Source organism: Balaenoptera borealis (assembly GCF_965194805.1).
Source record: "Balaenoptera borealis genome assembly, chromosome: 5".
Classification (NCBI taxonomy): Eukaryota; Metazoa; Chordata; class Mammalia; order Artiodactyla; family Balaenopteridae; genus Balaenoptera; species Balaenoptera borealis.
In genome coordinates, this window is record NC_138862.1 from 20,870,489 (window position 1) to 20,942,577 (window position 72,089).

Here is a 72,089-nt window from a genome sequence, read left to right on the forward strand (position 1 = left end):
GAAATTACATTTAATAATAGCATACAGGTTAACTGACCTGGATTTAACAAGAATAAGTACGATTTGTCAAAAGAAAATATATAGTCAAGGTAAGTACAGGAAATTCAAGGTCAGTAGGAAAATCTTCACAACAATCATGTCAATGTTTTGCAATATTTTAGAGCTGTGCAGTACTACAAAGAACTATGATATGAGACAAATGTGGGTCACATACGTCTTTTAAAATTTTCTAATAAAAATTTAAAAAGAAACAGGAAATTAATTTTAAAAATAAATATACCCCAAATATAATCACTTCCATATCTAATCAATTTAAAAATCTTAAGAGACACGTTATGGTCTTTTTTTTATACTAAGTCTTTGAAATCTAGTGTGTATTTTACAATTACAGCACTTCTCAATTTGGACTAAACCACATTTCAAATGTTTATTAGCCACATGTGGCTAGTGGAGACCATTTTGACAGTAGACTCCTAAAGTATTTCAATATACAAAGCCAGCTTTCAAAATGTTTCATATTCACAAATTAGTCTTACAGCCAACTCAATTCTGTTGTTTCTTATGTCTCTTCTATTTTGTCAAAGCAAAACAGTGTAAAACTTTTCTAGTAGTAATGTTACTGGTCTTTGTTGAGCCAGCTATAGGAAATGATATGGTTTTCATTAAACAATCAATTTTAAAGAATCAATTTATATTAGAGTATTAGAAGTAGAAGCTATAACCAGCCTATATATATATATATATATATATATATATAATACATCATATATTACATATATATTATATCTGTAATACTATATAATATTATATAAACAGTGTCCCTGTGCATGGGATTAAACTTGGTCTGTATTTTGAATAATATATATAAATGTATAATATTATCATTACAATATATTATATTATATATAATCATATTACAGAACAAGTTTAATCATGTGTACAGGGACACCTTTGCATGAATAACAAAGTGTAATATATTCAATATATTCAACATTTTGAAATAATTACTTTTTCTAAGGTAAATAATTCTAAATAGATAATTCTAAGTAATTTTAAATAAATAAATTCTAAAATAATCTATTTCTGATTGAAAGTATTTTGAAGTATTTTATAAAATAAACTCATGTGGAACAGTATTTCATTCTAGATCATAGGATTTTTTTAAGGAATTCATTTTTATTCTTTCTTTTGTTGTACTTGTTTCCAATATTGACATCTGTGACATTTAGTTAGCTTGTATTGTTACAATTATTTATTTTCCAAAAAATAAAAATCTGCTGGATAGGCTATAAAGTTGTTTTCCTTAGGGTGCAGAATCCAAAAGAACTAAAATATTCAATGCTATATAAATGTTAATGGCAATAATATAAGGTCTAATATCTAGATGCCATTTTGATAACATCCATACCTTACTTAATTCAGTACAGATACTTAAAATCAGCTGGAAAGATATGCTTTTGATGGGCAAAATTCCTTCTTGGATTTCTCAGTTTTGTTCTCTACTTTGTAAGAAAACTAAACTTTATTTTTAAGAGTATAACACCAGGTCAAAGTCTCAGATTATAACACAGTGTGAGAGCTAAGTAAGATCAACTGGGAAAAGATTGATTGGCATTGAAAACTGACTGATTAGAAGCTGCAGGATTTATGGAAAACCAAGACTTAAATCCAGGGATTTCAGGCAGGCTAACAACCTAGGAGCTTTTTCAGAAAGACCAGACTAAGTTGCTGACCTGGAATCAATGGGTATGTAACATCATTCCAACACAATCAGAGATATCAACATATAATGTTGTACACACTGTTATATTTTAAATAGATAACCAACAAGGGCCTGCTGTATAGCACAGGGAACTCTGCCCAATATTCTGTAATAACCTAAATGGAAAAAGAATTTGAAAAAGAATAGACACATGTATATGTGTAACTGAGTCACTTTGCTGTACATCTGAAACTAACACAACATTGTTAGTCAACTATATTCCAATATAAAATAAAAGTTTTTTAAAAAGTTATGCAGATAATCCATACAGTGACTATGCCTCTCAGGTTAGCTGAGAGTTTGCAGCATATGCTCAGAGCACTTCATGCTACATATGCTTATGTACAGAAATTGCTTGCATTGCTGCAAATGACTGAGATTAAATGTTGTTAACTGCAAGGACTAATTTTTCCTTATTTAAACAATGTGCATGTGTAAAGAAAATGATAATTAATAATATGTATATCCACTTGTTTTCCTTGGTAAAATTCAAGATGGAAAACAATACAATTTAAACCATATATATTTGAAATATTATGGATATTAGGGTAAATAAAATTATTCATTAACAACATAAATGAGAAAAGAATTTGAAAAAGAATAGATACATGTATATGTATAACTGAATCACTTTGCTGTACACCTGAACTAACACAACATTGTTAATCAACTATACTCCAAAATAAAATAAAAAGTTAAAAAAAAAACGTATTCACAAAGCAGAGGTGAGAGAAATCTTAGATTAAGTATGCTTTCAATATTTTTAATTAAGAAATAACTATATATCTCTAGTCATAGACAAAATTATTAGAGACACATCTACAGAATAACAAGCAAAATTATAATTACATAAATATATAGTTAAAAACCCAAGAAAAATAAAGGTAAAAAACATATTTTACTTGAATGATCTGAATATTATAGGCAAAAGCTTACTTTTTTTCCTGTTAAATTAGGTCTATTCTAAAATTTCAAATGCTGATTCTAAGGAGTTATATGTGTTTCTCCCTTTCTGTCAAGGAAAAATCTACTTCTTCTGTTACATTCCGATCCATTAGAAAGAATAAAATTTTTGCCTAAATTTGCATTTTTCTTTCCTTAGATTCAAGACTTCCCCACAAAAAGTTTCACATCAAGGCAATTTGTGAAGGAAAAGAGCAAACATCACATGGAGTTTACTAAGAAAGTTTCTATAACCTGGGCTAAGACAGTATTAACATGGAAGAGATTAGGTCTTGTTGAGGTCATTCAAATATATTAGGGAAAAGGCCTGAAATGTCAACTCTGTCATTGAATTTTCACAAAGCCTCTATAAAAGTAGAAGTTAGTCTGTTTCTGGGTTCTGAATACAAAGATTTTGGTGTAATAACTCCTATGATTCTTATTAACATTTTATGAATATAGGCTATAGCTTTAGCAAAACAGAAATAGCTCTTTAAATAAGGACAAAATTAGAGAAGGAATCCAAAAATTCAGGACAGTAAAAGCCATGAATCAGATACACCTTTCTGAAAGAAATGAATACATTTTGAGTAGATATTATAATATTAAAATATTCATAATTCACTGACATGTTACTAAAACCAATCATTTAGATTGACCAAGGAGGGACTGAAAGTAAACTGCCCTTGAAAAGTGAAAAGATGGTATTTTAAGGCAGATGAAATGTCATCAAATTATCAAAATAAGTAATAGAAAAATGGCACCATATATAGAATTTCTTCTTTGACTTGGCAGGAATGACAGGTCCCATAAAGAGTCCGGTTTTCTTCATAATTTAATGTTTCTGCGTGATCCAAATATAACTGAATTTTGTATAGAATCCTTTAGTTTCTGGCTTTAAACCCAAAAAGTTCAGTTTAACGTGCAGATTAAAACTAGTTAAAATAAATTTTAAACTGGCAAATAATGACATTAAAAAATAAACATTTTGTATATTTTTTGATCAATGTGGAAGTAATAGTGTTACAGAGAACAATGTGATAATTAGAAATTGTAGCTTCTTTTTCAGGGAATCTGACTTAATTAATTGGAAACTGTGAAGAAAATCTTAAATTTTTTTTTTTTTTTCACTCACCTAGTATATTGCAAATCCCTTCCCTTTTTCAGACAAAAGGAATTAGAGGATATAGAATACTTGTGACCCCAGGAGTGAAAGAAATTACATATTTGCTAACAAATTAAGCTGAACAAAGGTTCAAAGTGTGATTCAATTTAGTCATGCTCTCTCTTTGATCTTAACCTATTCCCCCTAAAATGGAACCATTCATGTTTGTCAAGAAAACTGAAGTGTGTCCAATAGCCAGGCGGAAAGGTAAGGCCTATTTAAGACAGAAAAAAAATAATTATTCAAAACTACACTTGCTGTTAATCTCATCAGATAAATCTGAAAATACGGTGAAGTCACTGAAATTTCTTACTCAAAGCAAACTTAGACTTCACTCTCTCTAAAAAAATAAATAAATAACTAGTTGAAATGTTTTGGGTTGTTAAATCTGAGTGAATTCTTTGACTCCTTTGTGGTAGGGTATATAGCAAGCTAGAATAATAATAAACATGATTGTCTCTTCATAATGGGGACTTCCCCAGTGGTCCAGTAGTTAGGACTCAATGCTTTCATGGCTGTGGCCCTGGGTTCAATCCCTTTTGGGGAACTGAGATCCCACAAGCCACATGGCAGGGCCAAAAAATAAAAATCTCTTCATATTGCACAAATATTATAAATTGCTTACTCAACACATATACGGTGATGACTTAATGGTTATTTCAGTTATTAATGCAATGAATGTATCTTTAAATTACCTTAAGAGGTTTATATGCAATCATCTCAATTCAATAATTTTCCCTTTTCATAATTTAAATTTTCATTTTTATCCAAGTTATATTATTTACTGAATTTATATTTGTTGCTTAAGAATATGATCTCATATTTTACACTTTAGTAATGAGAGATATTAATCCTAAAGAAATTGAATCAATAATCTGTATGAGTATAAACAAAAATAAATAATAAATATTCAAGTTATTAAGTCTTAAGGAATATTCTCATTTGTTTCTGTGTCTCTCCTACTTAAAATCCTATGTTGATGAGACTACTTTTAGAGCATGTTCGTCACTTTGCTCTTCAGTAATTTTTTCTACCCACTATTACTTTAGATGCTCTTTCCCTTCACGAATAGAAAACACTGTTAAAATAAATAAATGTTTGGCAAATAAATGTTTTAAATGATTCAGGATTTTATGCAAAACTACATATCATTATCCCTTGAAACAGGTTTCTTTCCCTTCAAGTATACCCAGTATTTAAACTCCATATTTAAAATACAAAGGAAAGACCATTCTTACTTAAAACAAAATTATTTACCCAATAAACGGTGCAAACTATATCACATTTCAAAAATAAAATCCCTTAATGTATATAAACTATTATTCACCTAAGAACACTTCAACTTGATGCACTTGAAAGGCATCTATTCTATAACGTATGACACAAGTATAATTAACAGGTAAAGATATTTTATATCCCAAACTGCAGGTTCTAAGCATACGTTCATGAAATTTTTGTTGATTAAAGTAATTATTTCTCACTCAGGTAATTGTTAACTTTCCAGCATTTCAGAAGAGTATATATTTATAAATACTTCTTTGATTAAAAGCCCTTTTCTGTTTGAGCTTTGGAAATCCAATTATTCTATTATGTCTCAGAAACTCTTAAACATCGTTTAAGCTGTTTAACTTCCTAACGACTTCTTCTATTCATCACAGTACAGATAGTTATTGATTATACCCCTGTTTTTAATTTGAATGGGTTCTTTCATTTATGCCCTTTAATTGCTGTATGAATATAAATTGTACGCCTAATCTGATCACAAATTTTCTTTGAGCAGGAAGCACATCGTAGGTATGACTTCCTGCCCTCTCAAAAACTAGCTTATTTCTGAATGCAAAGTACCATCCATTAAAAAATGATGAATCGGGCTTCCCTGGTGGCGCAGTGGTTGAGAATCTGCCTGCTAATGCAGGGGACGCGGGTTCGAGCCCTGGTCTGGGAAGATCCCACATGCCGCGGAGCAACTAGGCCCGTGAGCCACAACTACTGAGCCTGCGCGTCTGGAGCCTGTGCTCCGCAACAAGAGAGGCCGCGATAGTGAGAGGCCTGCGCACCGCGATGAAGAGTGGCCCCCGCTTGCCGCAACTAGAGAAAGCCCTAGCACAGAAACGAAGACCCAAAATAGCAATCAATCAATCAATCAATAAATCAATAAATAAATCTTTAAAAAACAAAAAAAGAATCCGCCTGCCAATGCAGGGGATACGGGTTCGAGCAAAAAAAAAAAAAAAAAAAAAAAAGAAAAAATGATGAATTGTTATTTTAAAAATAAATACCATTTTTAAAGAACCTCACAAGTAGTAGAAACCTGGCAAACCTTCATGCTATCCTTTATCATTTTTTTGCTCTATAGCTTTGCTCTAAGTATGTAAAGTACTTTTACTACTCTAAATAAAACATTTTTTTTTAATTTCTAGGAGAAAACATCTGTTGTTCATGTAACATACGAGGAATATTATTTAATCCTTAAACTAACCTTGAGATATTACTTTTTCCATCTTAAAGACTAGGATATTGAGAATTGGTAAAACACTATGGACCAGATCTTGAGTTTGGACATGCTGTTCTCTGACAGTATCTCTTTATCAATTGCAACACGGTGTCTATCTATAAAACCGAAGCACAAAAGATCTAGTTTAAAAAAGACATATGCAAAATCAGATTAACTGAGTATACATTTTCTTTTCCAATGGTTATGATATTAATTGAATGCTAAAAATTATGTAATAAAGTAAGAATGTTATATCTGCTTTTAAAATTTAATTATAACCTATGAAGGGACACAGTACCTCTAATTTACTTAATATTTTGATTCTGGATTCATTGGACACATTACAAAATAAATGCATGCTCATGATCTTTGTAGATTCCAAATATTTTAAGATAAATAGCATTGAAAGATTCTCCTATCTAGATCCCAGATATACATGATCATCAAAATGAAAATGAGTGATCAGAGATTCTCCCCCTGACAATTTGTGGGCAAGAGGAGCTTTTATAGGTGGAGGGAGGGTCTACATGCAGAAACAGCATAGTCAGCTCTGATACTCATCTTGAAATTGGTCATGCTGTGGTCTGACCAGCATCATCTTTATTGTTTTAAGTACAGTTAGTCTTCAGTTCCAGGGTCAGTTTGTTCCCATTTCTTTGAGGCCACTTCTCAGAACTGTGGCAGCTTATGTCAGGGCTACAGTCTGGTCATCATGCAGTTAACTTCTTCCACCTGGCGGGGGTTTCAGTATCTATAAAACAGCTCAAAGGATATGGCTCAGAATATTATCTATAACCCTTGAGGAGGAACTAAATGTGCTTGACTTTATTTAATAACTAAACTATTATTATTTTGTCCTGTTCAACTGTTTTCCTTTGCTTCTGCATTTTCTCACTTATCTGATTAAACTTATTCTTTGACTAAAGTTTTTCCACAGACAAAAGGCAGGTGGAGGAAATGGGGTGGGAGGTGGACCGTGAGGTCCTGTTCCATTTCACAACCACATCTCCAAATACTCCAAATAATGGAAAAGAAACGAGTCCTGTTCCTTCATACATGCACTCTACTGTACAACATCTGAAATGCAGATTGCCTGGAGATATTTTAGTGACTCTGATGGATTCTAGCTTAACATGCTGAGGGGGACACATGCATCCCTAGTTTCAGAAGGGATGATGCTAATATCATTGGAAATCTTAGAACGTATGTCAAAGTTTCTTTAGAGAAATCATTCTTTCCTATAGCAAAATAAAAGTTTCTTCATCTGTTTTAAAAAAGACTTTTTATTTTCAATACAATTTTGGGAAAGGGAACAGTTCTCTCTCTTTGCACATTTGAGACTATTTATTTAAAAAAAACATTATCTGCTTAATAGCAATTTATGCCACTTTTCGCTTATCTTTAAATGTTTACTTTGAAATTGCATAAACTCTTTCCAAGGTATTCATTTCCAAGATATTGTGGCAAGCAAAATATAACTGCCAGTGATTTTTTAAAATTGCAGCTTTTTATAGGAAGAACGCATTTTGCATCTTAAATTACTACTCTGAACACGTATAAATTATCTTGAAAGAAATCACTTTGGAAATACCTTGTTTTAAAAGCTAAACCAAATGGCCAAAAATGCATCTTTAAAGTATCTGGGTTTATTACAAACTTTTCCTATACTTATCTAAGATTTTCATCTATAACGTCCAATAAAATACATCTTGAAATGAAAACATTTGGAATCTTGAGTTTTAAAGCCCTAAAAACTGAACAACTATAAATTTAAATTTTAATGATTAACAGGGACTGAAGTTTAAAAAATAAGAAATTTGACACTGGTAACTTATATAATATTGTACAACAACTATACTTTAATAAAAAAGGAACTTTCACTTTTTCACTTAAAAAAATAAGAAATATGAAATGGATGACTTCTATGGCTCTTGAATTGAGACATTCTGACTGTGCTTAACTTTCAGCAGCAAAAGATAAGAAAAAAAAGATTTTTAAAAGGCCAATAAGTTTGCATTTAAAAATATACGGAATGAAGTAGTATTTATCACTCTGTTAGAATTTTGAGGAAGCTCTCATGTAATCCAATTTGTGAGAAATCGTAAGAGTTAAAAATTATAATCCTTTTCTTATGACATCCATTTGAGTTTGGTAAAAGCTTAATAAAATGCATGGGGAATAAATTACTGTTCCTAATTGTTCTCTCCAAGACTATTTATAATAATTTCCCCCAATATCTGGAGAAGGAAAATGCATATTACACATATGAAATTGCAGAATTGTGCTAACCACCTGCTTAATGACAAAAGCAAGTTTCCATAATCTGTTAACAAGTTCCAAAACCTGTTTCTATAATCCCTTTGCTATTGATTAAGATCTTTAAGTGTTGAATATATTCCACAAAAATCACAGAGCAGGGCTTATTCTCCATAAAGCCCTGTAATTTATGAGCATGCTTTATTTGCATCAATTGAATAGGCCATCACATGTAGTGAATCAAGACCCATTCGTATTACACAGATTTTGAACCTGTCTGGAATAATTTTCTAACATAGAATCATAAAACTTTTGCATTATTTAATATTGCCAATTTTCAAGACAGGGACACATTCTGTTGAGGAATTTTTACACTTTCCAGAATGCAATATGTGTTCTGTTGAATACTATCGTTGTTATATGACAAATGAGGTTTGTGTTCATTAGTTCAATTTATGGACAAATTGAGGAAATCTTGAAGAAAATATATTACTTGTACTTAATATATAATTATGTAAATATATTACATGAAATATGTTATGTATCCTCTTCACCAAAAAAAATGTTCCAGTATATTTTGGAGTATAAAATATATAAACTCCATGAGGGAATTTGTTGTCCTTGTTTTTCACTGTTTCCCAGGCACCTAGAAGAGTGCTTGCAACATAGTAAATATCCAATAAAAAATGATTAATGAGTGAAATACCTAGTTCCATTCTAAAGTTTACTTTTAAACAAAATAAAACTGGTGTTTCTTAGACTATAGTTGTGTATGAGTATAAATTTTATACATTTGGAAAAGAGTGGACTACCCTATCTCCAAAAAGCAAGTTCTATAAATCTCCCAGTTGCTATGGCTGGGATTCTACTCATGAAAATCATAAATTATCTTTAACATAACCCTTAAATTTTCAACAAATGATGCTTAATTCTTATCATAGTTCTGTGTGGAAGAATGAAAAAGCTATGTTTTAAACAAAAAGAAAACCAATACTAAAAATTAACTTTATCAGCACCAAATATTTCCTAACTTTAAAAAATAAATTCAAGGAAGTATAAAAGAAGATAAAAACCAAACCAAAAAGATGAAAATATACTTTGAAACACTTCAAATAAGACAGCTTTATATAAAAAAAGGATCAATATTCTGAGGAAGTATTTTCCAGTTAACTTAGCCTGAAACAGAAGAAAACAAGGTTAAATTTCAGGAAGTGGATTTTGTGTTTAAAGTGATAAAAAAGAGTTTGGTAACTTCTTTTTTCTTTTCATGACTTTGTTAAGTAACCACAAGACTTGAAAATAACTCTGAATTAAATCTAATGCTGCTTTAGTAATATTGTTTATGATATGTCCTCTGTTTTCTCATCACATTTAGGAAAAAATCCTATTTATTTTGTCATATTTGAGCATAATCCTTTCTGTGGTCTATAAGTGGTCCTGTGTCTGTGATACAGACCTTAGCTATTTCTCTAGTCTTGCCTTTTCCTTTCTAACTCTGTCTGTACCCCTCCTTCCTGGCTTGCTGCTTGCTAACCTCTGCCCAGGACATATTTCCCCCAGTTATGTGAATGATTCACTCTACTTCGTTCAAGTTTCTGTTCAAATGTCACCTTTGCAGAGAGGCCTTCTTTCATCACCCTTGCTAAAGTGGTGCCCCACTCACCATCTCCTTGTTCTACTTTAGTTTTCAATTGTAATCATGACCTAACATACACTCAGGCAAAAGTCTCTGCTATTAAGATGTAAACTGCAGGATTTCAAAAGTTTGTTCACTGATGACTCCTCAGCAACAAAGATCGTTTCTGGCACAAAGTATTCTAAAACTGCTTGCTCAATTAAATGGTTTGGTATGTTTGAATGAAGATTGCCAAGTACTAAGTATTGTGTATCAGTGTGCGTATATACATCCACACATACATGTAAGGTCTCTAAATTATGATGGTTTGACTTACCATTTTTCACTTTCAAATGATAGGAAAGCATACACATTCAGTATAAACCATACTTCAAATTTTGAATTATGATCTTTTCCAGAGCTAGCGAAATGCTGTAAATTATACTCCCATGATCCCGGGCAGAGTCAGCCAACTATAGCTCCCAGTCAGACATCTGATCCTGAGGGTGAACAACCAATACACTTACAACCATCTTTTACCCAGATAACCAGTCTGGTTTTCACTTTCAGTACAGTATTCAATTAATTACAAGAGCTATTTACCACTTTATTACAAAATAGGTTTTGTGTTAGATGACTTTTCCCTACTGTAGGCTTAACATTAGTAAGTGTTCTGAGCATATTTAAGGTAGGCTAGGCTAAGCTATGATGTTTGGGAGGTTAGGTGTATTAAATGCATTTTCAACCTATGATATTTTCAACTTCCTATGGATTTATCAGGATGTAACCCCATCATAAGTCAAAGATCTGTATACATATTTTGTCTCTGTTTTTCAAAGAGGAAAAGGAACTCACCTAAGATAACTTAGTCAATAAGAGATGGAACCACTATGCTATACTCTCTCCTAAGATCATGACAAAGGAACATTCCTAAAACTGTTTATTCATTGAGAGCTAAGAATGAATATAGAGGAAATTATCTTCAGAATTAAGTGAGAATCATTGATCAAGTCTTAGAGAAATAGAATCTGCCGTCTCCATTTTACTTCAAGGATATTCATGAATTAGGAAAAAAATGCTGCAAAGTAAGTTAAGAAACTTGGGTAATTTAAATAAATTTTAATAAAATTCAATATAATTAACTGCTGAAGAGCAGTTAGCTTCATAGCACTAATTCCCAGCAAACCTGTTGAATTTATTTCTAGGGTTTCTAAAGAACAGAGGAAGTTTTAGATGGTTGAATTGAGTGACACACGCAGATATAATGATAAATACAAAATGTTTAAAAGCAATGATTAACTCTATAATTTGATATAATTACAAGAAAACCTAGAAACTAAATATTTAATTCATTCATATTAAGTAATACAGAAATTTCAATGATCCACCCATTAGATCATTGTTTCTGAAACTTGCAGCCTCACTAGAGCAAGATAATTCATACCATGATGCTTTAAAGTGAGCTACTACAACTCCCAAAACACCATAGGCAACAAGTATGATTGCAGAAGTCAGAAGTTAGAATTTAGGTTGTGCTTGTGACAGAAAGAAAAGGGTATTTTGTAAAGGGGAATAATGTAAACTTAGTATTTAAAAGAATAAAATGAAAATTTAACATAGAGAGTGGACTAATTTGTCTGTGAGGACAACTTATCTAGACAAATGTTTAGAAATATGGTTAAAAACAAAAGAAAATATTTGCACTTGGTCTTATGGACTGTTTTCAAACTTTTAAATTATATATTCTTGTTAATAAAAATGAAAATATAATTTACTAAATATTAGTAAATTTAATTATTTATTTTAGTGAATATACATTTAAAATATTATTAAGATTATTTTTATGTCTTCAATGGGTGAGCTTTGCCATATCCTGAAGGATGCCCATCCTTTTTTTAAAAGCCCATTGCTCTGTGCAATGGTGCAAGTGGGACAGAAACTGATAGATTTAAATACGACAGTGACAAGATCAAAACAGAATTTTAGAAGATGAATCACCCATTCAATGCAGGAACAGATAGAACAAGTGAGATGGAGACTGTAAGACAAGTAAAAAGTCTATCTCTATGGTCAATACATAAAATAATAAGAAAGAGATCCAGGGTGGAGACTGTCTATGAAATCATTTCTGATCCAGACAGCTGTAGTGATTTCCATTCTCTAGCTCATTAGTATTAAAAAAAAAAAAGACATTGACCTTCCCACATCCAGGAGTCGGAAGCTCTTGAGTAAATGGGGTAATGTCACTTACTTCTCCTTTGCCTCTGATAATATGTCTAGTATAATAGAAAAAATAATGTTCATAATAATTATTTTAATAGAACAGGTAAAATTATGTTTCACATGGGATGTAGTGACATACGTTGACCATGATTTCAAATTATTTTGATGAATAAAACTTTAAATCTATCTTCTGAAATTTGTCCTACAGACATTTCTCACAGCAATTAAGTACCTTCTGTAGTCTGTGTTATAGTACATATTGTATTTACATTAAAATGTGAAATGTCCAGATGTGAGTAGGTTTGGGCACTAAGATTGTTTCTATTATTTAAAAAATTTTCCTGACATTTTTTATCCATGCTTGAAATTGAAAGCTATGAATATTATAATCCTTCTGTGAATTAAATTTCCATAAAATGCTCATGAAATATTCATCTGCATTTTCCCATATTTTAAAATAAACCAACAACATAAATTAATACGATATGTGCAGTGCATTTGTCTGACATAAAATTATATACATGGATAAGCTTATTAATAATTTTTTTAAATATTAAAAATATATTGCACATAATCTACTCTATTTTGTAGCCAGAAATTCTATATTTATAACAGATAGAATTCTATATGATTTTGCCTCTTGGTTTTGTAAAACATGGGGGAGTTTCCAGGAGACAATTTCTATTCAAAACTGACATTTTGCTCAATTTCTCTAAGTTTAACTCACTGTATAATTTTATCTGTGGAGTTATGTTCATTAGGACTTCAGTTAGAAATAATATTCTAATTTAACTATACAGTAGTTCTTTATTTGAGCAAAAGGAAAACAACACAAGAAATTCATGGTTTGAAATTTTACATGTAATAACCTTTCATTACATGTAAATCACATTTCTTTCAATCTAACATCTAAATATTTTTAACATTTAATATTTGTCTTTCTCTTAAGTTAGACAAAGACAAATATATGATATCGCTTATATGTGGAATCTAGAAAAATGATACAAATGAACTTATTTACAAAACAGAAATAGAGTCACAGATGTAGAAAACAACTGATGGTTACCAGGGCGGGGGGAGAGGGATAAAGTGGGAGATTGGGTTTGACATATACACACCACTATATATAAAATAGATTACTAATAAGGGCCTACTTTATAACACAGGGAACTCTACTCAGTACTCTGTAATGACCTATATGGGAGAAGAATCTAAAAAAGAGTGGATATATGTATATGTATAACTGATTCACTTTGCTGTACACCTGAAACTAACACAACATTGTAAATCAACTATCCTCCAATAAATTTTTTTTTAAAAATCAGAAAACATTTAATATTAATCATTTAAGTGATATTTAAATATTTTTTCTCAAAACATTTTCCATGAGTATTTTCTGAATTATATATTTACTTATCCAAAGTATAAATTTAAGCTATATTAATATATAAGTAAATTTACTCTCAATTCATTCATTCTTTTCCATAATCAACACTAATACTACTTTGAAATAACTGAGCTATTCCTCTAACTGAGACAGAGTTGTTAAGGATTTAAACTAATAATAAGGGGTGATAGCAGGTTTGGGGTAGGACTTATTTTAGTAATAGTATTAAATGAAATAAAAAATCTAAATCTTTGATACTGACAACAACCTAAGAAGTATTTATTGTCAATATTATTTATTTACAGATGGGAAAAGTGAGGCTAAGTATTCACAGAGGGCAAAGTATATCGAGGAACTGAAGCAATGTCTCCTAGGTTAAATAGCAAGATAATGGAGACACTAAGATTCTAATCAGGCAGGAAGTCTGTTCCCAGAGCTAGTGCCATCAACAATTTTGCAATTCTCACCCTCTAGTCAGTTTGGGTGGAGAGACCGGAGTGAACTTTAAAGTCCCTTTGTATGTGTGTGCTGATTTCAAAATGTATTCAACAGCTAGAGAGAAGTGGTTTGATAGATCCTTTTTCCATACTGAGTTATATATGAACCAAAAAGTTAAAGAACACTCTTCCTTATGTTTTTTAAAAAAAATGAAACTTAAGAAATTTATATTTTAGAATATCAAAAGGTATTAGTAGTAACAGAAGAGAACAAATAGATAATCCATTCCCTCAAAACCAGTAATTTTGGGACTTCCCTGGTGGTGCAGTGGTTAAGACTCCGCACTCCCAAAGTAGGGGGCTGGGGTTCGATCCCTGGTCAGAGAACTAGATCCCACATGCATGCCGCAAATAAGAGTTCGCATGCCACAACTAAGGATCCCGCGTGCTGCAACTAAGGAGCCAGCGAGCTGCAACTAAGGACCGGTCTGCTGCAACTAAGATCCAGTGCAACCAAATTAAAAAAACAAAACAAAACCAAAAAAACAGTACTTTTATAGTCTGGCTTCCAAAGAGTATGTTTTTGAATGTCTGCATAAGAATCTAGATCAGACATTCTATGAGTTAGTGGAACTTTAGAGTGTCAGTGAATCACCTGAAAAAAGTATGAAAAATAGTGTGAGTTGTGTTAGCATATGTGTGATGTAATAGATGCCACTTTTAACAAAAGCAGTTCAGTTGATTAAAAAACCAAAAAGGAACTATATACTATAAAGGAAAATATGTGGCATAGGTGCTCAGCCCTTTGCAGTAGCTTGATTCACAGGTAAAGATTACACTCTCTAAGACAGAGCAGAGACATCAGGGAGTATACAAATCTAAAGTTTTACATAAATCTTGCATACATATGCATTATCCAGAGTAGAAGTTCATACCTTTCATTAGAATTTCTCAAGCATCCATATAGCAACAAATTTGAAATAACTTCTTCCTTGTAGGTAATCAGTCTTCTTTCTGTTGTGTTTAAGATCTTGTTGTCTAATTATTTTGAGATTTGGGGGACATAATTTTCAGTTTTTTTCTTGCCTGGAAATCATGCTTCTGGACTCTAAAGATCCATGTCTTTTATTACCAGTTCAGAAAAAATTTTCAGTCATTACCTTTTGTGAAACTACTTCATTCTCAATCCTCTTCTTCTGGAAGTATCTTAGAGTCAAACATAGAATGCCATGATTTCACCTAACTTTCCATATTTTTATTTATCTGTTCTGATTTTAGGATAATTTATTCCACTATATCATCTAGTGCATGTCTTTTTCTTGTCTGTATTATTTTTTTTAACATGTCATGTTTTTCATTTCAATGATTGCAGTTTCAGTTATCATTTGATTAGAATGACAGGATAAACTCCAACACAAAAATTAACTTGATAGATGATTCTGTTTCTTAGAAATTTGTCAATTAGTTGCATAACACTTTCACTTGCACATTCTTTCCCGGGTCCTATATGTTTAAATTTTCAAGTCTCAGCTGAAGCCTAACTGTTGTTCTGATGATTGATATTACAGAAAACTAATTTTCAAAATACAGTCAATTGCAAACAATTCATAAATGAGCAACTTCATCTAAGTATAAAAAGTGAGACATTTTGACATATTTTGTACATTATCACAAATATAACAAGTTTTCTGGGTTAGGGCAACACGACATTTTCTTCACTTTTTCATCTTAGATTTTATGAATGTGTATTTCACTGTGATTTCAGGGAAGAGAAAAAAATAATCTTACCAAACAGCTACTCCTCTTTTTAGTTCTTCTAATGGAAATGACAATTTAATGTTTTCTACATATAAATTTCCTTTTATGGGATATACAAATTTTGTTTCAAAAAAGGACATTTATTTTTCATTTGAATTGGAAATGTTTGATCAGCTAAAATTCATACTTAGTTTATTCTCTTTATGGACACAAATTATCACAAATATTATGTGATTTGGTTTTCCAAAAGCTTAGTTTATGCTTAAAATGGTTATTCTTTAATTCTGAAATTAAGGAAGAAAAGCATCAATTTGAAAATAACAACATACTATAAATGAAACATGTTGTAAAATAAAATTATTCTAATACCTTCTATCCTTAATATTCAAAGGATGCAATGATAAAATACAATTTGGAAATAGCTACCTAGTTGGATCTACGCAGTGGCCTCACAGGATGTAATTACAATGTATAAATATTAGTATGTAGATGGTAATTTGAATATTATTGAGTTTAGTTTGTAAACACTGTAATTAAGGTCATGTACAGACTCCATTATTAATTATGTTTCTAAAATCTTACTCAAGTTCTAATCTCAGCAAAAGCATTTATTTATTTCAATTGAAGTTTGCACCAAACAAATCCATTTTCATATAGCAGAAGTCATTTTCAGTCTTATGAAAAAACATCATTTTGTCAATTTTAGTTCCATTGACATTTCTGCTTCTGTTATTTACATTATTTTAGGGTGCAGTTTTGTAGTGGCAAAATATAGTAACCTGAAATGTTAGCAAGTTAATTTTAAATGGAAGTGTGAATAAGAATGCAGTAGATAAAATTAAGATATTCTATGTATATTCTTCCTTATACACAAAAATGCTACATATCATCAATAAGTACAACCAGTACCAGAATAAATTAATGTTCCTCCAGTTTCATAAACTAAATAGTTTAGAAAACTTTTGAAAGCACATATTTCATAGGATAACAGCAATAATAAAAACTGTTCATACAGTATATAACTTACGAATAGGCATTTGCAAAGACACAGAGGTCTGAGTTGCTAAAATAACTCTAGAAACTGACACAAATGTAGGCCTGACTTGAAGGATCCAGAACATCACCTTAAAGAAAACTGCAGTATCGCGTTGAAAGTACATGTAAGTTAGAAGTTATTTAAAATTAACTTACATACATGTTCAAACAACCAATTTTGGTTGTGACACAAATATGCATTCACACACAAATATGTGTGGCACACACAAAAATATTTACATTTTTTGTAATCCAAAAATTGGGTAGATTCAGTTTATGTGAAAATTCTGTGATCGTATAATAGAAATTACATGGAATTTAAAACCACAGTTTTTCCTCACCCTCTTCTTTGAGGTACATTCTAACCTACCAGATTACCAGATTTCATCCAAATCAAGCAGTAGCTGTTAGATTTGTGACAAAGATGTAACTAAACCACTTTATTAAAATGAAATCATTGGAAGCATCTGTGCCTGAGAGGAATATGTGATATTTTAAAGTGTTCCTAGTGGATTCTTATATTGCTGACCTGGATCACTTCCCACCCACCAAAAAAAGTAATGGCTTCATTTAACAAACCTCAAAACTCAGAGGCAAGCATTAAACAACAAAAATTTATTACATATCTCTAGCCTCTGAATCAGGAATTCAGGCAGGGCTTGAATTGAGGATTCTTCTCTTCCACATGGCACCAGCAGAGGTCGCTCTTTAATTCACGTGTTCACGTGGCACATGGGCTGTTCTGGGTGATGAAGTGTGCACCATGGTTGAAGGCTGGCAGTTGGCAGTCTCAGGGTAATTGGAATCCACAAATTTCCAGAGACCCAGTCCCAAGCAGCAAGGTCACTTTTGGTCCAGCCTTGCACTTCCTGAAAGGTCTGTTCCACTACTTTCCTTTGAACAAACCATTCACTAAAAACCTTCCCAGATTCAAGAGGAGAAAAATGTTATTCCACCTCTCACTTGGAGGAGTAGCCTAGCATTTACAACACCTGTAATCCACCATGCAGTTGAAAGTGAAAGATTTGAAAAACAATTTTTTTTTCATTTTAATGTTTGTTCTTCATATTAACTAGAGCAAAACAATCTGTTTAAATTTCTCCCCAGTTCAGTCCTTATGATTACCATACTAGGTGTAAAATATAAAAATTGTTGCTGCACTTAGAATCAATTATAACAAAGTAGCTATCTTTTTTGTGTGTCAACACCTTAAATTTAATAGGGTAAGGATACAAGCAAGGTAATAAAACAAATTGTTAAATCACAAGTAAAATATGTTCTCTCTATAAATATTATTCTAATTTCTATTATAAGCCTTTGTTATTATAATTTTCTTTTTATATTAAAAACATTACATCTTAACTCATTCCATACATGCAGGTTCTACCATTATAATGGATTTCTAAATACTTATTTCATCCCTCAGGAAAAATTATATTTTGGGCTCTCACCTCTGAACAGAAATGAATGTAGATGCAGACAACTCAATGGAGAAAAATACAAATAAGACAATTTGATGTCTCATATCATGATTTGTTGTCTTGTAACTGTTTAATTTATCTCATATAATAATGAAGTATAATAAATAGGTAATATAAAATGACTACCTTGTTACAAATGATATTCTAATTTTAATTAAATGTGCTATACAATCTCTGCTTATTTTGTTAAACCCAGTACAGAGTGCCTGTTACCTCCTGTGTTATATACATTGAAATTAGGAAGCATAATATCTTTGAAATGTTGAAAATAAATGGACAGGTCTCTGCTTAAACCGAAAAAGAAAAGTTTTTTGAACATTAAATGGGAGGGCCTAATCTATATTTCTTATGGTTGATGATATTAGTGAGTTTGGCTTCAAATTATGAATGGTTGGAGGCTTTTCTTCACTTTCACAGTAAATGTTAAAAATTATGGATTGGGTTCAAAGGTAAACAGTTTACTCTTGCAGATTTTGTAAGATTATGGGCAATCATTTCATTTCCCTAATCTCTATACTTTTTTGTTGATAAAATTTTAAGCCAGTTGTAGAGCAAACAAATAAAAACAAGAAACATAGTTTCACAATAAAAGAAATCAACGTATTTGTAATGTTAAATATTATATAGTCAACAATCGTTAGCTTTCCATGGCCTGCTTAGATGAAAATTACCAAAAATTTTATTACTAAAATAAAGGTGTCACTGATTAAAGTACCCATCAGAACACCTAATGGCCCAGGCTTCAAATACAAGGAATAAGAATATTAGAAAGGTTCAGTTTTTTATCATTGTCATTATGTGCAATTTTCAACTAGAATTTCCACAAATCCTCATATTAAAAGCAGATAAAAAAGTGTTATTTCTCAACCATTAAGATATAATTACACTAATTTGCAAAACAATAACTAAATCAGAGGAGCAGACTAAATTTTAAATAAAAATTCTTTTTTTTTAACATCTTTATTGGAGTATAATTGTTTTACAATGTTGTGTTAGTTTCTGCTGTATAACAAAGTAAATCATCTATAGGTATACATATATCCCCATATCCCCTCCTTCTTACGTCTCTCTCCACCTTCCATATTGCACCCCTCTATGTGGACACAAAGTACCGAGCTGATCTCCCTGTGCTATGCGGCTGCTTCCCACTAGTATCTATTTTACATTTGGTAGTGTATATATGTCCATGCCAATCTCTCACTTTGTCCCAGCTTACTCTTCCCCCTCCCCTTGTCCTCAAATCCATTCTCTATGTCTGTGATTTTATTCCTGTTCTGCCCCTAGGTTCTTCAGAATGATTTTTTTTTTTTTTTTAGATTCCATATATATGTGTTAGCATACGGTATTTTTTTTTCCCTTTCTGACTTACTTCACTCTGTATGACAGTCTCTAGGTACCTCCACCTCACTACAAATAACTCAATTCCATTTCTTTCTATGGCTGAGTAATATTCCATTGTATATATGGGCCACATCTTCTTTATCAATTCACCTATCAATGGACAATTAGGTTGCTTCCATGTCCTGGCTATAGTAAATAGTGCTGCAATGAACATTGTGGTACATGACTCTTTTTGAATTATGGTTTTCCCAGAGTATATGCCCAGTAGTGGGATTGCTGGGTCATATGGTAGTTCTATTTTAGTTTTTTGAGGAACCACCATACTGTTCTCCATAGTGGCTGTATCAGTTTACATTCCCATCAACAGTGCAAGAGCGTTCCCTTTTCTCCACAACCTCTCGAGCATTTATTGTTTGCAGATTTTTGTTTATTGTTTTTTTTATTTTTTTAATTTTTTAAAATTTTTATTTCTTATTTATTTATTTATTTAGTTAATTAGTTAATTTTTGGCTGCATTGGGTATCTGTTGCTGCCCATGGGCTTTCTCTAGTTGCAGCGAGTGGGGGCCACTGTTCGGTGTGGTGTACGGGCTTCTCATTGTGGTGGCTTCACTTGTTGTGGAGCATGGGCTCTAGGCATGTGAGCTTCAGTAGTTGTGGCATGCGGGCTCAGTAGTTGTGGCTCGTGAGCTCTAGAGCACAGGCTCCATAGTTGTGGTGCATGGGCTTAGTTGTTACATGGCGTGTGGAATCTTCCTGGACCAGGGCTCGAATCTGTGTCCTCTGCATTGGCAGGCAGGTTCTTAACCACTGCGCCACCAGGGAAGTCCCATTTACAGATTTTAAATGATGGCCATTCAGACCAGTGAGAGATGATACCTCATTGTAGTTTTGATTTGCATTTCTCTCATGATTAGTGATGTTGAGCATCCTTTCACATGTTTGTTGGCAATCTGTATATCTTCTCTGGAGAAATGTCTATTTAGGTCTTCAGCCCGTTTTTGGATTGGGTTGTTTGTTTTTATGATATTGAGCTGCATGTTCTGTTTGTATAATTTGGAGATTAATCCTTTGTCAGTTGCTTCATTTGCAAATATTTTCTCCCATTCTGAGGGCTGACTTTTCATCTTGTTTATGGTTTCCCTAGTTGTCCAAAGATTTAAGTTTCATTAGGTCCCATTTGTTAATTTTTGTTTTATTTCCATTTGTCTAGGAGGTGGGTCAAAAAGGATCTTGATGTGATTTATGTCATAGAGTGTTCTGCCTATGTTTTCCTCTAAGAGTTTTATAGTGTCTGGCCTTACATTTAAGTCTTTAATCCATTTTGAGTTTATTTTTGTGTATGGTGTTAGGGAGTGTTCTAATTTCATTCTTTTACATGTAGCTGTCCAGTTTTCCCAGCACCACTTATTGAAGAGGCCGTCTTTTCTCCATTGTAAATTCTTGCCTCCTTTATCAAAAATAAGGTGACCATATGTGTGTGGGTGTATCTCTGGGCTTTCTATCCTGTTCCATTGATCTATGTTTCTGTTTTTGTGCCAGTACCATATTGTCTTGATTAATGTAACTTTGTAGTATAGTCTGAAGCCAGGGAGCCTAATTCCTCCAGCTCTGTTTTTCTTTCTCAAGGTTGCTTTGGCTATTCAAGGTCTTTTGTGTTTCCATATAAATTGTGAAATTTTTGTTCTATTTCTTTGAAAAATGCAAGTGGTAGTTTAATAGGCATTGTATTGAATCTGTAGATTGCTTTGGATTGGATAGTCATTTTCACAAGGTTGATTCTTCCAATCCAAGAACATGGTATATCTCTCCATCTGTTTGTATCATCATTAATTTCTTTCATCAGTGTCTTATAGTTTCCTGCATACAGGTCTTTTGTCTCCTTGGGTAGGTTGATTCCTAGATATTTTACTCTTTTTGTTGCAATGGTAAATGAGAGTGTTTCCTTAATTTCTCTTCAGATTTGTCATCATTAGTGTGTAGGAATGCAAGAGATTTCTGTGCATTAATTTTGTATCATGCTACTTCACCAAATTCATTGATTAGCTCTAGTAGCTTTCTGGTAGCATCTTTAGGATTCTCTACGTATATTATCATGTCATCTGCAAATAGTGACAGTTTTACTTCTTCTTTTCCAATTTGTATTCCTTTAATTTCTTTTTCTTCTCTGATTACTGTTCCTAAAACTTCTAAAACTATGTTGAATAATAGTGGTGAGAGTGGGCAATCTTGTCTTGTTCCTGATCTCAGTGGAAATGGCTTCACTTTTTCACCATTGAGAATGAGATTGGCTGTGGGTTTGTCATATATGGTCTTTATTATGTTGAGGTAAGTTCCCTCTATGCCTACATTCTGGAGGGTTTTTATCATAAATGGGTGTTGAATTTTGTAAAAAGCTTTTTCTGCATCTATTGAAGGTTTTTATCTTTCAATTTCATAGTATGGTATATCACATTTTTTGATTTGCATATATTGAAGAATGCTTGCATTCCTGGAATAAACCCCACTTGATCATGGTGTATGATCCTTTAAATGTGCTGTTGGATTCTGTTTGCTAGTATTTTGTGGAGGATTTTTGCATCTATGTTCATCAGTAAACATAGTTTTCTTTTTTTGTGACATCTTTGTGTTGTTTTGGTATCAGGGTGATGGCAGCTTCTAGAATGGGTTTGGGAGTATTCCTCCCTCTGCTATACTTTGGAAGAGTTTGAGAAGGGTAGGTGTTAGCTCTTCTCTAAATGTTTGATAGAATTCGCCTGTGAAGCCATCTGGTCCTGGGCTTTTGTTTGTTGGAAGATTATTAATCACAGTTTCAATTCCAGTGCTTATGATTGGTCAGTTTATATTTTCTATTTCTTCCTGGTTCAGTCTCAGAAGGTTGTGCTTTACTAAGAATTTGTCCATTTCTTCCAGGTTGTCCATTTTATTGGCACATAGTTGCTTGTAGTAATATCTTATGATCTTTTGCATTTGTGCAGTGTCAGTTGTTACTTCTCCTTTTTCATTTCTAATTCTGTTGATTTGCGTCTTTTCCCTTTTTCTCTTTATGTGTCTGGCAAATAGTTTATCAATTTTGTTTATCTTCTCAAAGAACCACCTTTTAGTTTTATTGATCTTTGCTATTGCTTTCTTCATTTCTTTTTCATTTAATTCTGATCTGATTTTTATAATTTCTGCTAACTTTGGGTCTTTTTCTTCTTCTTTCTCTAATTGCTGTAGGTGTAAGGTTAGGTTGTTTATTTGAGATTTTTCTGGTTTCTTAAGGTAGGATTGTATTGCTATAAACTTCTCTGTTAGAACTGCTTTTGCTGCATCTCATAGGTTTTGGGTTCTCATGTTTTCATTGTCATTTGCTTCTAGGTATTTTTTGATTTCCACTTTGATTTCTTCAGTGATCTCTTGCTTATTTAATAGTGTATTGTTTAGCCTCCATGTATTTGTATTTTTTACAGTTTTTTTCCTGTAATTGATATGCAGTCTCATAGTGTTGTGGTCGGAAAAGATACTTGATACAATTTCAATTTTCTTAAACTCACCAAGCCTTGATTTGTGACCCATGATATGATCTATCCTGGAAAATTTTCCATGAACACTTGAGAAGAAAGTGTATTCTGTTGTTTTGGGATGGAATATCCTATAAATATCAATTAAGTCCATCTTGTTTAATGTATCATTTAAAGCTTGTGTTTACTTTTTTATTTTCATTTTAGATGATTGTCCATTAGTGAAAGTGGGGTTTCATAGTCCCCCACTATTATTATATTACTGTCGATTTCCCCTTTTATGGCTGTTAGCATTTGCCTTATGTATTTAGGTGCTATGTTGGGTGCATAAATATTTATAATTGTTTAATCTTCTTCTTGTATTGACCCCTTGTTCATTATGTATTGTCTTTCTTTGTCTCTTGTAATAGTTTTTATTTTAAAGTGTATTTTGTCTGATATGAGAATTGCTACTCCAGCTTTCTTTTGATTTCCATTTTCGTGGAATATCTTTTTCCATCACCTCACATCCAGAATGTATGTGTCCCTAGGTCTGAAGTGGGTCTCTTGTAGCCAGCTTATATAAGGGTCTTCTTTTTGTATCCATTCAGCCAGTCTATGTCTTTTGGTTGGAGCATTTAATCCATTTACATTTAAGGTAATTATCGATATGTATGTTCTTATTACCATTTTCTTAATTGTTTTGGGTTTCTTTTTGTAGGTCTTTTCCTTCTCTTGTGTTTCCTGCCTAAAGAAGTTCCTTTAGCATTTGTTGTAAAGCTGGTTTGGTGATGCTGAATTCTCTCAGCTTTTGCTTGTCTGTAAAGTTTTTACTTTCTCCATCAAATCTGAATGAGATTCTTGTTGGGAGAGTAATATTGGTTGTAGGTTTTTCCTTTTCATCATTTTAAATGTGTCTTGCCACTCCCTTCTGGCTTGCAGAGTTTCTGCTGAAAAATCAGCTTTTAACCTTATGGGGATTCCCTTGTATGTTATTTGTTGGTTTTCCCTTCCTGCTTTCAATATGTTTTCTTTGTATTTAATTTTTTGTTAGTTGGATTAATATGTGTCTTGGTCAGTTTCTCCTTGGATATATCCTGTATGGGACTCTGTGCTTCCTGGACTTGATTGACTATTTCCTTTCCCATATTAAGGAAGTTTTCAAGTATAAACTCTTCAAATATTTTCTCAGTCCCTTTCTTTTTCTCTTCTTCTTCTGGGACCCCTATATTTCGAATGTTGGTGTGTTTAATGTTGTCCCAGAGGTCTCTGAGACTGTCTTCAATTCTTTTTATTCTTTTTTCTTTTATTCTGCTCTGCAGTAGTTATTTCCACTATTTTATCTTCCAGATCACTTATCCGTTGTTCTGCCTCAGTTATTCTGCTATTGATTCCTTCTAGAGAATTTTTAATTTCATTTATTGTTTTGTTCATCATTGTTTGCTCTTTAGTTCTTCTACATCCTTGTTAAACGTTTCTTGTATTTTCTCCATTCTATTTCCAAGATTTTGGATCATCTTTACTATCATTACTCTGAATTATTTTTCAATTACACTACCTATTTCCTCTTCATTTGTTTGGTCTGGTGGGATTTTACTTTGCTCCTTCATCTGATGTGTATTTCTCTGTCTTCTCATTTTGTTTAACTTACTGTGTTTAAGGTCTCCTTTTTGCAGGCTGCTGGTTCATAGTTCTCATTGTTTTCGGTGTGTGCCCCGAGTGGATAAGGTTGGTTCAGTTGGTTGTGTAGGATTCCTGGTGGAGGTACTGGTGCCTGTCTTCTGTTGGCTGAGGCTGGATCTGTTCTTTTTGGTGGACAGGACCACATCCAGTGGTGTGTTTTGGGGTGTCTGTGAACTTATGATTTTAGGCAGCCTCTCTGCTAATGGGTGGGTTTGTGTTCCTATCTTGCTAGTTGTTTGGCATGAGACTTGCTAGTCATTGAATCAAGCTGGGTCCTAGCATTGAGACGGAAATCTCTGGGAGAGCTCTCGCTGATTGATATTACATAGGGCCAGGAGTTCTCTGGTGGTCCAATGTCCTTAACTTGGCTCTCCCACCTCAGAGGCTAAGGCCTGTCAGCCGGCTGGAACACCATGACCCTGTCAGCCACACTGCTCAGAAAAAAAGGGAGAAAAAAAAAGAAATAAAAAAATATATATTATATAATAAAATAATGTTATTAAAAATTTGTAAAGTTAAAATAGTAGTCCTAAAAAAAAAAAGGAAGAGAGCAACCAAACCAATGAACCATCAATGATAACAAGTGCTAGAAACTATACTATGATATACATAAAAATCAGACTCTAGTCAGTCACGTACAGCAAACCCCAAGCCTACAGTTGCTCCCAAAGTCCACCGCCTCAATTTGGGGAAGACTTGTTGTCTATTCAGGTGTTCCACAGTTGCAGGGTACATCAAGTTGATTGTGGAGATTTAATCTGCTGCTCTTGAGGCCACATGGAAAAATTTCCCTTTCTCTTCTTTGATCGCACAGCTCCTGGGGTTCAGCTTTGCATTAGGCTCCTCCTCTGCATGAGGTTGCGCTGTGGCATCTGTCCTTTGCCCAGACTGGAGGGGATTAAAGGAGCAGCTGATTCAGCTCTGGCTCACTCAGCCCAGGGGGAGGGAGGGGTATGGAATTCGGGGCTGGCCTGTGGTGGCTGAGGCCAAGGTGACTTTGCAACAGCCTGAGGCACGCCATGTGTTCTCCAGGGGAAGTTGTCCCTGGATCACGGGACCCTGGCTGTGGTGGGCTGCCCAGGCTCCCAGGAGGGGAGGTATGGATAGTGACCTGTGTTAGCACACAGGATTCTTTGTGTGTGCAGCAACAGCCTTAGCATTTCATGCCCATCTCTAGTGTCTGCACTGATACCCATGGCTCACACCCATCTCTGAAGCTCGTTTATGTGGTGCTCTGAATCCCCTCTCCCTGTGCATCCCAAAACAATGGTCTCTTGCCTCTTAGGCAGTTCCAGACATTTTCCTGGACTCCTTCCTGGCTAGCTGTGGCGCACTAGCCCCCCTCAGGCTGTGTTCACGCACCCAACCCCAGTTCTCTCCATGGGGTCTGACCTCCGAAGCCTGAACCTCAGTTCCCAGCCCCCACCCGCCCTGGCGGTTGAGAAGACAAGCCTCTCAGGCTGGTAAGTGCTGGCCAGCAGCAATCCTCTGTGCAGGAATCTCTCCACTTTGCCCTCTGCACCCCGTTGCTGAGCTTTCCTCTGTGGCTCCAAAGATTACCCCCGCCAACCCCCCTTCTCCACCAGTGAAGGGGCTTCCTAGTGTGTGGAAACCTTTCCTCCTTCATAGCTCCCTCCCAGAGGTGCAGGTCTCACCCCTATTCTTTGGTCTCTGTGTTTTCTTTTTTCTTTTGCCCTACTCAGATACGTGGGTAGTTTCTTGCCTTTTGGGGAGTCTGAGGTCTTCTGCCAGCATTCAGTAGGTGTTCTGTAAGAGTTGTTACACATGTAGATGTATTTCTGATGTATTTGTGGGGAGGAAGTTCATCTCCATGTTTTACTCCTCCGCCACCTTGAAACTCTCTCTTAAAAATGCTTTAAAACTATGATTATGGTTCCATATTCTGAAAGCATATTCAGTCCAGTATCCCAAAATAATTCCAAGTGGTAAGCATTACCCTGATAAATTTAAATTGTGCTAATATTTTTTATTCTTTCTAAAAAGAAAATAAAACTACACTTTTACATCCAATGAAATTGTGTTTAATAATTTTAGTCCTTTTGTATTAATACATAAACCTATTTTTAACTAGCATTTCATTATAACTCATCAAAGTTTTTTTTTTGGTTTGATATTAATCCACATAAAATTATTTAAATAACAATGACATTATTTACTTCAAAAAAAAAGAAACACATACAAAAGAGAGAAAAGGGGTTGAGATGAATATTTGATCAAATGTAAAACAAACTACCAGGAAAAATCTATTTAAATGAAAACCAAACTTACCAGGAAAAATCTATTTAAGAAAAATAGATTTATTCTTAAATTAATAGTTAGAAAAAGTGGGTTAAGTACTAAATTAGTTAGTATTGAACTACAATCATGAATAATTAATAGTGAAATTTCAGTCAGAGTTCTGACTAAGGTATATGAAGAAATGTTAAAGGAATCTGGATTAGTTAAAAAAGAAATTTCTAAATTTACCAGTAGCATGTAAGTGGCATTTAAATTAAATTAATCACTTTGGAGAGAGAAAGAAAATTCCATTTAAATAAAGCACTCATGCATAAATTTGAAACAAGGAAGAAATTTCTAGAGTTGGATTTTTTTTTTTTTTAAACCTGTAATCTATCAAATTGAAACCTGGTGGATGTTTGAGAACCAGTTTTCAAATCAAAAAAATAAGAAAGTTCATTTCGACTCAGTGATGATTTACTTAAAATTCTGTTCATATTAGAGCAAAGCTTTTTATTTCTGACCTTTGTAATTTAAGATAATAAAATCTCTGCACATTTAACCCCCAGCCTTAGATAAGCCTTAAATTCTTATCACTGTAAACATCTTTCTTTGTAGAAATAGTTCTAGATTCTTGATGACTGAAAATGAAATTGAATATCAAACTGGAGCTATTCTTCCTTGCTTTGTCACAGGAACTGCTTTAACTGATATACTTCATTCTTTGAAACTGCATTTAACAAATTCTAATCCTTTCTTTTCTGGTAATACCTATAATAATAGAAATGTTATATGAGTCACCAAGCTCTGTTTCAATAATATTAAAAACACAATGATAATTCTGTTAGAGAGATAGAAAACATTGTTTTTTGGATTTTTTTTTTAAGTCAATGTATTAGTAGTAGAAACTGCTGTAATAATTATTTCCATATATATTTGCACACAGCCCCTGGTAAATTTGGAAAAATAAAAAGCTCTGGGATTTGTACACAAGTTTCTCAAAATAGATTTTGCAAAACAAAATCTTTTAACCTGTCTACTGGAGAGATTCTACATAATTTGTTGGTGTGCTTTGGTTTAAGTATTTACACCAGGAAAATGTATCTGTGATTAAAAGCAACTTCTTTCTAAGGAAGTGAAAAATAATTATCTTAATTATATTTTTTGGAACCACATTTTAAATATCCTTCTTGGTTTGTCCAATCATTTCTTATATGGCTAAGGTCAAGAATAGACAAAACTCTCATTTAATTACATACCCGCTGTGATGGTTAATTTTATGTGTCAACTTAACTGGGTCATGGAGTCTTCAGATATATGGTCAAACATTATTCTGGGTGTTTCTGTAAAGGTGTTTTAGGATGAGTAACTTTTACATCAATTTACTGAGTAAAGCAGATCAACCTCCCTAATGTGGGAAGGCCTCATCCAATCAGTTGAATGCCTGAATAGAACAAAAAGGTTAACCATACCCTAAATAAAAGACTTTCTCCTCACTGACTTCAGTTTGGGAACTCTCTTGTTTTCCTGGTGTTAGACTTACACTGAAACATTGGCTTTTCCTGAATGGCCTTTGGGCTGGAAGTACACCATGGCTATCCTGGTTCTCAGGACTTTGGACTCAGATTGGAACTATATCATCAACACTTCCAGTTCTCTCGTATGGCAACTGCAGATCTTGGAACTTGTCAGCCTCTATAATTGTGTGAGCCAATTCCTCATAATGTCTATCATCTCTTTTTCTTTCAGTCTTTCTCTCGGAAAGAGATAGAGATAGAGAGAGATATATCTCCTATTGGTTATGTTTCTTCAATAATTCTAATATACCAACATTATATATTACCTTGATATTTTCTGTAGCTATTACTTTTCACTTTTATGTTACATGAGTAGTGAGGGTAGACTTATAAGCTCTGTCTACTAAATGGACAAATAAAGCAGGAGCCATCTGTTATACATCTTTCTATCTTTAATTACTCACTCAGCATGAAACCCAATTCCTGATTAAATAAAGTCATAAATAGTTCTTACCTAGTATGACTTTAATTCTTTCAAATATGGTTTTAAAATAGTAACACCTAGACTAGCAAAAGCAATCTTGAGAAAAAAGAACAAAGCTAGAGTTATCACACCCCCTGACTTCAGACTATACTACAAAGTTACAGTAACCAAAACAGTATGATACTAGCAAAAAAAAAAAAAAAAAGACACATAGATCAGTGGAACAGAATAGAGAGCCCAGAAATAAGCCCATGCACTTATGGTCAATTAATCTATGACAAAGGAGGCAAGAATATATAACGGAGGAAAGACAGTCTCTTCAATAAATGGTGATTGGAAAACTGGACAGCTACTTGTAAAAGAATGAAATTGGAACATTTTCTTACATCAAATACAAAAGTAAAGTCTAAAAGGATTAAAGACCTGAATACAAGACTGGAAATCATAAATTTCCTGAAATAAAACATAGACCATACTCTCCTTGCCATAAGTTGTAACAATATTTTTTGGATCTGTCACCTCAGGCAAAGGAAACAAAAGCAAAATTAAACAAATTGTACCTAATTAAACTTAAAAGCTTTTGCACAAAAAGAAAAACATCAAAAAACCAAGATGACAACTACTAAGTGGGAAAAAATATTTGCAAATCATTTAATCGATATGGGGTTAATATCCAAAATATATAAACAGTTCGTACAACTCAATAGCAAATAAACAAACAACCTGATGAAAAAATGGGCAGGAGACCTGAACAGACATTTTTCCAAAGAAGACATACCAGTGGCCAACAGTCATGAAAATATGCTCAACATCACTAATCATCAGGGAAATGCAAATCAAAACCACACTGAGATGTCACCTCACACCTGTCAGGATGGCTGTCATCAAAAAAACAACACAAATAACAAATACTGACAAGGATGTGGACAAAAGGAAACCCTGGTACACTGTTGGTGGGAATGTAAATTGGTGCAGCCACTGTGGAAAACAGTATGGAGGTTCTTCAAACAACTAAAAATAGAACTACAGTATGACCCAGCAATTCCACTCCTGGGTATATAACCTGAAGAAAATGAGAACACTAATTCTAAAAGATACGTGCACCACAATGTTCATAGAAACGTTATTTACAATAGTCAAGATATAGAAGCAACCTAAGTGTCCATCAACAGATAAATGGATAAAGAAGATATGGTATATATATACAATGGAATATTACTCAGCTATAAAAAGAATGAAATTTTGCCATTGCAACAACATGGATGCACCTGAAGTGTATTATGCTTAGTGAAATAAGTCGGACAGAGACAAATACTGTATGTTATCACTTATATGTGGAATCTAATAAATAAAACAAAAGAATTAATATAATAAAACAGAAACAGACTCACAGACACAGAGAACAGACTAATTAGTGGTTACCACTGGGGACAGGGATGGAGGAGAGGCAAGCTAGAGATAGGAGATTAAGAGATATAAATAACTGTGTATAAAATAAATAAGATACAAGGATGCATTGTAGAATACTGGGAATATAGCCAATATTTTATAATAATTTAAAGGGAGTATAATCTATAAAAATATTAAATCACTATGTTATACAACTGAAACTAATATAATATTGTAAATCAACCATTCTTTAATAAAAAAGTAACATCTAGAAAGTTAGATACACTTTAGTGTATCTAGTTCTTTAGTGTAAAAACATTTATATGCAGGAATGAATAAAAATTATTCCAGTGTTCTGGTGCATCTTCTATGGGTTGGACATGCCGGAGTTTTGAAATGCACAATACTTTAGAATGCTTGGGTGTTTTGCAAATTTCAGCTACTGACCAGATACAATACGGCTGCATTAATTGAGCATCCCGTGAGGTACCATATGCAAACGTTGCGGCTTGTTCACTGATCTTACAAACACGCCCATTCAGCTATAAGTTTAGGTAACTCCTCAAATGGATCTTTTGTAGAACTCAAAGGTATGAAAACCATCTGTTTATGAGATGGGTACTGCTGTAGCATATTTTTTAATGTATCATTCCCAACTCCTCTGGCTTGTTTTCCTCTCTATTGGAATATTGTTTTGACATAACTCATGACATGAGAGGTATTTCTTGTCTCAAAATAATTTTATGACCTTCCATAATAGAAACAGTTTCATTAGAAGCCTAGTAACAGACCAAAAATTGTCTTTCAGAGGGAATTTGTATGGCAACAGCTTCTGGCAACTTTCTACTCCAAAATCCCAGCAGTTATTGTTGAGTGGCAGACATGAGCTTTTGCAAAAGGCTGTAAACAGTCTAAGTGCAAGTGGCTGACACTTCTTATATCATTTGACCATTGGAGTTGTAACGCCCCAAGGAATAGACCGGTAAGCTATTAGACTGAATTGTTTTAAACTCCAAGAATGTCTTCTGTTGTACAGAACATCATTAAAATTCATCTATTTCCCTAGTACTTCTGTAAAAAGGGACTAGTAAAATTCTCAGATGTGATAGGTGATTTTTCCAGAAACCAGCAACTCAATCAATCTTCATGCTTTATTTTCATTTTTGAGCTGGCAAAGAAAATAACTTATTTTTGGTTGTTTAAGGTACATCTTTAGTGTCTCCGGTCCAGGTAATTTTTAAGAATCTTATCATTTATCTCCTGTCTCTGTAGTTTAGCTGTGTTAATCTACGACCCTCTGGTCATAAGATTAACCAGCATTTAGTTCAGTCCATTTGATCTTCAGATTGAGTTGTCCACACCATATCATTGATATGTTGAATTTTTTGTATTTTTTTTCACTTAGTCAAATCTAAGTCTCTTCAGAGCAGGTTTTGCCAATAATCAGCAGGATCTCTATATATCTGTGTGAATATACAGTAAGTATGTTTTGGGTTCCACTCCACATGTATACAAATTACTTCGGCTTCCTCTTGAAAAAGGAATTGGGAAAAATAACCAAATTGTTCACAGAATATTGATTTCTTTTAGCACATTGCACAGTTTGAACTGTTAAGACCATATTGGATATAGAATACTATTAAGGCAACACTTTATTTAATCCCTTATAGCATATGGTTTAACTCCAGCATTCATCAGCTTTCCTCACATATAACACTGGAATATTAAACAAGACTTTTGGGGTACTAATACAGGTGAAACCGAAATATCCTTAAATAAAGCCAGATTTTCTTGATGATACCCAAACATCCTATACTGTTTTAAATTAGCCACTTGAGTGTGCTTAGATAATTTTAAAGCTTTCCATCAAGCACACCACAATAAAACAAGTGAAGAGCAGATTCTCAGGGCTTTCTTTTTCTTAATGTTTTAGGTGTGGGAAAAATATTCCTCATTCAGACATCACATCCATTCCTATAATACTTTCTGGTAGAGAATGCATTAGTATACAATACCTCCATTTATAAATTTCTACTTTGAGCCATATTTTTATATGTAAGCCTTCCAGAGTTGTATCAACATATCCCCTAACATAAACACATCATCCTTTAACTTTTATTTTATTTTATTTATTTTATTTTTTAAGAATTTAGTGTTTACTAAACATGTTTAATTGCAAACTAAATTACCACATTAAAAGGAAACAATAATTGAATATACTAGGCAAGAGTGTCATAATAGTTACACAATGCTTTCACGTGGTTTTTCTACTTTAATCCTTTTAACAACCTCTATCTCCCCTATCTTCTTTTTTTTAAACTTTTTATTTTATATTGGAGTATAGTTGATTAACAATGCTATGATAGTTGCAGGTGTACAGCAAAATGATTCAGTTATATATATATATATATATATATATATATATATATATACATGTATTTATTCTTTTTCAAATTCATTTCCCATTTAGGTTGTTACAAGATATGGAGCAGAGTTCCCTGTGCTATACAGTAGGTCCTTGTTGGTCATCCTTTAACCTTTAATTAGCAACTTCATTAGCAAACTTGGGTATAAGAGGACATTGTGCACTAGTATCTGATAGTTATCTCCCTTAGGCCATTTAACCCATATCAATAAAAAGATTCTCCAGCCCCTCCTACTCCTAGCCCCTCAAGAGACTTTGACCAGCCCATCTCTCAGAATCATAATTCTCTCTTTTTTTCACACCGTTTTAATCAGCACTTATTCTGAAGAGACCAAACTTTTCATAGTTGTGTCATTATTACATTTTAAAAATTCATTTAAGCTAGGAAAAATTAAGTGAATCTGTTCTCTTCTGTTATTTTTATAGTCCAAGGAGTTGATAGACCAGCCAGACCACCTAGTATTTACTATAATCTATTAAAATGTTTATAACTACTTCATCTATCTCCAACTTTATTTCATTTTAAGTAAACTATACAAACCCTCCCACTGGTTTAATTGTACTAAAGTTATTCAGTGTTTTCGTTTTGTTTTCTCTTTCCAAAATAATTTTAAATATTTCTCATAATTTAATCACATTTGGGATACCTGAGCTAACAGCCTCCCTCAAATTATCCTACCCCTCCTCAACAGGAGGGTCAGCAAGAGCCCAGGCAGTTAGAGTTCCTTTTATCAGAGCATGAATAACAATGAGCCAAAGATCTAAATTTAGGTGATACTTTGTTATCATCACAATGAATCCAAATATACTAGCATGTTTAATATTTTTGCAGCCTAAGAAGAACTCCACTTAGTATCAAAGGGTGGTGTGTCTTCCTGACTCCCCTTTGGATTCATGTCTCTGAGTTTTTAAGAGAATCTCTGGTAGCCATTGATTTTTTTTTTAAACTTCCTTTTATTTTCACTAAAACAGCCCAAGCAATCCAAAATACAGAATTCTTGATCAATTTCACCTTTTAAAAAGCTAACTTAGCTATTTTTAGATCTACCAGTATCATTCATACATTCTCTTCTTATCGGCTTGTGTGACCTCAAACCAGGGATGGCCTAGGAGCCAAATTTGTATCAAAGGACAAGTTCATTTATATTTCCCACATCACCAACTGCAGCTGTTACACACGACTGGATATGGAAAGGACTGATAAAGGACTGCATAAAGGCAAAGCAGAGTACTAAAATGTACCATCAAAATATGTGTGAGATACTAAGTTTGCAGCTAAAGCCAGGCTATATAAACTAAAAACAAACAAAACCAAAAACAAACAAAAAAATAACATCTATACTTTTTTAATAACAATGTAGACAAGCTAGTACAGGGTGACCTCTGTAGGGATAATTTGTCAGATAAGTTGTCCTACTATTTAGTATAATAGTGGATAATAGCAGATAATTTGTCCTACTATTTAGTATACTCTTGGTCAAGTTTAGTACCATGGTTCCAGACTTCTTAGGTAATAAGACTGAACAGCCACAGACAAGGTAAAAGTTAATTCCATGTTTATGTGTCAGATCATGTGTTACATATATCATTATTTGAAGACTGTGGGTGGAATCCAAAAAGATTGTAAAGATTTCCTTTGCAGCTTTTTTACAACAATTTTATCACCAGACAGGTGTTGTGAAATTACCACTAAATCTAAGCTAAAAATGGGAAAGAAAATAATTCATATCAACATCATTATAGTTGGACACGTACATTGGGGCAAGTCGACCACTGCTGGCCATCGGATCTACAGATGTGGTGGATCAACAAAAGAACCATCAATAAGTTTGAGAAGGATGCTGCTGAGATGGGAAATGGCTCCTTCAAGGATACCTCATCTTGGATAAACTGAAGTCTGAGCATGAGTGTTATATCACCATTGATATCTCCCTGTGGGAATTTGAGACCTAAAAGTATTGTTTGAACATCGCTGATGCCCCAGGACACAGAGACTTAATCAAAAACATGATCACAGGCACATCACAGGCTGATTGTACTGTTTTGATTGTTGCTGCTGGTGTTAGTGAATTTGAAACAGGTTTCTCCAGGAACAAGCAGACCTGGAAGCATGCCCTTCTGGCCTACACCTTGGGTGTGAAACAACTAAATGTTGATATTAACAAAATAGATTCTTTCAGCCAGAAATTATACAAGGATATTGTTTAAAAAAAGTCAGCACCTACATTAAAAAAATTGGCTCAACGCTAACATAGTAGCATGTGTGTCAATTTTGGGTTGAAACGATGACAACATGCTGGAGCCAAATGCTAAACTGTCGTGGTTTAAGGGATCGAAATTCACCCATAAAGATGGCAATGCCCATGGAACCATGCTGCTTGAAGCTCTGGATTGCATCCTGCCACCAACTCATCCAACTGATCGGCCCTTTGGCTGTCCTCCAGGACATCTACAAAATTGTTCATGTTGGTATTATCCCTGTGGGACAGGTGGAGACTGGTGTTCTCAAACCAGGCATGGTGGTCACCTTCGCTCCAGTCAATGTTACAACTGGTGTCAAGTTTGTTAAAATGCACCATGAAGTTTTGAGTGAAGCTCTTCCATATGGGCTTCAATGTCAAGAATGTGTCTCTCAAATATATTCGTTCTGGCAATGTGGCTGGTGACAGCAAAGGTGACCCAGCAATGGAAGCAGCTGGCTTCAAGGCTCAGGTGATTATCCTGAACCACCCAGGCCAAATCAATGCTGGCTATGCACCTGTGCAGGATTGTCACACAGCTCACACTACTTGCAAGTTTGCTGAGCTGAGGGAAAAGATTGATTGCTATTTGGAGAGAAACTGGAAGATGGCCCCAAATTTTTGAGACCCGGTGATGCTGCCACCATAGAAATAGTTCCTGGCAAGCCCATGTGTGTTGAGAGCTTCTCTGATAATCCTCTGGATCGTTTTGCTGTTCATGACATGAGATGGGCAGTTGCTGTGGGTGTCATCAAAATAGTGGGAAAGGAGGCTGCTGGAGCTGGCAAGGTCACCGTGTCTGCCCAGAAAGCTCAGGATGAATACTATCTATAATACCTGCCACCCTAATCTAGAAGATTAGGGTGGCAGGTAGAAGACCTGTCTCAGAACCGTCTGTATCAATTGGCGATTTAAGTTGAATAGTAAATGACTGGTTAATGAAATAATAACAATACATTGAAAAACCTTCAGGAGGAAAGAGGAACATTTTGTTGATCGTTTGTGTGTGTATGTGTGTGGGTGTGTGTGGGTGTGTGTGTGGTGGTTTTAAGTTATTAGTCTTTAAAATCAATACTTTTTAATAAAAACATGATCAAAAATCTGTCACAGAATTTTGAGACCCTTTGAAACAAAATTTAGTGAGAAACCTGTGTCTTCTTTCGGCCAACACTGTCACTTGCTATAGTACTATGTAGTTAGGTGAATGATTTAAGAGTTGCCCATAATCCATTTCTGGTGTCCGTCTGCCTAAACTTCAGGATTTGATAATTCTGAGTTAACATTTTTTTTTCTAGGTGGGAATTTCAGGTTTGTTCACCTTTCATGAGGGGAGGTATCAAGTATGCTTTAAGTACACAGTGAAAACCTATGGGATGGGGTCTGTTGGTTACAACACTTCATAGATTAGTACAGACAAGCAATGAGCAACTTTCTTTTTATGTAAGCTACCTTATAAAAAGGCCAAAAACTGTAACGTTAATGGCCATGTGTTGCATATCAAAATTTTTGCAGTTACACCAATATTAAGTTCGTTGGTATAACTTCAAAAAAAAAAGAGATTTCCTTTCCAAATAGTTGTGTGGTTTTGGTATAAGTAAATTTTTGAAATCCCTAAACTATTTCATTAATATACATTTACTTTATTTATATACAAGATACAAATTAATAAATATCATAAAATGGATTTTGGATTTAAAATATCACACCTAAAATATAGAGTGTGAACTACATATTGACAAAACATAAAAATTTTAAAGTTTGCTTTTAATATATTAAACTATCATTGACCTGATTAATAAATATTTATATTTTTGTTTGTTTTATTATTTACACAGTTAAGAAGGTAGTAAACTGTCCATCTTGGAAGTAACGTAACTATCCTACAGAAATTTGGTAAATGATATATACAAGACTTAAAATTCCCTTCATTATTAAATATTCCTTTCTAATTCTTTTTTGGGAAATTTTAAAGAGTTTACAAGTGTTTAAAATAGTATGGATTACATATGTATGTTTTTAAGAAAAGATTTGCTTTCTGAAGACATTTTCAAATAAGCAAATGCATTTTATTTCACATTTAAAATAACATTCCTATCAATTCAGCAATGCCAGGAATTCTTCAACAGAGAAGTTTTATCAATGTAGTATCTTTTTCTTTCCCAAGGTGACAGTTTAGAGAAAGCCATCAAAATATTGTTTTCAGATAGGTCATGAAAGCGTCTTACCTATTAGAAAAATTATTTAGACCAATGCCAATGCACAAACTACTTCTTATTTCTCAATGACAAAAAATATATATATATATTTACAATGAATTTCAAAGTCTAGGTCTTAGAACTGAAAACCTTTTATTTAACTCTCTGATTAGTTTCAGTTTACCTGACACATGGGAAATAATGAAACGGAAGAATAATCTTAGCGGCTTATCTTTGGCCATGGTCAATACAAATATCATTTAATACTTGGAATACACAGAAAAAAGCCCCATGGAATTGTGACTTAGTAGTTGACCATGTAGTTAATAAAATAAGCCACTGAGAATTAACATATTATTTAAGATGTTACTTTAAATCCCTCTTTCCTTTTTTTCTCCTTCCTCCTTTGTTTGTTTATAAAATCTTAAAGAGGATTTCAATTTCACTTAAGTTTTTCAATGATTCTGTAAAGGATTTTTGTTACATTAGAGAGGAGAGTTTAGATTTTTTGAATTACTGTGTAGGTTATCGTATTTACCACAAATTTAAATAAGTATTTTAAATTAGTTTAGAATAAATGTAGCCCTGAGTCCAGTCGCTGAACACTATTTTTAACTACATGAGATTTCCTAAGTCATAGGAGATTTTGTGTGGAAGTCACCAACCTCCCATTTATTTTCCAAGGACACTTACGAACTCCCCTGAGTACTTGTTATTGTTGAGCAGGAGGTGCTGGAGAAATTGTTAATTTACATTGCCTGAATTTTGTGAACTCTGGACATTTTGTCTCAGTGGAGGTCTGAAAACTGAAGCATTATTTCTCACAGCAATGAGTTTGTTTTTTCCAGGCAGGCATTTTGATGAATAGCATGGGCAGCTAAACATCTATACCGTTCTCTCAGGTTCAGTTCTGGTCATACCAGTGAGCTGAGACAAGGACATAAATGACGTGTTGGCAATTTGTACTATGATCTGCGAACGGTGTGAGGGAAAAATAAACCCAATGTTTTTATGTATAGATCAATTGCATTTAGGATCCATTACAGAGAGCAGCCAAAGAATTCCATCTCGGAGACCAGCTCTTATCCAAGAGACATAGAATAAAAGGTCCCACCATTCCTTCACTTTTTGAAACATTGAAAAGTTCCAGGAAGCTTGATTATTTTTAGGAGTGACAAGATGGAAAATATTATATAAATATAAGAATTTAGACCACAGGTAAAATAACATCTGACAAGCAATTTCATCCTTTTGTTTGTTTGTTTGTTTGTTTTTTAACATCTTTTTTGGAGTATAATTGCTTTACAATGGTGTGTTAGTTTCTGCTGTATAACAAAATGAATCAGCTATACATATACATATATCCCCATATCTCCTCCCTCATGTGTCTCCCTCCCACTCTCCCTATCCCACACCTCTAGGTGGTCACAAAGCACCAAGCTGATCTCCCTGTGCTATGCGGCTGCTTCCTACTAGCTATCTATTTTACATTTGGTAGTGTATATATGTCAATGCCCCAGCTTTGTCCCAGCTTACCCTTCCCCCTCCCCATATCCTCAAGTCCATTCTCTAGTAGGTCTGCATCTTTATTCCCGTCTTGCCCCTAGGTTCTTCAGGACCATTTTTTTTTTTTTTATTTTTTAGATCCCATATATATATGTTAGCATACGGTATTTGTTTTTCTCTTTCTGACTTACTTCACTCTGTATGACAGACTCTAGGTCCATCCATCTCACTACAAATAACTCAATTTCGTTTCTTTTTATGGTTGAGTAATATTCCATTGTATATGTGTGCCACATCTTCTTTATCCATTCATCTGTTGATGGACACTTAGGTTGCTTCCATGTCCTTGCTATTGTAAATAGAGCTGCAATGAACATTGCGGTACATAACTCTTTTTGAATTATGGTTTTCTCAGGGTATATGCCCAGGAGTAGGATTGCTGGGTTGTATGCTAGTTCTATTTTTAGTTTTTTAAGGAACCTCCATACTGTTCTCTGTAGTGGCTGTATCAATTTACATTCCCACCAACAGTGCAAGAGGGTTCCCTTTTCTCCACACCCTTTCCAGAATTTATTGTTTGTAGATGTTTTGATGATGGCCATTCTGACCAGTGTGAGATGATATCTCATTGTAGTTTTGGTTTGCATTTCTCTAATGATTAATGTTGTTGACCATTCTTTCATGTGTTTGTTGGCAATCTGCATATCTTCTTTGGAGAAATGTCTATTTAGGTCTTCTGCCCATTTTTGGATTGGGTTGTTTGTTTTTTTGATATTGAGCTGCATGAGCTACTTGTAAATTTTGGAGATTAATCCTTTGTCAGTTGCTTCATTTGAAAATATTTTCTCCGATTCTGAGGGTTGTCTTTTCATCTTGTTTATGGTTTCCTTTGCTGTGCAAAAGCTTTTAAGTTACATTAGGTCCCATTTGTTTATTTATTTTTTTATTTCCATTTCTCTAGGAGGTGGGTCAAAAAGGACCTTGCTGTGACTTATGTCATAGAGTGTTCTGCCTATGTTTTATTCTACGAGTTTGATAGTGTCTGGCCTTATATTTTTCATCCCTTTTTAAGAATAGGAAAGGATTTTTGAGATCACTGTGTTATGATGGCATTGACCTCTCACCTGATGACCAAGACTTGCCCAGAAAGGATGAGTGACTGTTAAAGGTTTTCATACATGAGCTTATAAATATATGTTCCTGAGTCCCATGGTCTGAGCGAGATTTGAGCCACTAACCTAAACACTTTAAGTTCTTTATGGTCAGCCTATCAGACTTCATTAAGAGACATTGTTATGTCTAATGATGAGACCATGTTTCAGTGTGCAGTGACTCCTGCCTCGTATAACTGATTTTATATAATTTTCAAATGGCACCTTTGAAAATATGAACTAAATGACTAGCAGAGGTGAAAATGCTCTATTACCTGCCTCAGAAGAGATAAGCTCTGAGTAAAGAAATATGGAAGTTAAGTCCCTGAAGTTAGTTTTGAGGACAGATCGCAGAGGATCCTGAGTTCAATGACAGGGAGTTTGGATGTTATTTGTTTTGCTGTGGGAAACAAGTATTCTTAAGAAGGGAACTTAAGAAGTGACATTAAACACTTTATCAAAGAAGTGTAAAGATGCAGAGGCATAAAAGATGCAATGATTGGGGAATGCTTGGAATAGAGAAGTTAATTAAGAATCTATTTCAGTTGTAAAGGCTTTGCCAAGAGTCTGGCATTCATAACTCTGTTCACAGATATGAGAAAAGGTTGAAACTTGGGAGAATAATATTAAAACAAATAAATAAATAAAACCTAAACACTAGAGGAAATTATAATCTATTCAGAACTGGAAGAAGATACCATATACTGCATTCTCAATCAGACATAAGGATATCAAGAAAGATCTGGTAAAAATGAAAGTAAATCTATTTATATGGCTATAAGAGACTCCTTTAAGAGACTGGGACATAGAAAAATTCTGTTCCAGGAATTAATATGAGAAATGTTCCAACATGTGCCAGAACAGTGACCTTAACCAGACTCCTGTTGGAGCCATAAAAACCACCAGTAGTGAACTCTGGTGTCCTCTTAAACACAGACTCTAGCTTCTGCATTAGTTCAGATCACAGCACTTGTTCACAGTACACCTCCCCATCTCGGCCTTGATATGCAGGTGAGAGAGAGTGAGAGAAAGAAGGAGACAAATATTTGAAGATTTACACTGATGGCTCTGAAGATGGAGAAAGAGTCTATGACTCAAGTAATGCAGGCTGCCTCTAGAAGCTGGAAAAGGCAAGCAAATAGATTCTCTCCCAGATCCTCTGGAAGAAAAACATATTGATTCTAGAATTTCTGGCCTCTAATAGTGTAAGATAATAAACGTGGGTTGTTTTAAGACATAAAGTTATTGGTAATTTGTTATAACAGCAAAAGGAAACTGTTACAACAAGGAAGAAAACTCTATGAGTTACTCTGTCTCCAGACTCTCAGGTTGTTTTCTTGAATGTTTACTGGCAGGATATCTTTCTCTTATACCTGAAACTGCAGCAGTAGTTCAGGGTCCATGGGTATGGCTCAAATTGGGAACAGTGTCAAAAGAAAAGAAGGTTTGTATTTGTGGGATACTGAAGAGATTGAATTGACAAAATTTGGAAATGAGCAAAAAAAAATTATGGAGGAAAAGAAAAAAAGAAAGTATGAGTGTAGACCATTGGTTTTTAAACTCTTTTGCATGACAAAGCCATCAACCTCATACTGAGAAACATATATTAACATACAATTTAGCCTACAATTGCTGAGTTCACAGATGCTTTGGCCAGAGGTCAAATTTGTAGTGGAGGTTTATACATCCTGAGGGATGGCTTGGATGGTCTATTAGATTTCTTTTAATTCTACAATTCTATAATAATCATAAAAACTAAGAGTTAAGATACTGGTGGAGTCAATGATGGATACAAGGAAGACATGAAGAGAAGATGATATTTTTGTGAAGTAATAGGTGAAGGGGATGGGTACATGAGAAACCATTTTTCTTTTAAACATGATTAATATGAGGTACTGTTAGAGCCCTCATAAGGAGATGCTGACTGGATCATTAAAAGCACACAGGTGGCATTTGAGCAAGTGTTTAAGGCTCTAGATGATATCCATGGGTGTTAATCAATAGCAGCTCGGCATCAGTTGAGCTCTCTATGGGAATAGGTATAAAAGGAAAAGTGTTGATAGAGGGATCAGAATGGTGGAGAATACACATTCCATATTTATAGAGTTAAGGGAATGAGGCTGAGAAAGAGCTAGAGAATAAACAGAGAAGTAGGTGGCATCACAGGAACCAAATGAAAAACGGAATTCATAAGAGATTTCACGAAAACGTGAAATAATTTTAGCCTTAGCCAATTAATGTTAGAGAGTCTATGGAGATTGAATTCTAAAGTAAAATAATCAAATCTACTTACTTACGAAGGTAACGTTGACATTGTAAGAGGATAGACTGAATCTGAAGAGAAATTGAAGTCAAGGAGGCTAGAAGGTCAGGGAGTAATGGAAAAATATTTAACATCCTAAAACCTAGCAGAAAAGCTAACTTAAAATCGAACTTTCTTCTTTACCTTCTTTCAGTTATGAATGCTGTATTTTTGAAAAACATGGTTTAGTTTGGTTTCGTTTTGCTTTGTTTTTGGTAACTTAACACATATGTAATCTGTTTATACAATTCAGAAAAATGGGTTGCAATGAAAATCAATGTCACAGCCAGATGGTAAAAGATGCTTTGTGTGGAAAGAATGCAAAGACACAGAAAAATTAAGGAAACAAAATTTATAGGATTTTTAAAAAAAACAAAGGCTTTCTTTTTGTTTAATTGTTCCTGGTAAGAAAATGAGAAAGAACGTTATTCTTCACCCTTGAGAACATGACAGTAGGAAGAATAGCTTCTAAAAAGAGTTTTCCTTGAGGCTCCATAACTTACATCCATTTCAGATGCGTTTAAGTATCTGCCAACTTAGCCCACAACTTTGTAGAATATTCTTTACAGCAGAAATGTTGATACTTAAAATGATTTATTTGGAGTTGTGTTTAGAGTGAAGAATACATGAAAATTTATGAAAGTACAGTGTTAAGATATCCAAAAAGATGAACGGAAAGATTTGAGAATATTCAGATGACCATGATCATTTTAAGAAGAAAGGAAAAAATGATAAAGAAATGGCTAGATATGGACGAGTAGAATTAAATATTAAAATGAAGTCACTGATTTATCAAAATATTTGGAAAATGAACTCATCTGGATACCAGAAAAGTCTTATATGCTGATTGACACTTTATAAATGTTTTTAAAGACACTAATATATTTTAAAAAAGACACTAATGTATATAAAATAATTTATGTGGGAAAACTGAGGTTCAATTATTTAAAGAAATTATGCCAGATCATAAATCTAGTAAATGGTAGAAATGGGAAATTGGGATTGAACTGCTGTCTGTGAAGTAGGGGTAGGACTAGTAATAGTACAGTATCAATGGTGGTGGTGTTGGCAGAAACTTCTAGAAAGCATTCATTATTTTCCAGGTAATCTTTAGAGTGCTTCATATGTTTGAATTCATTTGTTTATGATGACGACCATATGAAATAGATCTCATTCTTATTCTATTTTACAGAGGAGACATGGGATATAAAGAAACTGGCCCAAGAACACACACGCAGACTACATCATAATGAAACCCCACAGTTGACCAGTGAAAGCAAAGTGAATCAGTCAATAGGCTAGGTCAGTCTTCGGTAGCAAACAAAATATGTCAATGGCTCAAAATTTATTTCTACCTCACACTTATCTATTGCAAGGCAGCTGTGCATGTTTTTGTTGTTGGTATGTTTTTTCTATCTTTTTTTCTTTTATTCTCAGACAGCCCCTATTTGAACCTCTATCATTTATTAGTCTTGTCGAAGAGAAGAAAATATAATTTAAAGAGTAATAGTGAAACTGTGTGATAGCTTTGAAAGTACTTTTTCTAGGGTACTTCTTATCACTTCCTTTCATAGTTTACTGGCAAGAGTAAGCCATATGACCAAGACTGGTGTCGATGGATGGGAAGTACAATATTTCCATATAAAGGAGCTCTGGAATAAAAGTTATATAATGTTGGGTAGTGAATAGTTTGAACTATATTACACTCTACCACAAAGGGCTACCGGAGATGTATTTTTCATTGTTTTAATTTTAGTTTCTCATGGAAGGTGTCCAGTGGATAGCTTGACTTAGTTTCACACCAAAATGTTAATGGTATCATCCTAAAGGTTGATTCTTGGTTTGTCAATATTAAACAAGTAATCATTCAAGTGAATAAAACCTAGTAAATTGAAAGAGCTACCAATTTCCAGGACTAGCATGAGTGTAATGTGGCTATAGATTTGAGAGACAGAGCTCTGGAATGAGCTAAAAACAACACTGAGCAGAGCACCTGAGGAGAATGAATGTAAACAATGCACCAAATCATACAGGACAGAAGTCTAAGCTGACCTGGTATGGTACCAGCGGGTGTGCTACTTGGATCCTTCTTCGACAAAGAAATTGCTCTTCAGCTTCAGTGACTGCAGTTATCTGACACTGTTATCATCCTTAGTATCTACCTCAGTTTTCAAGCCAAGATCTTACTTCACCTGGACAGCCCAAGATTCAGTATGTTAGAGGTACTATGGTCTAGCCATTTTTATTCAGTGCAAGACTCCTCCAATGGGTGATCCTTGCTCTGGAGTTCCTAATTGGGTTGTTTGTACTTTGTCAGATCTGCATCACAGTCTGAGTTCTCTCTGACAATCATCTTCACCCCTTTTCCCTTTCATAGATTTCTGATCTCCACTGTAGTCTGGTGACCTTCTCTGGCCACTTCTGCTTCCTACTCCTTTTAGCTTTCACAAGTGAATTTTCACTTCTTTTCAATATTTGCTTTCTAGAGGACCCCAAGTCACACATTGGGTGGGAGATCTTCTAGGGAAAGATAGGTAAAGCAATAAGATAGAAGTTGAAGATGGATGAAGTAAACACTGAGATTGTTTAACTTATCAGTGTATGAAGACCACTTCATAAGTGAGAGCATCATGTCCTGACCTGGTTGATCCGAAATGGCCCCATTATGAGTTGACTAGAGAAGATTCTAAAAACAGATGGGTCCATGAGATGTTATTCAGAAATAGTTGGAAGGGAAGACCAGAATGGCCATATATATGGCTATGTTTTTTAGAAGTCTAGAACCTGGAAAACAATTGGCAAGAGAAAGTGAAGAGTAAGGGAGGTGTTATAGGAGACCAGGTAATAAAATACACATGGTCTGATTTAGCCCAGTGACACAAGAATTGAGAGAATGAGTAGTTTTTATGAGATGGTTGAAAGACAGAATTGACAAATCTCAGAGATTTAATGGAGGGGGATAGGTAGTGGAGCAAAGAAAACAAGATTGATGATTTCTTGATGACATCCTTCACTCACTAAATGAAAGTGTTCTATTGACATCTATAAAAATAATCAATGTAAATATTCTTATGAAAAATATAAATGTTAAATATTAGTTTGGCAACCATTCTGTTACTTTGGAAAATTATTTCTTCAAGCCTGGATGAGTAACCTGTATTTGTGTAGCTTCTGCAGTAAATATTATTGGCATGAATAATAGAGTGAATGTCATAAAAACTAAGAATGAATATGTATAAAGTTAATGGCTATCAAGTAAATGATAATGAATTCTAGCAATATAAGGAACATTGCATCTTTGTTGGAAGATGCTTACATAAGGTCCCAATGGGATGCAAGCAAGATTCCAAAGTCTGGAGACTGGGCTGGCTCCAAGGTTTCTGGCTGAACAAAGCAGCTACAAAAAAAGGCTGGAGGCATTTGATGTAGATAAACAGGAGAAAATTCTTGGGAAAAGTTGACTGCTTTCTGGGAAGGACAAGAAAGGAAAGATAACTCCTTGGAAGGATTTCAGTAGAGATTCTTGGTGAAGACAGAAAAGTCCACTAAGGTTTAATTAAATTGTGTTATTGGGTTGTTTGTTACAAAATGTTTTTTTATCCTCTCCTAATAATTTTTGGTAATATCTAAAAGCACACACAGGCACATACACACACACACACACACACCCTCAAAATGTTGAAAGTGACTAAAGTTGTTCTCCCTAACAGTGATAGGGTTGAGATTTGCTTACCTTTTGGCACAGGGTAGAGAATTCTAGGAAAAGGGAAAACCTAAAAGCTGAATTATGAAGGAGGTTATAAACAGTGCTTGACCTCCTTAGGTGAAGTCTATTTGTCTTAACATTATGCAATGTACTGTATTTCTTTACTGTCTTTCAAAGGATAATTTTAAAAAGAGCGTGTACTCATGAATATGATACAAATATGAAATGAACGTGTCAGTGATTTTATTTAATTTATGCATTAATTAAGAAACCAGTAAGATGTTACAGCTGGTTTAAACAAAATTTAAAAATTCACACATTTGTATGCAGTGAGGGAATGCTGAAATGAAGTTAAAAATATGTACAAAAATTGGTCTATCCACAAGACAATCATCAGTTGCATTCCACTGAACACAACTGCTTAGCATTTCTGTGAACAAAACTCATTTGTATTATTATCAGTTTTTTACACTTTACAGAGCTGTAAAGTAGCTTAAGACATAAAAGGCACAAATTATCTGGATGTGTGACACAGACAGATCACCAATTAATCTCTTTTTAAAAATATTTTTGTCCATTTTAAAGTCTTCCTAACACTTCAAATTTGCAAGTAGCAGAATTTAAAACAAACAAAAAACCTTGGAGTTAGATCTCCAAGGTGATAAGCGATAATTATATGAGTGAAAGCTCTCACTTTCAGGTCTAAACATGATACCATAAATATAAGTAGACACTTTTTTTCTTGTGTATTCCTTCTCTATCTACATCAGTGACAAAGTTACTGACTTTAAATGATACATCTTTGTCCCTCTTTGCCTCTTCTGTGAAAGAATATGATTAATTTATGCCTGACAGCAGGTTAATAGATAAGTCACAATAAAACTCTAATAGAGAAAGCTGAGAAGAATGGATATTTGGAAATGATTAATATCTTAAAGGAATAAAAAATAATAAAAATAATAGGTGGGAAATTATCTGGGCACTTACAGTGTTATACACTTAAAATGGAAAATTTGATTATAGGTTGTGAATGCACTGGTACAATATCACATCATGAAATATGAAGAAACCATTCACTTCAGAGAATTAGAGCATGAAAATCAAATAGTTGAGTGAAAGTGAATGCAATATAAAGGGAAGGGAAGATTATAGGGCTAGAAGGATAAGCTTGGAGATAAATACATAAATGAAAAAACTTTAAAAGTATCTCAATGGAGTTTATATTGAAGATGGATGAGGAAGTAAGAGAGAGAGAAAAAAGTTGGTAAAACATAGTCTGAACTGCTCAATTTTTTTCACTATCAAAGGAGTTTCATACAGATTCCATGTACTTTTCTGCTTTTCACAAAACAATTACCAATTAGTTGATGAAAAAAGGTTTGAAAACTTATCTCTATATGGCCAAATTCATTAAGTGCCAAATTTAAAAATGAAGGAACTTGGAAAAACTTATTTTCTTTAACATAACTATATATAACCTAGCAATTTCTGGATTTCATATATAGATTATAGAATATGGAGCTGTATTATTTTTATTTCTGTGAATAATAATCTTTTATGTCAATTTCAGAAATTAAAAAAAATCATGTTTAGTAAGTTTTCTTCAATGGACAGGTATTGTAACTTTGCTACATTGACACTTGTTAAGTAGGTCCCAGGGGTGTCCTACGGTAAGCCACCTTTCACCAGAGAAATAGAAAAGTTTATTACTCGTAGAATCTGGCATACCACGAGAGGCCACAGAGGTAGGTCAAGGCAGGGTGCAGGCAGAGAGTATGGCAGGGCCTGGGAAACCTGCCTTTATTAGGGTCCACAAGTCAAGTATTTTAGGGTTCCTGGGCTAAAGCCAGATTGGTCAATTCAAACCAAAACAGTGGTTTTGGTGAGCTTCCTAGGAGTCTTATCTAAGGGGCACACAAAAGGAAGACCCTGGAATCTGGGGGAGAATGCTTATCACAGGGTGTTTGGGGAGACATATCAGGAACTTACATTTACTTGTGACTCTGTAGGCTGTTATCTAAACTGTCTGCTCAGGGAAGGGCTAGGGTCAGTTCAAAGCTACTGTGTGCCTTGTGGCCACACAAATGGATGCTGAGGCAGCAATATTATGGAGCAGTTTAAACGTTCAGCAACAGGAAATAGTGAAATGGAGAATAATTTCACCAAAACACTCTTTTCACACATGATTAGCCAGTTTGATTACCAACTGAATTTTAAATGACATAATCATATTTAATACTTAAATTTGTTTTTTCTGTCAAGAATAATGTGTTAGTTTGTTAGGGCTACTGTTAACAAAGTACTGCAAACTGGGTAACTTAAACAACAGAAGTTTATTCTCTCACAGTCTGGAGGCTCCAAGTCCAAAGTCACTGTGTTGGCAGGGCTGGTTCCTTCTGAGGGCTGTGAGGAAGGATCTGTCCTTGGCTTGTAGATGACTATTGTCTCCTTTTGTCTCTTCACATGGTTTTCCCTCTTTGTGTGTCTGCCTCTGTGTCCAAATTCCCTGTTTTTATAAGGATATCAGTCTTATTGAATTAGAAGCCACCTTAATGCTTTCATTTAAACATGGTTACCTCTGTAAAGATCCTGTCTCCAAATAAGATCACATTCTGAGATACTGGGGGTTAGGACTCTAAAAAACCGTTTTTGGGGGAGGGCGGTGCACAATAATAAATAATGTTTGCATTCAGCTTTGTGCCTAGGGTTGTCCGCATTTAAATCAATAAGTTGAACAATATTTTGTGGTATTGGTACAAATTTTTACATATACATTTTATAACAGGCCAAATTAGATATGTGGTGAAATGGAAAATGGCATATTTTTATCAATTATTAAATTAACTTTAACATTTTTAATCAGTTAATCAAATCATTCTGAATCTAGCCCAAACATCACTTTGAATAGCAGCAATAATGCTATGGCTAAATATGTGTGTTATTTTACTTTTTAACATATGATAGTCAAATTAATAAAGGTCACAGCATGAAACTTTGTGCATTTAACTATAAAACCCTAGTAAATCAAGATTTGTGTGATGGATTATATTATAGAGATGTTACATAGTTTTGATTTCATGATCCCCTAAATAAGCTTTGTGGTATATTTTCTTTGAAAAAAGTCAGCATCAGGAACTAACTCTTTAATGACATTTTTTTTCCTGGAAAAAAGTCAAGATTGTTTTAAATCATATTATATTCCAGCATATTTTTCTGCCATGCATGTAAAGATTATTTACATAAATCACCTACTGGGCACGAAGTATACTTTTTTAAAGAAAAAATTTACATATATATGTATAACTGAATCGCTGTGCTGTACACTTGAAACTAACATGACATAAATCAAATATATATCAATAAATTTTTTTTTTTTAATTTCGATTTTGGCTTTTGAGTTGTATTACATATGTAGAAAATCCTCCCTTATCCCATGATTGTAAATAAAATAATCATATACTTTCTCCTTAAATAGGATGACCAGAAGTTTTGGAAGCCTAAGTAAATGTGCATAATGAAAGGCTAAAAAGAAAAAAAAGGAAAAAAATTCACACCAGACAAGACAAGCAAGTAGAAATTGATTTCATTCCAATACTATTGCCGGCAACTGAGAGAGGACAGACCAAGGGGTGACGTCACACTCAGCTGTGTTGAAGCGAAGGGTGGGAACATTTTTAAGAGCTGAGGGAGGGGAGAAGGGGGGATATTAGGGCATCTTTGCTAATTGGCTTACCCAAAGGCAAAGTAAACGTTCTCCTCTCTTCAAGATTCAGTTTTTACAACTTGGAGTAAGATGCCCTTCTAAGTTAAGCTTCTACCCTCCTACAGACTGGGAGATGGGGGCCTTATGTTCCTTGATGATTATGTTTCAAAGAGACGGCTCCCAGTTTCTTGAGAAAGGCAGTCCTGGGTTGTAAATCTAGCCCAGATACTTTTAGAAGGATTTACACATCAAAGAGGCAGAGAGAGAATTGACAAGTTTTCTGAAGTAAATACTCTAAGAAAAGGAAAGTCAGGGACCCACAGGCTGGAAGAAGTCTGTCTAAAGTTACTCCAGTTGAGGGGAACATTAAGGCCATCTTGTTCAACTCTAAATAAATATTTCTTGAATGAATGAATACATGAATGAGTGAATGAACATTGTATAAAGCAGGGTATTGAGAACAAAGGATGTTGGGAATTCCCTGGTGGTCCAGTGGTTAGGTCTCTACACTCTCACTGGCCTGGGTTCGATCCCTGGTCAGGGAATTAAGATCCATAAGCCGAGAGACAGGGCCAAAAAACAAACAAACAAACAAAAGAACAATGGGCGATATATATGAAAAAATAAGACACAGAGTCACAGTGTTTAGTGAAACAATTTTAAATATTGCCTACATATTCAGTTGTAGTGATACCGGTTGTATTCTTTAAGTTTTTTGAGAAAAATATCATTTATACTACTCTAACCTGTTTTTGTAGTATATGGATCTGCTTTTAATCAACTATACAGTAAACATACAGTTGTTTATTTTAGTTTCAATCATCAGAAAAGGCAACTTGGAGAATTGTTTTTGCAGAAGGATTCAGTTACTCTTTGCAGGCATATTTCATTTTTATTGATCACATTCAATGAGCCAGCCACTGTTCTAGACTAAAAGACAAAGTCCTCGCTCACAGAGAGCTTACATTCTAAATGGGCAAATAGTTATAAACAAATACAAAAGAAAGTATTGGAGTATTATGAGGAAAAAATAAAGTAGGGTAAAGAAGATAGGGAGTGCTAGAGTGTGTAAAGCAGTGGTGTTGAATTTCAACTTGATCACCACAGATGTGATATTTGAGTAAAGATCTAAAAAAGGTACATCCATGCAAATCTTTAGGGAAAGATAATTTCAGGAAGTCCAAAGACACTGAGGCCAGAGCATGCTGATATCTTTGAAGAACAGTGAGGCAGCTAATGAGGCTGGAACAGAGGAGTCTAGAGGTCAGGGGTTTAAGTTATCAAATAAGTAATGGCGGAGTGTGTGAATGGGAAAAGAGTGCTAGGGAGATGATCAGATCATAAAGAGCACTGTAGGCTTTTGTAAGGACTTTGGGATTTTCAAAATGAAGCCATTAAACATATTGGATAGAGTGACTCGATCTGGTTTTCTATTTAAAATAATTGGTCTGGATACTGTGCTGAGAATGAATTCCAAAGAAGAAAGAGTCGAGATTAGGAGACCAGTCAGAAGGCTGTCTAAGTAACCCAACTGATAGTCGGTTGCATCAGAAAGATTGTAGTAAAGCAGCTGAAAAGTCAAGATTCTGGATATATTTTGATCTTAAAACCAGTAAGATTTACTGATAGATTGATGAGCTTTGTGAGAAAAAGAGAGAGGCGATATTGTGCAGAGAATTTTGGCCAAATAGGATAATGGAGTTCCCATGAATTAGATAGGAAGACTATTGGAAGAGTAGGTTTGGAAAGTAAGATCAGGAATTTAGTTTTAATTATTAATTATTTCATGTTTGAGCTAATGTTTTAAGATAGCATGAAGGGAAATAAATGGAAACAAGTATAGACTCTCCTCCAGAGGAGTTTTTCCAGTAAAGATCAAGAAGAAAATATGAAATAGCTGGAGGGAGCAGTGGGGTATTGAGAGGCTTTTCAAACCTCAGTAGAGAGAGAAAGACTATTGATGCAGATGGGGTAACTCCTGGAACAGTGTCTGAAAAGATACAGAAAGAGAGAGAGAAATTATTTACTTGCAAATAATTTGAAACTTAAAGAAAAATTGCAAGACTAAGAAATAGAATGTTTCCCAGCTTTATCTGTTGTAATCATTGGACCCATTTGTTTATCATTAACCATTTCTCTCTCATTTTTTGGAAAGTAAAGGTATTACCATAAAATTAATTATAAGTATAGCTATAGATTATAGATATAGGTATACATACAGATACTTTTTCTCAACTATTTGAGAATAATTGCATTTATTTATTTATTTAATTTATTTATTTATTAGTAAGTATGATATTTTAAGGAATTGACACTAAGAACAAAAATGTTCAAAGTGCTCCTTCAAAAATTCCCCCCTCAAATATTAAATTAAGTCTATGGATAACACAGAAAACCCACAAGGTGGCAGGAGTGCCACATATATGTAAGTTTCTTGATTACTTTCCTTTTTATCAACTCCCCCATTTCTTCATCTAATGTAATTTTACATTTAATGTTTTGTTAGTTTGAAATATATATAACTTAAGACACTTAAAGATAGATGGTAATATAAGTAGCTAAAAGGGCTTAAGAAAAAAACAAATAGCAAAAACATCACACCTGGAGAATCATAATAGTAAACTACTCAAAATTAAATCCATTAAATATATCTTGTGTTTAGATTAAGGAAAAACGTGTTCATGTAATAAGACTAGATGTCAGAGGTCAGGAAGCTGTTGTAAGAACAATACTTTTTAGTGTACAATAAGCTAGGTTTTTAGAATTGCAACCATAACACATAGGTTTTAAAAACATAATATTAACATATGTGTATATATACATAGTAAATGATATAATATATAATGATATATGTATATATTATATACCAGGATACATATATGTACACATATAACATATTAATATTTTGTCTATAAAATCCATGCCTTATGATTGTAACTTTAAGAAAAGTTATTTATATGAAGTCCCTAAGGAACACTTGCGTCTTTGTTTTCAAAAAGATGAAAACTGTAATGGTAATTTTTTTGCAGCAGTTCTACTAGTAGTGGGCTGCAGTTTAACAACACAAGAGCTATTAGATTTTATAGACTTTGAATCCAGGTTCCATCTCTTACTTGATGAGTCACTTTCTAGTTCTGAGTTTAAGCTGCAAAATGGAAATGATTATACCATTCCCATGGGGCTTGTTATAAGTCACATCACAAGTAAAGAATCTCATGTATAATAGTGAGAACAAATCCCTCCCAACATTCACAGGGTTTTTTTGTGTGTTTTGTTTTGTTTTTATGTCTCCATAAAAATGTATTCAGTCAACACTATCAGTTTCCCCCTTCCAGAGCCAGTGGTATTCTTGTAGGCATTCTGGATATCTGGAAGAAACTTAGATGGGACCCCATACAGACACATCCTTAAGTCCCTTAGGGAGCGTCACTTGGGTTTCAGCTTGGGAACTGGGCTCAGCTTCTTTTTCTTTCCTATACTCCAGAGTCCAAGTTTTAAAAGGTTACCAGAGTCCAACTAGGTAAACATAGGACTTAAAGAGTTAACCATCTTTTTTTAAGTGATTTTCTTGGGAGGACAACAACTTTTCTCCCCATATTTAGAGTTCACTTCCAAGTGATATACTTGGAATTTAATTTCAAAGAATAACTTTTGTAAAGGCACCCTTACCCCATTTAGCTTTGAGTCCTAGAGGAAAGAGAGGCATTATACCTTGTATGAGGGTCTGTAGTACTTATCACACATTTCTCTTTTTTTGAGCTAAATAAACTAGACTTTATTTTCTCAGCATTTGTCCTTTCAATGCATTATTTCTGTCTACTTGTTAGTTTCTTTACTTTTTCCTTCTTACTTTTTTTTAAAAACTGAGGTATAGTTGATGTACAATATTATATGTTTCAGGTGTACAACACAGTGATTCACAATTTTTAAATGTTATACTCCTTTCATGCTGTTGCCAGTTGTGTTTCCCTGCAGGAGAGAAAGCTTTGTTCATTGTTGTGAAATCTTTCTCTTTTGTTATAAAGCATAATGGTCTTTGTAAAGGCTTGTTTTTTGGTCTTATGTGTTTAATTATGCACTTATTGTATTAGGCATATGATGATTTATGTCCTATGGTGTTATCCAATATATCATAGAAAAATGAGAATAAAGAAGGTGTTTTATCAGAAAGCAAGATGTCCTCTTTATCCTTGCATGTAATTTACTAAAGATCTGACAAAGTCACAGTACAGGCTGCCTCTTACCATATTCCCCTGCAGACAGTGAAGAGGCTGACACTGAGACTGCTTTCTAACTTGGGTCCAAGTGTGAAATTTGGTGAGGTTATGTACAGATTACTTATTTGCACACCAGGAAGGAATAAGTTTGCCTGTATGAAAACAGGCTCAATGGACGTATGCTCTGGACAAAGTCCGGTGGCAAAGATGCTACAAGGGTGCTTAATAACTAAATATGTGAACACTATAATGACTTCAGAATCATCTACATTCAATGTCAGGAAAGAAATACATTGCAACACATGGAGAACATTGTGGTAGTAGGATGGGAACAGAAAACAATAAAGAAAAATGAATACTATAGTAAAGATAGGAATATCATTGGTACATGAGATTTGTGAAGAAAAAAAATTAAAAAAACAATGTTCAGAAGAGAAATATATTTTATGAAAGTTAAAAGAGGATAGAGAGTAAAAAGGAAAATAATCGGTGAATATACTGAAGAAAGAGCTGTCTTCATGTGCTAAATGACAGTAATGCTGATAAATATGACTTAGTTATAAGTAAATTTTATAAGGAACATTTTTGATCTCATGAGTATTAAACCACAAAAGGATTTCAAGCATAATTTAATCGGTTAATTGTTCAACTGGTTTCAGCAACCCAGACTTGAAAATTTTAGGGCTCTTTAATCCCAATTGATGAATACAATTTTCCTATACTCAATCATCTTCTGTGTGTAGAAATTCATGTAGGGTCAAAAAGGTATAGACGTTCTTAAGATATATCAGCTTGCTATTAAAGTAGATTTAGTACTTCTGAAGAACAGTATTTATTGTTCCTCTTCAAAGCCCTTTGAATATCAATAATGGTTTGAAAATAATCACTTTTGGTTTTCCATTCCTTATTTCCAACCCAGTTCAGTTATGTTTGGTGAGACGGTCTCCTTATTCAAACACACTGGGTTAGGCTGTACTACTTGACAGCACCATCTGCATGGAATATGTAAAGGAAAGGGGACTAAGGTTCAAGGTTTGAGGTTAACAGAAGGAATCAGTGAGGAGATGGGAAGGAGAATATAAAGCTGGGGACACTTTGAGAGGGCCAGCAGGTAGAGACCAAGTTACAAAAGAATTCAACATATCCAGTCAAGACATTAAGAATCGATGGTTAGCTAATCTGGAAAGTGGTCCACGCATGGGGCTTCAAATATGTAGGTTAGCAGAGGTGTAAGTTTCAGGTGGAGTCTCAGGCTAATTTAGGTTATTCCAGGGATTTCATACAAGCAAGGGGAAAAGAAAAAGAAGATTCATAAAAGTAAGAAGTGAGCCAAGGAATTGAGATGATCAAGTCCAAGCCCCAGGCTTTAATAGTCTGGAGTACAGCATAAAACAGATCTTCTGCAACCGGAGGATTATGAAATAGGTTATTTGAATTGCAGACATCCAAGAAACACAGACAAGGGTTAAACTGGGCAAACAGGAAACTCCTAAAGTGAGACAGATTCCCAACAGTAGCTCCGAGATAACTGATTCATCTATGCTTCAGCGCAAAGAAAACATTTTCTCCCATACTTACATGATGCACTATGCAATTTCTTAAATTCTAAGGGACTTTCATTTCCTTGGCTTAGGAGAGGTATTGGGCAGCCCAGAGATAACTCAGACCGTGGTCTAAACAGATGGATGTGGTCAGGTAGACGAAGCACTGATAAGGCTTCTGTAACCCTATTGATGCTATGGTCCACAGGGTTTGTGCTCATAGTTTCTGATGCCTTTAAAAAGCATGCCCCAGACAATAATTCATATCTTTACTTGCTTGCGTTAAAAGTCCCACAACATATTTAAGTACTTAGTTCATGGAAAATCTTATTAAAATCTGTCTTCTTTGCCATTCTCTAAATGCTCCTAAATCCTGGGAAGAAATTTCCAGCTTCCTTACCTATTCACTTCAGTCTCTGCCTTCACCACACCTCAACCATATATCATGCTCACCCATGACGTAGAGTCTGTGAGGCTCCCACCATTTGAAGTAATCTTAGGTGTATGATTTATCTTCTCTGATGGCTTTTCTCAAAGATGAAATCTCCATGGCTTTGGTGCATTGTGTTTGTTTTTTTTTTTTCTATTCCCTCATTGTCCCAATTCCAGAGTACCAGATTCTACTAGTCTAAAAGTAGCAGAGCTTTCCTCAGTTGGGGTGGAAGGGGCACAGCAAGCAAAGCCAAAGACCATTTTCCTAAGCGAGGGAGAGGCATGATTAGAAGCTCCATTTATTTATTTTTGTCATATCTCATTTCTAAACATTCATTTTGATCTCTACCTTAAAATTACTTCTTCCAGTTACATTTCTCCATTTAGAAAAGAAAACATTTCCTTTGGGCATCCAACTATCCAATTCATATTTTCCAAACCTCACCTTTAAATCATCTTTAAAGATAATCAACATTAATAAGTTTAAAAAAGTTTTCTCAGGATAGATGAGCCTTCAGAATCCATGTTCTCTAAAGTGTCTGCCTTCTCCCTATTTCCAACTCTGTTCCCTTCACCACCCCTCAGAGGTTTTATTTTCTTTCATAACATTTATTATCTGAAATTAACCTTCTGTCAAGAGAAAAACAACTTTTGTTTTTCTGTGTTGTTGCCTAGGCATTTTACAGTGTGATAACCCTGCTCACTCCCAGAATCTGGACATTGAGATAAAGATGTGAATTTAGGACACCAGCCATAAGCTCCTGCTCTATTTTTCTTAGAGTATCTTATAAAATAATTACTTAGAATAAGCCCGCAGAAGGTGAGTGACCTCTGCTTCAACCACCTTAGAAGTAACAGGTGCTTGCTACCCTGCTCTCTACCTCCTGCTGGCTGGTGACCTGGGATGGAGGACTGCCCTTTCCCTGGCTCGTTGGGTTCTCCTGCTTCTGGGATCTCTAAGTCTTGTGCTCTACTTCCTTTGTGTGGGTGTGTTGAAACTGCATCGTCAGTCAAAAACACTTGTGGGTTTTACTTCCCCAAAATGGGAGCTTCAGTGCTGAGGGAGCTACCTGACGCCCCCATGTGGGTGGCGGGTGTGTCTGCATTCAGTAGGTCGTAATCTGCATATTCTTAATTCCTTGCACACCTTCTTCCTTTGATTCACTTGCTTGAAGTTTAATGGTTCTTTCAAATAGAAGAGAATCTCCATTAATGGCAGTTATATTATTTGTCATTCTGTATTGTGCTCCAAACTCCTAATATAGTTCCTGCTATATATAATTCCTACTACTTTTTTCCTGCTAAATAAATATTTATGAAGTAAATAAGTTAAAGTCAGATTAGATATCTTTGCTTGGAATACAAGTGTTTTATAGTATTTATATACTATTTTATAGTATTAATAAATACCTAATATTTGCTGAGTACTTACAACATTTTAACAGTATTATATGCATTGACCCATTTAATCTCACGAAAGTTCTAAAAAGTAGACACTATTATTATAATTCTAATTTTATATATGCATAATTTGAGATTTAAAGAATTAAGATATTTGTACAGAATCATGGAGCTAATGGCTAATATGACTAGTATTTAAGTCCAAATCTTTCAGAGACCAAGTCTGTCTCAATCACTTTGATATAATTCTTCAATTCATTCTTTGAAATACCAAGGTAGAAAGACTATAATTTTTTGTATTAGTTTCCTAGGGCTGCCATAACAAAGTACCACAATCTGAGTAACTTGAAATGATATTTATTATGTCACTGTTTTAGAAGCTAAAAGTCCAAGAGTGTGTAGATTCCTTATGAAGGCTCTGAGAGAGAATCTCCTCCATGCCTCCATCCTGGCTTCTGGAGATGGCCAGAAATCCTTGGAGTTTTGTAGTTTTAGATGCATTACTCTAATTTTGCCTCCATGTTCACATGGTAGTCTCCCTTTTTCTCTGTTTTCACATAGCTGTCTTCTTATAAAGACATCAGGTATGTTGGATTGGGGTCCACCTGACTTCAGTATACAATAAGTCCCCTACATACAAATGAGTTCCCTTCCGAGAGCTCATTTGTAAGTCCAATTTGTTTGTAAGTCCAACAAAGTTAGCCTAGGTACCCAACTAACACCATCAGCTATATAGTACTGTACTGTAAGAGGTTTATGATACTTTTCACACAAGTAGTACATAAACACACACACACAAAAAAAAAATAAAGAAAACATTTTTAATCTTACAGTACAGTACCTTGAAAAGTACAGTAGTACAGTACAACAGCTGGCATACAGGGGCTGACATCAAGTGAAGAGGCAGGAAGAGTTACTGATTGGAGGAGGGAGAGGAGGTGGGAGACGGTAGAGCTGAAGGATCGTCAACAATAGGAGACGGAGGGCAGGCTGCACGTGACAATGTATGCCAGATACGTGAACTAAGTTACGTGATTGGACATGCGAACTCACGTTCTCATCTTTGAAAGTTCACAACTTGAAGATATGTAGGGGACTTACTGTAACTTTGTTTTAACTAGATCGAATCTGCAAACTCCTTATTTCCAAATAAGGTCATATTCACAGGTACTGGCAGTTAAAACTTCAATTTAATTTTTTTGTGGGGGAGGGGAAATTTGACCCATGACCCTTTCCAAAACTGTAAATTGCAACCAAATACCTCTATTCCTATCACTTCAAAAGACAGCAAAGGCCAACTGTGTGAAACATACCACAGCAATATCTCTAGAACACTGGTGTAAGGTTGAACATTGTGCTGGTCTAAATACTGGCTCATTAGAATGAAGGGGACACTACAGGTTTTCCAGGAGTGGAATTCAACTCTGTAGGAACATTAGCTTCCTAGAATTGTTTATATAGAGTCTAGATAACTACTTGCAAGGCATGTTATGGCAGAGATTCCTCTTCTGGGTAGTTGGATATGCTAGGGGTCTTTTCTCCTTCAAAGCAGTGTTTTCTAATTGTATTTTTCAGAGTGGTAGGTTTCTACCATGTAACTGCCAGGGTAGAGCTAGCTCTAGCTCCAATTTAAGCTGAGTATCTCCAGCTTACCTGTTTTTACATTAGATTTCTAGTGTTCCAAAGGCAAATACTTTAGAAAGCTCTTGGTCTTGTGAGAATGCCCTAGTGAACAGTAGACAACATGGGTTTTTCTGTCCATGTTATAAGCAGGATTGGTGTTTGTATGTGAACATTTACCCTTTTTTTAAACAAGTAGTAGCTCAAAGCACAGATATTGTGCTGAATGTGGGATTTTTACCAGAACAGATCAATATAACCTCTGGCACTTTGTAATTGGTCTAGTGAATGCTTGCATATCCACATTAGCAAGGAAAATCAAAAGCAGTTTGAATTTATGTAAGAATACCATAATCAATTTTTCTGTCTTGCTCCAGGGCTATGTTAACCTTCCTGCTCTTTGTAAAAATATAGTCCAAAGGGAATTCTAACATTTTGAGATTCTGTGAAACTTCATAATGATCAACTCTATTGATGACATCTTGCTAACTAGGCATGGTGAGCAATAGATATGTGGTCTAAATACCTAATAAGACACCACATACATGCCAAAGCATAGGAGACAAAATTCTGTGATTTCAGAGTGACATTTAGAGGATTATATTATTTCAGGACATGCCATTCCTTAAGAGAAAGAATATATTCTTCCTTTTTTATTCTCTCCCAGTAATAAAGAGGCATAGCATTTGGAATTTCAAGACAGTACACATTAACCTGCATTTAGTAATATTGTTCTTATTTGTTTATCATGATTTAGATAACAACCAGTTTTGATTCTAGACTATGGTACAAATTTCTGTGTTGATTTGGCCATACAACACATAAGATCCAGGGGGTTGGGATGCTGTGTGGAGTCTCTGACAAGTTCTAATACGAGAGCCAAAGCAGAGATCTTTGGGGTTCTGGAACAAGATGATGTATTTTATAGTATAAAGTATTCGCCATCTGAAGAATGACTCCTGGGGTGTGACTGGGCCTTAGTGGAGACTGAATGCTTGGACATGGGGCACCGAATAAGTGTGAGACCTGAGATTCCCACTGAGTCATACTTTTTTGATAAGTGGGGCACAATAGCAATCCATTGTACCATGGATTCATAACTGGGCCTGAGAAAATCCAAAAGGTACAAGTAAATTACATATACAGTGACCTAGGCTACAATGGCATCTACGTATTTGTACCGATGCCTCTCCATAGGTTCACATCTATGGCTTCCTGGAAGGTTTTGATGACTCACTGATGGACAAAGAAAAAAAGTAGGGCTTGGTTCACAGCTAGTCATAAATCTAGTGCTGCTACACTACAGCCGCACTCAGGGATGGCCTCAGAAAACATAGTGAAGGAAAAATCCTCCTAAAGAGCAGAGTAGAACACTAGAAACTAAGACACCTACCAAATCCAAACACATACTTAGTCCCCATTATTTTTTAATATCACCATTAACTTAGTGCAGTGACATGATTGAGAGCTAAGTATACAGATTTTATTAAAGATTAGAGGTTTGATATCATGGTATTTTAATGGTATTGATTTCAAGGCCAGAGAGTGCCTATAACTATTATCTGAAGTAACTGTGAATTCAAGAATTGATAGCCAACCAAAGAATACAAAAACACTAATTCCAAAAGATACATGCAACCAATGTTCATAGCAGCATTATTTACAATAGGCAAGATATAGAAGCAAACTATGTCCATCAACAGATGAATAGATAAAATAGATGTGATATATATATATATATAAAGAATTTTTAGCAATTTCTTAAAAGCCTCTGTAAATTGGAGGTATCATAATGTGGTGATTACATGTATCTCTATTTTATAATCTGAATGGGGGTGTGGTAATAGTAAATTCCGTCTTCCTATTTTTGCCCTTAAGAAGTATTTTATTTTATTTTATACATATAATGGAATATTACTCAGCCTAATAAAAGGCCTTATAAAATGTTGCCATTTGCAACAACATGGTTGGACATGAATGGTATTATGCTTAATGAAATAAGACAAACAGAGAAAGACAAATACTGTATGTTATCACTTATATGTGGAATCTAAAAAAATAAAATGAATGAATATAACAAAGCAGAAACAGACTTACAGACATAGAAAACAAACTGGTGGTTACCAGTGGGGAGAGGGAAGGAGGGAAGGGCAACACAGAAGTAGGGGATTAAGAGATACTATCTACTGTATATAAATTAAATAAGCTGCTATGATATATTAGCTTATATAGCCAATATTTTCTAATAAATTTAAAAGTATAATCTAAAAAACATTGAATCACTATGCTGTACACCTAAAAGTAATACTGTAAATCAACTATATTTTTAAAAAATCGATAGCCAAAAGGGAAGTGCCATTTTGTTAATATTAAATTTTCAACTTATTATTTTCCTTCAACCAAGCTTTGATTAGGTAGTTTGTGACTGCAGACCCAACTGATGTTTCCTTCTCTTTACTTATTTATTTCTTTTGGGATCCTGCTGTTAAGAGGCATGTTGTAATCTTGAGATTTCACACTAGCAGTTCACTAGCTATGTGACTTTGGACAATTTACATAGCATTTCTGAGCCTGGATTTTCCATATTTCTCAAGCGAACATTAAATGAAATGACTACCTATGTCAGAGTGTTGCTTTGAATATTGAATCATGTATGTAAAATTACTTATAAATAGAAAATTGTCATCCACCACTAAGTCATAGTGTTTCTTCTACTTCTGGAAAAAACTCGGGGTCTCCATAGCTTGTAGTGCATGTTACAGATTGAAAAGTCACATTTCCTACGCTTGTTTCTTTGCCTGCCTTATTCATCTTTGTCCCGTTTGGAGAGCAATGCCCTTCAACTGTGCATGGTTTTACACCTCAGTAGCAACTCTGCAGAAAATGAACGTCATGGTAGCTGTAGTGTGTGCTGGAAAATTAATGGAATGTGACGAGGAAAATGCCAGTTCTGCCTCGATCCTGATGAAACCAAGATGAGACAGTGATGCCTGTAAGTGAAGCCAAGTAACGGGTTAACATGGAAGACAGCCCCAGTACCTGGGAACTTCACGGGGACTACTTGCAGTCCATACTTTAGAAATTCACAAAAGTACTGAAGAAGATGGAAAGATATTCAAAATCCAAGACATGTAAAGTAATCATTTTTTCTCTGTAGTTAAATAGCATTGGATCCAAAGGTTGTAGGCTTTGCTAATATTTATATTGTATATTTAAAGATTTACACCAAGGGTATGTAGGATATCAAGGCAAAGCAGGATAAAATACAGAGCAATCACACTGGCAATTCTATGGGGTAAAAATACAAGTGGAAAAAAGCAAAAAAAATTGGTGATCAAAAATAATTGGGAAGAATTGTCCATTATGTTTGCCACTAATTTGGAAGCTAACACACCAAATTCATCAACCTTCCATTTACTTCCATAAAAGACATTTCTCCTGCCCAAGTATTTTTTTTTCATTCATTCATTAATCCATTAAAAATGTTGGGGTTCTTCTATGTGCCATGTATAGAACTAGAAGCTTATGCATATGCTACCAATTTAATTCTCACATTAATTATTTTCAACGGGTACAATATTTCTATTTTACCTCTAAAGAATCTGATGTGTAAATAGCATGCAAATTGTGATACATTCACTAAGAATCATAAATGGGATTTGTACTTTTTTTCACTTAAAAATCAAATTTCCTTTCTCTGACTCTCTGTCTTACACTTTTTTGTTACAGTGACTTGAATTGAAAAATTTTAAAGAATTTTTAGCAATTTCTTAAAAGCCTCTGAAAACTGGAGGTATCATAATGTGGTGATTATATGTATCTCTAATTTTATAACCTGAATGGGAGGGGTGGTAATAGTAAGTTCTGTCTATTGCCCTCAAGAAGTATATTAGAATACCTATCTCCCGGCTGGAGATAGCCTTTGTAGATTCTTTTAACTCATGTTTTACCTCCTAAGCCACACTTTCTCTCTCTTTTTTTTTTTTTTTTTGGCCACACCATGAGGCTTGCGGGATCTCAGTTCCCTGACCAGGGATTAAACCCCAGCCACGGTAGTGAAAGCCTGAAATCCTAACCACTAGACCACCAGGGAACTCCCTAAACCATACTTTCTAATCAGAAATCTCCATTAGAATTATCTTGGAAGCTTTCTAAAATACACATTCCTAGGTCACTTCAGACTGGATCAGAATCTTTAAGGTTGAGCCAGGGAAGCTACATTTTTAAGGAGTAGACCTAGGGAATTCCCCAGTGGTCCAGTGGTTAGGACTCCACGCTCTCACTGCCAAGGGCCAGGGTTCAATCCCTGGTTGGGGAACTAAGATCCCACAGGCCTTGCGGCATACCAAAAGAAAAAAAAGCAGACCTATACTTTCTGACTCCTGCTCAAGTTTGAGATCCACTATCCTAGATGATTGTCTACACAAAGCCCATACACAGTGGTTGGTGGCAGGACAGCTGGCCCTCTCAGAGTCTGCAGAATTCAGCTAACAACTTCTGAACTTCCAGCCTTAGCCAGGCCCTTCCACCAACCACATCACGTGAAGTGACATCGCGTCAAAATCCATCTAGCCTGCTCACGTTCCGTGATCACTCCCAGTTCACCCAAGTCCCTACCCTGATCCTGAGTCTTAACTTCCATGGACACTGGCAGCCCTGGCACACTTCTTGCCATGACTTAGTTAGAGCTGTGGTTTCTGCTTCTTCCTCTCAATGCCCAGTCCTGTGCTATGTTCCTGATGCCAGACCTCGATTTTTCCCTGGTTGACCTCACTCCACTTCTCCACAAGAAGTCTCTTACATCAGAATGAATAAAATCATCTCTTTATCTTGATTCAGGGACTGAAATTACACATGTAAAATATCTCTTTACTTGGTTAATGATGACTTAATGCCTTGCAGGAGTCAGAACTAATTATACACCACTAGATGGGGTTATCAGAATGACTCTGCTAATAGAAAGAGTGATCAGGTGAAATCAGTGATTGAGTTGAATTTTTTTTACTAGAAGTTTCTGAATTTTATACTTGAACGACTGTATGGTCAGACCCCATAAGATGGCTGCTCTCTTGCTCTCTGTACATCCCCTGCCCTACCCAGCTCTGCCTCAGCCTTACCTTATGTAAGCATGATCTCTGGACCCCCTAGCTAATGACTGTTCTAGTCTTGAGACCAGAAGGGCTCCAGTATGTTGGGTCATCATAGGAAACAGCAACAATTGCTAACCCAAAGAGTTATGGGGGAGGGAGTGTTTCAACCGTGCCCCAAGGAGCCCTTCTGACATCATGTCCCCTATAACTGATGACCTCCTCCTCCCCTGTGTCCTGCCTGCTATCAGCTGTACACGGTGGGGTGTTGCTCCGGGACCTCTGCCTCTGACTTGTAAATTCCCCATCCAATAAATCGCTGATGATTCTGTCACTGATTCTGGGTTCTTTCTTCCATCTCACAGCTGAGCCGTTGCAAGGACTGCAGGAGTGTGGGGTGCAGCCCGACAATGACATACTGCCTCTCCATAGAAAGAAATGCTTGGATGCATCTCTGAAATGTACAGGATAAATCCAAAAAATAATTTGCACAAGCTAAGCAAAAGATAATGAAACTTTCTCTTAAAACATTTATTATTTCATGAGATATAAAACAACCTTAAAAATTAACATTTTGGAACACCAAAGATTTTGGTACTGCATGTATAAAATATACAATATTAACTGAAACGTTTCTCTGCTTTTTTATGTACTTCAAATGGTAAAAAGTATCGTGAGCAACAGGACAATTGAAGGTAGGCGCAACCATCTAGGACATCCTTCTTGGGTCAGAAACTGCCTTTACTGCCCGGCAGCTCTCAGGGGAAGTTCAGCAGTTGTAAATCTCTTTTGTTCCTCCCTCTGGAGGTGGGGGGTTGTTTTTGCTCATCTCTTTTTGTTTCAGTCTGTATTCTGCTCCCAACAGAAACAGCAAGACTAGTAAAATATGTCCTGGAGAATCAAAGTGGTCAGGACTGACTCTAGGCTCACTGAAAGATGGGAAAACGGTGTTTATCCATCAATCACCAATTTCAGTATGGTACTTTGATATAAGTGCAACAAGCAGAAACTTCATGGTTAAAGTTGGGTTTGAATCTTGACTCAAATGTTTACAAACTCTCAGATTTGGAAAAGAGATTAAACTTTGGGTTTTGATCTCATTTTGACATGGTGATTTCTCAGTCTGAACTACTCTTGCCTTCCTTTTATTACCTGCCTCTTTGAAGAGGACACGGGTTCTTACGCTTTAAGAATAATCTAAGCTGGTCTCTCCTGCTGGCTAGTTTTTCTTCTACCCATAGCTGTATTAGGTTAATGTTTCTCAAAATATTGTGGAGAAGTAATTGTTATTTTGTTTAAATCCCAGCCTATCATGGAACAAACCTTTTGTGAAATACAATAAGAATGAACAATCAGACGTAGCAGAATGACCTCAAAAGTGATTAGGCTTTTCGATATCATTGCGATATAAAAGTTTCTTCTTGCTTAATCTCAACATCTGTACTCAATTTATGGATAGGTTGATAGTTTACAAGTGGTACTAGTCTGAGATGTCTCTCTTCCTTTTTTCTGTAAACATCTTGAGGGCAAGTTACCTTTTTCATCGTTGCATCAAAGCTGTCAACTCATAGTGAGTCATACAGCAAAGACTTACAAAAATAAGTTTTTGGATGAATGACTCTGTAAATACAGAAACATCTGATCAAAAAGTCTGGTTCTAAGGCTTGAAAGAGAGAATAATTTGTGAAGTTACTGGTACCATAGTAGGGGCTGAATAAATGGTAGCTTGCTTCTCCCCAGGAGCCCCCTGAATTCTCTTCCCAACTCTGCTCTGATCACCAGTTTTATGAGCCAATTCTACCTGGTGTTTCCCTGAGCTTCACACCACTTTTGGAAATGCTAACTGGTGCAAAAATGCCAATTGAAAATTTAGAGCCTGCTTAGGGGAACAGCATTCGCAGGGATGTTGCATGTTTAATTTAGTCTCAGTTGACAAAGTTGCCTTATGAGATACAATATAGCTTTTGTCACTCTGAGATGGCTATATGAGCTGGAAGGCTTTTAAGCCTCTTTCAGAGAAAACTAACCAACTTGACACTTAAATCTAAAAATGAGGCTGTGTTCCCTCTCTGGGTGTGTCCTTTCCTTCCTACCTTGGGTCATATCTTATAGGGCAGTGTATATATGGGACCTAATAGATCCATGTAATCTGAATACTTACTCTGCAATATGCAGGAATGGTTATGCAAGGTTGTAACTGCAGAAGTCCTTGTCAGCTAAGAGGATTGCCCATCTGCATCAGTTAGAATGAAGAGACTGGTATATTTTACTATAATAATGACTATAAGCAGAAGCATTTATCAATATATATATTTTTTAATTCATCCAGAGATTGCAAGTGAGGAAAATTCTTTTTTACATAAGATGCTATATATGTGGAACATCTCTCTCAAAATCTACAGAATATGAAATAGAAAATAGAGACAGTGTAGTTAAACTGCAGACCGTATTGTTGTATCCAGGATTGGGTTCAAAATCAAGGCTGAGTAACAGGGTGTTCTGGAAGATTTTTCTGCTCAGTGGAGGCTCCCAGGTTCATGATCCCTAATCAATCACAATGTAGATATCGTAAGTGCATGGGCTCTTTTGGAAAATAGTAACCCTGTTAATAGGTAATTCCAATATATGTTATAAAAAACAATCATCAGAGGATAAAGAATGAAGTAAAACTGAGACAGTCCATACATTTTATTGAAAGGTAACTTTCCAGGATTTAGAAGATTTGGAAGGATTTTGTAGTACCATTGCTGTGTTGTCTATTGACAGAGCCTGTTAAGACAATGTCGAAAAAGAAGGAGGAAGTACATGACTTTACTTTGAGTCAAATGGACTCAAGTATGAGATGTATGATAGGCTTTATGAAAAGTCAGTACAACATGTCAATACAAGATGTGTTTTGTTTCCAACAGTAAAGTAGGGAAAATGAACCCCCTTTAATAAGGACAAACTTTGCTTCAAGTGCGTAACACCTGCCTTGAGATCAAGTATCTGGAAATGCAATGCTTGCACGTTCTTGCTGTGGCCTGGCTCTGTGATGTCAGAGGTGGAAGCTGACTCCACTTTTAATCTCTGCCTGAGAGAATCAACTCAGATGAGTATCAGCCTTCCCTGGGGCGAACAGAGGGGTCAGAGATAAAGCCTTGTCCTGGCTTATGGGAATGGCTCGCCAAGGACATTGGTTTCATTCTGCACAGGCCATTTTTTCAGAGCTCTCCAATTTGTACACAACCAGTAGGAATGTTGTGGAAGTGGTACTGGCTGGCTCAGAAAACAAAAATTCACATCTTTGAGAGCAGAAAAAGGATTTTAAAAAGCTGTAAGAAAACACATTCTCACTCTTTGGACTATGTCAGATTAGTGTTTGTGTTCTCAGGAAAAATACCAACCATGAGAAGCATAAAAGAGATTTCTTTTCCCTATATTGTTATGCTGTACAAGACACTTGCTCTTTTTGTTTTTAAATCCTCAACTAAAATTAGTTTTTGAAAGTAAGTATAAGAAATAAAAATAAATAGCTGATAAAAAGTATTAAAGTTTGATTTGCATTTTCTGATGAACATCAATTAAATCTTAATTTTCTAGTTTTGTATAATTATCTTGTGATTTTTTATTAAGTAAAATAATAATATGCTACAAATAAATTTTAAATCCTTTACCTTTTATTAAGTCTTACCTTTCCATATATAGACATATAATATAGTGGTCCATATATATATATACATATTTTTGGAGAGGTATTTATGGTCTTTCACAAGGTTCTTATTGATACTGTCAAGTTTTATATATATACATTGCTATATCTATGAAGGTTATTGTTGGGGTTTGGAGTAATAATATATTTTATTTCTAGTAGTAATATTTTTTAAGACACTTCTACTAATTGTACTTTCAGAGGTGATAAAATCTTATTATAAAATGCAATATATAATTTTATACTCTATAACATCATTATAATTGTTTCCTACAGATTTTTACTAGTAATGAAAAGAGACCAAGAGTCTCCGTAATTGAATTACAGTATCACTTTAATTACGTTGGAATCCAGGCTATCTTGTATTAATATAAGAGAAAAATAGTTTGTCCTGAAACCAAAATGAGGCTATCAACTCTTTCTCCCCAACTCCCAGCCAAAATAAGAGTTTGCTACATTCCTTCAATTTCTTTAGTTTTGACTTCCTGTTACAGAAGATATTATTTGTTATTTATATGAATATTTAGGACTTATGTAAATAAGTGCATAGAACAAATGCATAGATCAGGTCTCAATTATTAATATATTTCTGTAACACAAATTATAGGATAGAGTTGTTATATGATTATATTAAAGTTTGCCAGATGAGTGCAAAGAAAAGATATAGAGGGTAGAGAGGTTAACGCGATGCTATTCAAACGTTGGGTCCACAAATGCATTTGCTCACAATCAGTTTATTACCAGTCTATGGCAAGAAAAATACAGACAATGGGAGTAAATGTTTATAAAATGTTATTGAAACTTGATAACATTTTATCTGTGAAAACTAATAATAAATTAATGGTTTGCATCTTGATTGTGTTGGGGGATTATTAAGTTTCATTTTTAATAATTTATTTTTATTTTATTTTATAAAAGTATCGTCCCACAGTGGGTTATGAACAACACAATCATCCTTCTCATCATCAACAACTGCAACATCTTTTATAACAGATCATTTGATAAGCACTAGTTCACTGTGATTTGCAAGCATGTTACTGCATTTATGAATCGTAGGATCTAAGTTAATTGTAGAATAAACAAAGGACTGAATTGAAGGGATGAGTGATGACAGGGTTTAGTGGACCAGAGGTTCTTAGGAGAACAGTGAGTCTTGAATATTCATGGCTGTAGTCAGGGAGCAGAAAGCATGAGACAGTGATCTTGGAGGAGTAGTTATACCTTGATTGTAGCTGGCTCAGGTGGGATGGTCAAGAAAGTCAGCGATAAGGAGATGAAGGAACTGAGAGGCCATTATTTAAGATAAAACTTCCACAGAAAATGTTTAAGTCACCAAAGGAAGACTGTATTACTCAGCGCTGATGGGAAACCTTTGATCCAGGTGGCCATGGAGGGCAAATGGAAATTCTATAGGGAGATAGAATGCAGGAGAAAAAAAAAAAAAGGAGCATGTTCTGTTTGTAACAAAAATCCCTTCAACTCCATAGTTTGACTAGTTAGATAAAAGAGAGTATGTGTGAGATAAATGACATAGGACGGGGAAGATAAATAAGAGAAGACCTGAATAAATACACAGAGCAATAAAAAATTTTTAATTCCCTGTAGAAAATGATGTTATCTCATCTCCTGCCTCATTTAGCTGCTGAGTTCTTCCTGTGGCCTGAAGAATAGATCCATTTTCCACAAACATTTGTTTTGTCTCAGTTTTCAAAAGTGAGAGCCAACATAAGAATTACCTATCACAAAAGTGACATTTTGGAGCATGTAGTCTTCATGAATCTGTGAATCAGCAATAAAGATCTAGGTGGTATGTGGTCTGGACCTCATGGGAGTTTCATGATTCCTTTGTCCTGTTTTCCTAAAAGATACTGAAAGCAGTGCTTCACTTAAAAACTTTCCTGGTCTTGCTCATTTTCCCTCACACTGAGGGAAAGAGAAATAAGCCCACATAGAAAGTGAACTTTTGACTTCCATTTACACTTCTGTTTAAAAGTTTTATATTCTACTCTAATGGTCTTATTGTGAGACCTTGAGAACTCTTTTTTGCCCTTGAATCATACTAGAGATTTTTCTTCTTAAGTAAGCTATGGGGAAAGCATCTGCTCTGGCTGAGGAGTAATTGGATGTCAGAATCTTGAACTTACCTGAGGAAGTAGCAGGTCACCAAATGGGGTTCAAAATTAGTCTTTCAGATTAAGTACTTTGAGAAATTTTGAGTATTGTAGAACATTTATTATTTATTAATTTACCCTTAAGGTGAGATGCAAAATGATTTTGCTTAGATTGACCTTGGATGAATTATTTAAGGAATTTAGTAGTCCTTAGTTTATTCTAGCTTCAGCAGCCTGGCATCTGAGGGTTTACAGTTCATCACCCCTTTACATGTACCTCAATATTATATTTTCTCCCTATATAATTAGTGGACATTTTGAGATTTAAAAGCTAAATTGAATGTGGCACCAATAGATCTCTTTAGGAGTTAATGTTAGAAGTTTAATTTTCTTTTATTTTCTCTTCTGATATTTCTGTTCACTCTCCCAGAGCAAGTTGTACTGTGACTATTTCATAAGTATGCAGATGGATTCATGTACTACTTTTTTTGTTATTTTTTATCATGTTGTTGACCAGTACATTGTTTTTCTCTTTGATTTTTTTTCTTTTTAGTCTGCGTGTGTGTGTACACACATAGTAGAAAGAACATGGGCAGGGTGAAATGCCCTGACTCTTATGCTATTCTACTGTTCGGTGGGTCTCAACCGGGGCAGTTGGTGCCACAAGGAACATTTCACAATGTCAAGAGAAAATTTTGTTTGTTAGAATTGGGTTGGTCGGGGTGTGCTATGGGTATATAGTGAAAGAAGCCAGGGATGCTGTAAACGTACTGCAATGCACAGGACAGGGGCTTGCAATAAAGAATTACCAGGCCCAAAATGTCAATAGCTCTGAGGTTGAGAAACCCTGGACTAGCTGAACAAAATACCGTCTTAATGCTTTTGCACTGAGACCAAATAATTACCGTCTTGCTCCATCATTGTAATGAATGGGCACTACGTGGTAAGGTATTTCTAAGTCTTCGATATTTCACCTGCAAGTTTCAAGTTCTCTGATGTTGGCATAATGACTAAATCTTTCTGAACATGATCTTCCTTTTGATGAAATGGAACTAACATGGCCTTACTCCTATGGTTGCTAGAAGTATTAAATTAGATGTATATACAAAACATTTAGCAGTGTGTTCAAGATAGATTCTGAAGAGTGATTCCTCCGTCTCCCATGACGTTATAACACATTTTAGCAATTTCAAAAAGCTTACTTTTTATTTTAACATTTCAGTCAGAAGAGGAAATACCTATGAATTTTGAATCAAGACAATAAGAAAGAGAGGGATTATTTAGTGTTAGCTTGATGGCTCTATTTTCTCTTTTACTTTAAACTTTTCATGATACACTTCAGCAGGAATTATTTTTGCACCTTAAACAAGATCTACCAGTGGGAAATCTTGAGCAATGTAGCATTGGGGCAAGAAATAAATCTACACACTTCTTTTAGTTACCTTGAGGAAAAAAAAAAAAATTTGATTAAAGTTTTAATTTTTTAAAGTTAATGATTTTCTTGAAGAAAAAAAGGACATGCATATCTGTATATATAAATTCCATATATTTAAACAGATTTCAGGATACTCTATGAAGTTTCTTTAAAAATAGTATGCACAGTTAGCTCTTTTAGCAAGATATTTCTAGCTATTTTTCTCCCCCAAATAAAGAATAAAATATCCTGGCTGGGATTTCCTACAAATATGATACTGAAAACTCGTATCGTTTAGAAATTTGTGATTGCAGATTTATAGAAATACAGTCAAATGAGTGAATGTCTATATTCCAGGTATTCATACATAATGTAATCTTGAATCCTGATTTTTTTGGCAAGGAAGAGATCAAAAGTTTTCATGCAATTCAGACATTTCAATATGCATATACTTTCCTTCCATTTCTTTCCTTTCCCCAGGCAAGCACAAAACTTTACAATAAAATTGCCTGTTTAGTAGTTTTCATTTCTTTCTAGAATCCTTCAGAAAATATTAAAAGTTTCTCTGACAAGGCTGGCTATTTTTCAACAAACATAATAAATCCAGGGTTTAAGTAGTCATGTACTTTTACAATGCATATAAAAACAGACTTACCTTG

At 34.6% G+C, this 72,089-nt stretch overlaps 1 pseudogene across 1 annotated transcript; it reads left to right on the forward strand.

Annotated features, from left to right (window-relative positions):
- Positions 1–13,017: 13,017 nt before the first annotated feature.
- LOC309628676 (elongation factor 1-alpha 1 pseudogene) lies at positions 13,018–39,050 on the forward strand (annotated as a pseudogene). Its single transcript has one exon. The product of its transcript is annotated as an elongation factor 1-alpha 1 pseudogene (transcript).
- The last annotated feature ends 33,039 nt before the right edge of the window (positions 39,051–72,089 follow it).